Source organism: Scaptodrosophila lebanonensis, unplaced genomic scaffold (assembly GCF_003285725.1).
Source record: "Scaptodrosophila lebanonensis strain 11010-0011.00,11010-0021.00 unplaced genomic scaffold, SlebRS2 tig00000089-arrow-pilon, whole genome shotgun sequence".
Lineage (NCBI taxonomy): Eukaryota > Metazoa > Arthropoda > Insecta > Diptera > Drosophilidae > Scaptodrosophila > Scaptodrosophila lebanonensis.
In genome coordinates, this window is record NW_022060565.1 from 5,713,782 (window position 1) to 5,785,870 (window position 72,089).

General features: G+C 39.9%; 3 protein-coding genes across 3 annotated transcripts; 2 read left to right on the top strand and 1 right to left on the bottom strand.

Moving 5' to 3' along the window:
• Window positions 1-3,119: 3,119 nt before the first annotated feature.
• On the top strand, window positions 3,120-19,598 carry LOC115626724. The gene is made up of 8 exons (XM_030522170.1): window positions 3,120-3,386; window positions 5,294-5,428; window positions 12,356-12,968; window positions 14,197-14,666; window positions 14,754-17,367; window positions 17,618-17,798; window positions 17,865-17,984; window positions 18,065-19,598. The coding sequence occupies exons 1-8, from the start codon at window positions 3,186-3,188 to the stop codon at window positions 18,249-18,251; spliced, it is 4,521 nt and encodes a 1,506-aa protein (XP_030378030.1). The 5' UTR covers window positions 3,120-3,185; the 3' UTR covers window positions 18,252-19,598.
• Window positions 19,599-21,083: 1,485 nt separating this feature from the next.
• LOC115626762 (homeobox protein 5) lies at window positions 21,084-53,463 on the bottom strand. Its single transcript, XM_030522219.1, has 6 exons — window positions 53,285-53,463; window positions 53,048-53,098; window positions 23,922-24,083; window positions 22,816-23,834; window positions 22,009-22,131; window positions 21,084-21,951 (listed from the first exon to the last, which is right to left on the bottom strand). The coding sequence occupies exons 2-6, from the start codon at window positions 53,066-53,068 to the stop codon at window positions 21,738-21,740; spliced, it is 1,539 nt and encodes a 512-aa protein (XP_030378079.1). The 5' UTR covers window positions 53,069-53,098; window positions 53,285-53,463; the 3' UTR covers window positions 21,084-21,737.
• An 841-nt stretch (window positions 53,464-54,304) lies between these two features.
• Window positions 54,305-56,590, top strand: LOC115626995 (Meckel syndrome type 1 protein homolog). The gene is made up of 2 exons (XM_030522509.1): window positions 54,305-54,654; window positions 54,721-56,590. The coding sequence occupies exons 1-2, from the start codon at window positions 54,305-54,307 to the stop codon at window positions 56,588-56,590; spliced, it is 2,220 nt and encodes a 739-aa protein (XP_030378369.1).
• Window positions 56,591-72,089: the final 15,499 nt, after the last annotated feature.

Genomic DNA, 72,089 nt, shown 5'->3' on the forward strand with positions numbered 1-72,089 from the left:
CGAGATTAGAGGGAAAATCAAAACGAGGACACAATTTACATTCAAATGTGGTAGACTGGTCACTAGCCAGTTTCATTTCCTGGCCAAAATAACATGGATACAAAACCTGTGCTTGGCACTGCCTCAAACTGTGTCAAAGTTGGTTGGTGGGGTAGCAGCAGGAGCAGGAGTCATTGCAGGATGAGGAGCAGGCACAGGCGGAGGCGGAGGCGGGGTGGGGAAGGGTATAGTTGTGGGATCAGATGCAGGAACAAGTGCAACAGCAACAGCAACGGCAACAGCAATAGCAAATGGCAACATGTGGCCACAGCCGTATCCGCAGCAGCAACCAAACTTACATTTGTCTTTGGGCGCTGGGCGCGCTGCCAAAGTGCCTGCGGTTATGCGCTTGTGCTGGCTTCCCCCCTGCACACACACACACAAACACACACACAAATACACAAACACACACATAAATAAAAGTGTATTCATGCGCCAAGTGCAAGCGTCAGTTGTGCTTTCAAAAACGAATAAAGAACTGAATAAAATGAAGCTTCCCTTTGACTATGCTGAATGTATATACTCTTTGCTGTTGCTATATCGATTGTTAAATTGGAATCAATAAATTGTACATTTTATGAACATTATTCGCTCTTCATGTTATTGCTTTTGCCATTCATGGATCCTTAAGGAAGTGCCTTACTGAGCAATATTGTAAAGCTGAAATAGAAAATATAAGTAGAGTCTGCAAAATACAGATTAAAATTCAAACAGTAATGCAATGGATCAGGATCTTTTGATATATTCTCATTTTCTTCTTCGCCCATACATTTGAGGTAACAACTTTTGATAGTAATTCAAGACCTATCAATAGTGTTGTATCATTACTTAAAAAAAAAAAACTTTTCTCACTAGAAAAATTTTCTTTGGAACTGCTTTGGCGATTCTCCACCGAATAGTTTATATAGTAGTCTCAAAACAAGCTTACATACCAAGTCACTTTTTTGGAGTAAAGCTTGGTTAATAGACATACATATGTGGAATACTACTTGTATGTTAAAGAAAGAATTCCCTATTTCTAAATATAAGCAATCATAGGAAGGAAAAGGACTTTTACAAAATTGAATATTAAATCATTGAAACATGTTAGTAGCAATCGTATACCATTTGCTAACATATCCAATTCAGTATTAATATCGAGTTTAAGGAAGTTTCTACACTGATGGACTTGAGCATTTACTTGTACTCTTATATCTATATAATCGAGTCTCTCTATTACTGCCAACTTGATGGCAAACACAAAAAACCTGGCACTCGGAGGATAGGGTATAGGAAAATAAAGGAAAGTCCAACCTCAAGGCTAACACAGAGACTGCAAAGCAAGTCGAGCAGCACATTAACACCGCCTTTAAAATTTATGATATTTACTTGAGCAGACAGAGGCAATGAGCCAGGCACTGAACACTGAACACTGAACACTGAGCCATGAGCCACGAGCCAAACAGCCCATGGCACGTGCTGCTTTAGGTCCTCCTCTTGTTGTTGCTGTCGCCTTTTAAGTGGCATGCTGCAAATACACAAAATAAAAAAAGGAAGTAAAAAACAAAAAACGAGAGCTGGCTAAGAAGCTGGCAGCTGGTAGCTGGTAGTTGGCCGTCATGCGGGCGCGCAAACTTTTCTGTGTCTTCCTATGTATTTGATATGCATTTTTTATGGCTGTACATCAAAGCAGCATCAGCAGCAGCCGCCGAAGGGGCAACTAAGCAGCAAGCATGCAACTTGGCAATCACAGCGCACAAGGCAATGAGTAGCTTTTTAGTGACTCATCATTTGAGTGACTCTGTGGGCGTACCTCCTCCATCTGTGTCCACCTCTACCTGTGCCTGCCTGTGGATATTAACGTGGGTTGTGGGTGTGGGTGTTTGGGAGAACTGCACTTGCATATGCGAGCCTTTCAAATGTTTCCTCCGTATTGGCTGTGTGTCGCGGATGTATGCCCTATAAGCCAGAAATTAAATTAATCGCATTTAATCAAGTCACTTAATAGTTAATTATTAATTATTGGTCCAGAGTACGCTTTATTGTGATTTACTTGACAGATCGGAAAAAAGTTGCAAGTTTAGTCTCATAATTGGTTTTAATTCGTATTCTTTTGATATAAATCTATTTTAGCTTGCCATTTTATATTGCTAGTAATAATATTTATAATTTCTTTCAACAATTTTATACCTTGAATTATTGAACATTTTACGAAATTGTCGCGCTAAGAAGCAACAATAAATACTTGCAATTGTCATTTCTATTGAATCCGTCCTTGTTAGTTTTATTTTAAAGCTTTTCTAGTTTTTAAAATAATTTTTTTTTTAAATGAAAATGGCAACTAATTATTCAACTTAAATGAATTGTTTTCTCAAGTGTTCTTTTGTAAAAGTATTTTTTCTTTTCTTTTGAATTATTGCTTAATAATAATATATTTAGCGGCAAATAGTTTCTCAAATTTTGTATATATTCTTATAATTTTTGTATTTTTTGTATAATTGCAATTATTATTTGTATTATTATTTGTTATTCTTATCACAACTATAATTGCCATTTGGTCAATCGAATAAATCAATCAACGTAGCTCGAACTGCAATTACTTTCACTCAAATAGCATTGTCGTTTAACTGAGTTACAATTCACATTCAATAAATGATTTGCCAAGGCTCTCAGCTCCCCCATCATGCCCACGATTGTAGCGCAGAATACGAGCTCAGGTGCTTACGAATCTGTACTAACCCACTGCCTTTCAGTGGCCTTTCAATTGAAAATCATTGCCGTCGGCAAAGTTTACATAGTTGCTGTTTTCCATAGTATCTATCCTCCCTCTGTCCGCCCATCCGTCCGCCCATCCGTCCGACCATCCGTCCGACCGTCCGTTCACCCAGTAAGTGCTTGCGCTGTAAGCTCGGAGCGGTGGCACCTTGCCACAGTGCAGTGCGTCGCGTTCGCGTGTCAACACCTGTGCATCCGAGTCTTGTCTTGTCTGGTCGAATCGAGTCGACTCGAGTCGGGTCGGGTCGGGTCGAATCGAGTCTGTGGTGATTCCTTAACTCCTTAAGTCGACGGCGACATTTTGTAATTTTCCTAAGTGTTGTCGTCTTGATGGTTGCGTCGCTGTTCTTTTTCAACAGCAGCAGCGATAGCAAGCAAAAATTATTAGCAACATGTTCTGTCGTCGCTGCTGGATTGATTTTAGGGCGGGCGAGACTTACGTGGTGTGTGCCGGTCCCTGTGCCCGCCGCTACCACGGCAGCTGCGTCGACATCCCAGGGGATGTGGCTCGCGAGCTGCGGCGGTCGGAGCAGCACTACGAATGGTATTGCCGCAATTGTCGTGAACTTTATCGCCTGCGATTGTACTTTGAGGCATCCAAGCCGGCGCTTACTTTCAAGTTACACTTAACGGATGCGGATGCGAGGAAGAATGCAGATACGCGTGCTGCTGCAACTAAGAGTGGCGCTGGGCTATTCAATGTATGTATGTGTATATAGTGGTTGGGTGGTTGGTTGCTGGTTTGGGTACGCCTTTGTTTGGCTAGTCGCGGCTTTGATTGCATTTTGTGGCATTGTGTTGCGGTTTTGGCCAACTGCACCGCCTATTTGCCCGACCCTTGACTCAATTATAAAGGAGAACGAACGCTGAAAATATATTTTAACCAGCAGCGGGCATTTGTGGCATTCGATGAACTTTTGTGCACTCCAGTAACCTATTTAAATAGTTAAGCTCAGTGCCTATGTTTACGGGCCATTTACTATATAGCCATAATCCACATATTCAATTGATATTCAATTTGTAGACCTCGTGCAGCCTTTTGATTCTACAACCGACTCGGACTTTTCAGCACTTATATACACTTATACACAAGGCCATAATTTAAGGGTATGATGTGGTTAGAAAAGCTATATGGCTACCAAAATGTTCTCACAAATCACTGCTTGAGTTGTGCTCCGAAACCCTATTAAAAACTTGCATTTGAAGGGCAATAACACCTTTGCAACTAGAAACTTAGTTGACATTCGGCGTTTCATTTCAAATATTGTCTTAGTTATGGCTGATGTCATTATTGTGATAACGTGATTAATATTTATGCTTAATTAATTTCATATGTTTTTATTGTTGTTGTGTATGATAGTTTTTTGCGACACTTTATGTAATAAATTTATTTACTTTCTATTGGCTATCATTTGGTAATTGTTTCATTTATTTAATACGTCTCAGAGTCAGCTTAAAGGAATAGTTAAATTCTGCAATCAAGTTTCTATTTAATATTTACTCTTCGAGCCTTTTTATTTGTTATACTTTTGCTTGTTTCTATGAATAATATTCGCAAAATATTTTATAAACTTAGTTATTTATAGCAAAGTGAAAGATGCATTTATTGCAAAAGGCGAATTAAATTGAATTGTCTATTAACTGCAAAAGTAAATAATTTTATTCAAAAATAGTCCACTCTGCCTTCATTTTAAATTGTGGAATGCCAATGAAAATTCTAAAGGTATTTGAATATTCTGGAGCCATTTCTGAAGTTTGGTATATTATTGAGGGCGAGGAATCTGGTAATGAGCTGGCTCAGTCCCCTCCCTCAGAAACCAGATGGGGATATTTAGTTCAAAGTGCCCACTTAACGTTAATTGCAAAATGCAGAACTCAGCATATGGCTGGGCTTCAATGCGATGCGATACTCGTATTTTCACATTCAACGCCATTGTGGAAGTACTGGTTCGTACTGCTACTGCCGTTGCTGTTGCAGTTAACAAAAGACGTTGCCAAACAAGGCAGCGTCGTCTCAAAGCGACGCCATTTTTAATTGTAACTGTAATTTAGCCATTGTTGCACACATTTGATGACGCAAACACAACGAATCTTGAATGTTGAACGGTGAACGATAGACGGTGGACGTGAGGAGAAGAAAAGTTAGGGGCGAATGGCGAGGGGGGCGCCTATGTGTATGCTACGGTTTTTTGCGTTTCTTGCCTCGCAGCTCTACCAAAAATATGCCCAGCCACCCGACTAACCGACTACCCGACTACCCAACCATCTAACCACCTGCCACTTGGCACACGTGTCGCGCTTTGCTTTTAAGCTGCGTCAACTTGAAAAATGTTATTTTTAGCCTGAATTGTTGTTCAGGTGTTGCGTGTGTGCCCCGAAGCTCGTTCTCTCACTTTTTGTATACTTGTATATAGTATTTCTATATATCTCACCCATTCACACTATACTTATCTCTCTCTCTCTCTCTTTTTCTCCCTCTCTCTTTCTTTGTGCTTTTCAGATTGCCATCTGTGATGATTACAGCCTGCCCGTAGATTTCGTTAAAAAACGACCGTCCAGTTTCGATCCTTGCCTAGCCGAGGCAATACCAACAAATCCAGAGCATTGGATAGCGCCAAGTCCACAGGCGGAATTTGTGAGTACACAATAACAATGCATTTGCATTAAAGCTTTAAGTAGAGTATGGTCAGCGAGCATTGATTGAAGATGGAGAGCGAGTGTGGGTAATGATTGGAGGTGGGGTTGGGGTTGAAGGGGCTGAAGGCAAAAAGCAATTAACTGCCATGCCGGCCGCCAGCAAAAGCAGCATCCTCGGCTAATTGATAAACTGCACGAGCATTGCGGGATGAGCAGCAGATTCATCAGCATCAGCATCATCATCAGCAGCAGTAGCAGCAAAGAAAGACCACTGGAAAGAGCTGGGCTGGGGCTCGTCATCGGCAGCGTTGCTCTAATGAAAAGCTTTTGCTTATTTAATGGGCACATAACGAGACCCGGGGCCAGATCTCTGTTTGCCGCTGCAGGCCACACAAAGCCGGCACTTGAACAATGCCTGGGCTATTGGCTAAATATTGCAAATACAAAAAAAAAGAAAGCAAATCGCCGCAGCATAAAAAACAACAACAGCAACCCAATGGCAAAGTCATAAAAAGGCAAAAAAAAGAATGAAGAGAAACAAGAAGATATATGAGAAAACCTCAGCCTGCAGCTATGAGCCACAAATCAAACGGCCCGAGTTGCCAAGCAAATCTTTTGCTCCATTTGACTGCGCGCTATCTGCCGAGTCAAACACACACACACCAAGCACACACACACACACCCGACACACACATCTAAGGGCTGCCGATTGCACAAAATTGGCAGCCATGTTTTTATGACCTCCCCATCACCTACCCTACCATGCGAAATATTTCCTGTATTGTATTGTTTTCTGCACCCCTGTGTAGATTGCCACTAAAAATAAAAAACAAACATGAAATGAAAAGAAACCGAAAGCTGGCGCGCCTACGCTTATGCAACAAAACATGCCAAATGCCACAACGAGCATAAAAAATGTTGTGTGCTACAATACTTGAATTTTTATTGTAATTCTGTGTGTTGTGTCGGCCACTATACGAGTACACAGGCTATACGGCATGCGAGAGCCATAAACGAGTGTTATGTAGTGCTGTGAACTCATTTCTATATAGCCCATGAAGTGATACCAATACATACTAAACATATTGTACATTCGTATAAATATACATATCACTACTGCCCTCCCAAGCGCTTCGAAACTTTTCAATAAGCTGCTTAATAGCGCATTTAATTAACTAAAAGTATTTTAAGGGCTCTCATGAAGAATCGTCAGCTTTATCGCATTACGTTTTTACAGTTTTTGTTGCGATAAAATGAGGGCGATACGAGATTTTGAATATACCGAAAATATTCGTGGAGCTAGCAAATTAAAATGCTATTGTGGGCGCGTAAGAGAGAGACATCATTGGTGAATATATTGAAAAATATTTCACAATAATGCGTAAAGAGATTATATTTATTTATTTGTATTTATAAATTATTTGCCATCAAACAAAGTATCACTTTTTAAAGCTAAGCTTAAATAAGTAGCACAAGCAAAACCGAAAATAAAATGTTCATTCTTCCAATTGAAATAGACGAGTAAATGGCTTATGCTTTTTACTTTCGAGTGACTCAACAATAAAATAATTCTAACATAATTGAAAATAAAAGCAAGATTTAAAAAATTCAAGGAAAGGAAAAAGGCAAAATAATATCTACCCAAAAGCATTTGGCGCACTTGTAAATATACTATTTACAGATTAGTATTTCCCAGTCTTACAATATTGCAAACCATTAAGGTATATGAATACTTTAAGCGTAAGTATATCAAAGTACTATGTGTTCGATCAATTGTATAGTTTCCAAAAAACCAATATATTGGAAGTGATTTAATCACAGTTTAGTGAAATAAACATGAAGGTTTGAGAAGATATATTTTAAAGAAAATAGCTTCTACTTATAGAGAACGATATTGTTACGAACTAAACGTATTTCAATATTAGGCTGCCATATATTAAATCAATTTTACCCAAAGCGTAAAACTATTAATTAACACCATAGGTGTTTAATTGAATAGAGAAGAAGGCTTAGTAATCTTCTTTTCAATTTATTATTTAAGTTCAATACTAAGGACATTCCTAATGTTAAGGAACGAGAGAGCAAAATCAACATTAAAATAAACTTCTAACGTCTTGCGATTATGAAAGTATACTTGCCAAGTTTGGTTAATGTGGGCTTAGCCGTTTCTGAAATCCAGGCGTTCACCCAGACGGACAGACATAACTAAATCGATTCATTTCGAAATACTGATTAAGAATATATACTTGTACATACTTGTAGTACTCTTATACTACATGCGATCGGAGATGCTTCTATTTGCCTGTTATATAAAAAAAACCAAGTCTTTAAAATTCAACACCTGCTGATACTTCTATAAAAATAATTGTTCCTTTTTAATAAGTAGTCATTCGACTTTAATACCCTAACTTTAATTCGTCGTTGATGAAATATCATCACAACTCAACAGCCAGCAGCAGAACTTAAAGCGCGGCAGCAGCCAACAGCATTCCCGTTGCTCGGCGCTCATCATCTCTCCCACTACTCATATTCTCTTATACACCGCACAAATGGCCCAAAGCGACAGCGTTTAGCGCCTGTCCTGTGTTTATGTGTGCTCCACACACACACACACACATGAGGAACAGCAACAACCAGCACTACCTATCTCGCTCTGGCCCTTGCATGAGTTGCGCTTTTTTTTGCGCCCAGTTATTAATGTAATTTTATCTTATGACTTTTGTTTTGCGTAAACAGTTAGGCAGACGACGCGCTGAGCGGGTGGGAGAAGAGCAGAGGAGAGAGATAGAGAGGGAGCGAGGCGGAGAGAAAGTCGGTAGACCAGGAAGCCAGTGAGGCATGTGTGCGTATGTGTACGTGTAATATAAATACTCAATGTGTTGTTGTTGTTGTTGTTTTTGCTGTTGTTGCTGTTCATGTTCTGTTTTTGGCGGCAACTCACGTTTTATAATGGGGGCGAGCGCGACATTTTTCGATATGCAGCTCAACGTTGGCGTCGCAGTCGCAGTCACAGTCGCCTCGTCGTCTGGATTTGAAGTGCGCAGCACGAATAGAGTGGAGTGGGGGGAGTGTGGGGAGAGTGTGGGGGGAGTTTGGGGGCATGTGGGGCTTCGGTGAGTCAGCGTGCCTTTTACTGTTGCTATTATCCTCTATGGAGTAATATCAACGATAACTCAGTGATGGCAACACACAAAACTCGCCTGGCAGTCAGGGCACGTTTTTTATGCACTTCCTCCACCCACACCGACCACTGTGTGCATATGTGTGTGCTTGTGTGTATGTATGTATGTATGTATGAGTGTGTGTTAGGATGTTGCATGTTTGTCGCTTTGTTTATTTCAATAACTTCGGTATATGCTTTTGCCCAACAACAAAAGAACTTAAAGCAATAGCAGCTTTAGCGAGCTTAGATGTTGCTCATACGCCACTTTGTCTGGAATGCCAAACGGCGCATAACAACGACTATAAACTACATACACACAAACATACATACATACATACATGCATAGCGGAAGGCGCATCAACACGCGGAAAAATAAAAATTATAATAGAGGAATTTGAAAAAAATTTATTATCCGAGGGAAGTTTTGAATCATCTTACTTATAGTGTACGCAAGCAGACTAACCGCCTAAAGACTTAATACTCGTAATGTCTTAAATTCATTTTAAATTAATGCTTGCAGGAATCTTGTATAATAGTTTTGTAAATCTATATTATTACCAATTCTAGTGGTTCGCATTTAAATATTTGATGAAAGGAGAGGAAAGGCAGGGAACATTATCTACAAATTCACTCTCAGATACTTGAAAACCTTGAGCTTAAAAAGGAAGTTTTAATTGACTACCCGTGTTGTTTCAGGGAACTGTTTTTTTCTGGACAAGATGAGTTATAGGTGTGCTAGCCAGACTAGATATCTAGTCTAGAAGTCTTTGTATTTTTTTCAAGTGTAATGCAAGATAGACAGACAATCATTCATGTGACTCCGCACTCATTCCTATATATTTCTATCTGCTTGAAAACAACTTCAGACCGCTCGTCATCATCTGCCAACGTTTTCATTAACGTGTGCATAAAAATCACGTTGTCAGAGCAACAACTACAATAGCAATAATAGCAATAACAGTAATAACAACACACACACATATACACGCACACTATTTCCGAATACAGCTAGCCGTCTAACAATTTTGATTGTAGTTTGTCTGGCATGTCCTAATGCCGCATTCCAAGCAGTAACCGCCTGGTTGACTGGCTTCGTGTTCCAAGGGCCTCCTCCATCCAGACACCTTCCCACCCACCCTTCTTTCGAGCCTGTTGCCGTTTTGATTGAAGACACATTTGTGAGCGCCAATCGTGCATGCGACCAAAGCTACAATATTTACAGTATATATAGAAATATACATACATACAAACATACATACTCATGCACGAGTATATTGATAATCAAAAGCAAATATTTAAAGAGCAATATATTTGCGCACCCTCAAGGGCCGCCACAGCCATAGCCATAGCCACAGCCGTTGGCACACGTTCAGATACATTCGCAGTATCCAGACCTCAGTACTCAGTATCTTTCCCATTCCCCAGCAGCACGCACCATTGCAATCATCATCCTTGCCGTATACTCATCAATATGGCCATTGTATTGTCTAAGCTATGGGTTTGATTTGCCTACACTTCTCCTCTGTGGGGTTAAATAGGCATGAAGTGAGTTTTATGGCTAACAGCAATATTGCCAGCCCTAATGACGCTCCACGGCGGCAGTTTCCGAGCTCCGAGCTCCGAGCAGTACTGTGGAGTAAGCGAACGCTTTCATCGCTCGATTGCGAAAAGTCTTGAAAAGTGATCTGCAGATCCCTATGGAAAGTTAGATAGATGAAGAGAATACACAAAGTTCGATAGAAAACTAAAAAACGGTCTTTTTTTACACAATTCATATATATTTCTTTAGGATTGGTTCCTTATCAATCACATATTTTCTTCGGTTCTTTCTGGAAACAATCTATCGTGTAAAAACAGAATTAGGTGGATGTACTTACATGATAGACAAAATGACAGACTGATAAATAAAAAGACAGATATAGAGATATATTATTTATTTATTTACATTATTAATGCATATAATTAATCCTAAATGTATTCAGGCTGTGTGAAGATAAATATATGCAAAGCTTAGAAGAAAAATATATCAACACAAATATAATTCGATAGCTGATATGTAAATAGATAAAAAGATAGATAGATAAAACTATAATTTCAATGATAGGTAAATAGATAGGTAGATAGATATATAAATAGATGGGTGAAAAATATTATATAAATGAATATTCATACATGATAGAAAAATATAGATATACAGATATAGAGATGAATAAACAGATCGACACAAATATGTAGTAAGTCGAGAGATAATGTGTAAATACTAGATAGAAGGAAATACAGATGTGAGTTTAGTTTGAATGACAGGTAGATAAATAGATAAAGCTGAAAATGATCTGTGGAATGATTGTAATTATTCCAAAAACTTCTTCTTTCGACACATTTAAATTCCTTTAACCAGTATCTTAATATTGATTTGTAATACAATTTCAATTGAGAATTGGAAGCGGAAGCTATTGGTAAGCGTTTCTGCTTTGATTAAGAAATTTCAGTGTTAATATCAGTTAAGCAGGACGACGAGCTTTAGTCTCCCTGCCTGCCTTATCTTTCCAAAACATTTTTATAGCAAACTTGACAAAGATCTGTCAGCGTCGACCTGTTCTTTCAATTCCTCTAAGATTTCGAAAACCCTTTTAGCCAAGCCATCATCAATAAGTAACTTAACAATAAAATATCAAGCATTAGCGATGTTTTAATTTAATTCCAGTTAGTAACACGGAGTCCTCGAAGCAGAGGATACATCCCTGTATTATCCAATGTGTTACCATTTCAAAAACATATTTTCTTTATCAGCTCAAAGTGGGGATGTAGCCCACGGTGCGTTGCCAATGGCGACCACAAGAGGCTGAGCAGTTGGGCACCTTATTGCATGGGTTTCAAGTTCAAATTCATTAAAAATGTTTAGCAGCACTTGCAGTTGAAAGCAGCCCCCTCCTCAGCCCATAAAATTTACTGCATCGTGCACTGGCACCCTCATTTCCTCTCCCTTCCTACCTGCATTGGTCTGTGTGCGCACAGTTTACGCTTAATTTATGAGTTTCAATTAAAAATGCTTTCAATGCTCGCCTCATTTTTCGCATTTTGTGGCTAACAATGGTAACTGAATAATGCCTCCTCCTGGCCCCCTCGGCCCACAGCAGCTGACCAGCCCAACCAGTCCACCTGACCCCAAATGGTCTGTTCTGTCAGCTCTCCATTGCTTGTTGTTGTTCCGTTGTGATGCAAACATCAATTTCCGTCTGCCATGATAACAAAGGCAATAGCAATAGCAACAGCAACAACAACAGCAACGGCCACAACAACTACTGGTAAACATTGTTCATGTGCCGGAAATTTATGTTTTATAATAAATAATAATGTGAATATTTGGGTTCGTTTATTCCTTGCTTGCAAATGATGGCAGTTTGTGGGGCGGATGGTGAGGAAAATGCTTGTCAACAACTTATAATGTGTGCACATTAATGCCTTGTTAATATAATTTGCTGTTGTTGCTATTATTGTTGTTGTATGTACCAGAGTGTATTGCCTGATGTTGCAGTTACAAAAGCAGTGCCGCCTGAAAGTGCCGAGCAAGCACAATTGGCGGTGGAAAGTGGGGGAGAGTGGGGGCAAGTGTGGAAACCCCACAAATGCTAACCAGTAAATGGCCACGCAATTTCAATTAAATGCCAACCGAAAAGGGAAATTGAATCGCAAATCAAATTAGCAGCAATACATTCAATGTATGTAAATGTTTTTGTTTTGTTTTTTTTTTGTTTTTTTCAGCTACCATTTGCCGAAGCCCAACAACAGTCGCAGCAGCAACAGCAACAGCAGCAACAGCAGCAGCAACAGCAACAACCACCACAAGCGCCACCACCACCCGCGCCTTTAGCAACGCTGCCAAGTCAAGTGCATGCGGCAGTGGCTATTTTAAGCAGCCACAACAACAACACATTGCCGGCCGCTACACAGCAACACCAGCAGCAGCAACAACTGCAACAGCAACACCTACATCCAACAAAGTCCAGCCAACGTGCCACGCTCCAACATCCACCGCTGCCGAATAGCAACATCAAGCAGGCCTCCGTCAAGCTAATTGAGGGCTATTCGGATCCCAAGGATACGCGTCAGCACAAAAAAGTCTACCACAAGAAGGCCAAGCGCCGTGTCGCTCCGCACCACAAGCGACAGCAGCAACAACAGCAACAATCGCTGCCACTGCCACGTGCCACCCAACAGAAGCAGCAGCAGCAGCAGCATCAGGCCCAACAACAGCAACAACAACAACCCCAACCAGCCAGACAGATCGCATATAATAACAATAACGCCAACGCCAACGGCAGCGCCACCGTTGGCCATCCCAGCAAGAAGGACAAACGCAGTCATTACAATTCAGGTGAGTGTGCGTAAATGTGCAACATGTTGCCCAGCCAGTTAGCCGTGGCACGAACACGGTCGCCAGTCAGCCATCCACCCATCCAGCTATCCAGCCAGCAACCGTTAGCGGCAATTAGAAACACTTGGCAGTAGCCATAACTACTATAAAGTCCTCAGCACACTGGTTCAATGCTCCTCGAAAAATTTAACTTCCAAATCTCTTTAGATTGCTTTCTCAAACAGAAGAAAAGCCGATTTAAGAGCATCGATATCATTCCATACATTTGATTCCATACTTTGTTAGCCTTTTCTTAATAACTGCGTCACACAAAATAACTATACTATTGGAACTTCAATAGATTCCAACAAATTTGAAAAGAAAGCTGCGAAACTTCAATAGATTATCGCTACTATCGATAAATAAGTTCGATATTATTATCATATTGTTGCATTTTCGATTTTCGTTTTTCTGAACACAATTTCAAAGAGAACTGTGCTGATCTTTATAATTGAAAATGGCGAGGCAGTCATTTTTTAGAGTTCCAGAAACAGCAAGTTAGTTACGTAAATCCTATATGTATACTTGTATAAGTAAATTTCTTACGATTTATTATATATCTTAAAAAACCTTTAAAAATTGTTAATTATGGACGTTTTAGACGGATGTTTTATACATACAAGTATTTAAAACTTTATAATCATTTCTAAACTTTCTAAGTATTTTTATAAAATTATAAAATCCTTTCGAAACATCTATTAAAATCAATAAGCTTCCAGATTGATTACACATTTTTTATGATCTCCATGCAATTTTAGAATTGTATTCAATTTCGAAAGGCTTAAAAAACCCATACTAAATTCTATCTGAGATGGAATATAACTTCCCCCCATCCATCATGAGCAAGAAGAGATGGCAGCCTTAAAAACCGTTTCCTAAAATAAAATTAAGTAGAATTTTTCTTTTTAAATTACGTATCAGTATGCGGTCGACAACTTTTACTGCGGCTGTGAAACTGGCGAAGCATTAAATTGGTAGCTTGGAAGCGAAGGGTAAGGGGAGGGTGGGGAGATGCTTGAGGTTGGAGGCTGGGTGGTTGGCAGCCAGTCAAGCACCTAATAGAGTGCACCAGTTGCCGCAAACTGTACTGTACTGCAAGCTGTGCCTCGGGCTGTCTAATTCGATTTACGCTCGCGTTTTGCCGCAACTCAATTAAAAGCTGAAACTCAACAATTGTTGTCCTTTGCAGATTCCTCGGCTCCCAAGTCTAGTGAGGACGAGGCCGACGCAGACGAAGACGTTGAGCGTTTGTTAGTGCCCCCAGCACCGCCAGCACCGACATCGCAGCAGCACCAGCAGCAGCGCGGCGGCATCAAAGCGGCCGAACTCAATTCGCCGGATAGCATATCGGATGATTTGGTGCGTCCGTTGCCGCCGCAGCTGCAGCGTAGTCCGCGCAAATTGACGGTCGCCCAAGCGGAGCACAGCAAGCGCCAGCCGTCGCCCTACTACTACTCGGACCTGCTCAAGAGCAAGGACACCGGCAAGGACACCGGCAAGGATAGCAAAGATGCTGCAGCACTTAGTACTGCGGCAGTAGAGCGCGAGGCGAAACAAAAGTGTCGCCAATCCACAGCCAGCGAGCCACCGCAGCTGACGCAACCGGCTCTCAGCGCGCACGGAGCCTACCGCAAGAGCAGTAGCTTGGATGCACCGCAGGTGCACGACGACCACGACGAAGATAAGCTCGAGGACGAGGACGACGACGACGAAGACGACGACGAGGAGGAGGACGACGGCCAGGAGCTAGACGAGGTGCCAGAGCAGCTGCAGCGTGAGAGGGACGAGTGCGATTTGGGTCAGGACACACCTAAGCGCTATAGTTTCACCGAGGACGGTGTGCACATCATACGTTGCGACACCCCTAGCACCACAACCTCGGAGGAATCCGACTGTAGCGAGTGTCTGAAGCGCCGGGAGTGGCATGCCCGTGCCTTGGCACTAGTGAGGAAGACCTGCAACGTCCAGCCGCTCGAACGGGTCGGCAGCAGTGCCAGTGGGGCGCTCGAATTGCAGTTGCAGCATTGCGACGCCGGTGAGGGGGAGTTGCTGAAGTGTTGTCCGATACCCCCACCTCCAGCACCTGACGCTGACCAGCTCGTCAACGCCGCTGTTGACGCCAACGCCGACGCGGCGCCGATGCCGCCACATCGCCTTTTGGGTCCAGCAGCTGTGTGCGCCTGCGTTGCCGCACCCGCCGGATCGTTGGGCGATGAGCTCGAGGAATACTTTCGACCACGCAGCATCTTCTATGTGCATCCCCATGGCGTTCACGAGTGCGCCGAGTGTGCGCCCAACAGCGAGCAACAGCCGACGGCGGCGTCTTTAAGTGCCCCAAAATCTCATTCTGTGAACACAATCGATCTCTACGGCAACGACGAGCGGGAGGAGCAGGACGACGACGCTGACGCCGACGTCGACGCTGACGACGACGAAGAGGACGACGAGGGAGACGAACAAGACGCAGAAGCGTACGACATCATGTCCAGCCGTAGGCGGCAAATCTACGAAACCGCCTTCGACTGCAACATAGCGAAGTCAGATGATGACCTGGATGAGGTGGACCGCATTACCAATCACTCGGTGCTGCTCCAGCTGAGTAATGGCAATGGCCACTCTCATGCCCATGTCCACGAGGCCAGCAAAGCCCATAAGTCCGCGCACCACAAGAGCCGTCTCGAGTGCAAGCGTTTAAAGAACTCCAAGAATCAGGCGCTCCAAGAACAGGCGACGACAACCACAACAGCATCAGCCGCGACACCGACTACGGCGGGAAACGGTGGTTCGCTAATTGTCGTGGAAGCGGAACTATCCAAGTTACAGTTGGACCCGCAAAATAATGCAACAGGAACAGGTAGTGGTGCTGGAATAGCAACAAACGCACCGATAACGATGACAACAACATCGTCGGCAACAGCAGAGACCGCCACCAGTTCGCAGCAACTACCGGTGCGGGGTTATACGCCATCACCGCCCTCCACAGCGCCGCTGCCGATGAAATTTCCAGGCAAACATGAGCGTAGCATTGAGCGCCACTACATGAACAGCATCAAGAGTGCGCCCAACCTGCCCGCTGCCAATCCAGCCCATCCACGTCTGCGCGATCTGCGACTGCCACTACAGACGTCCTTGCGCCAGCAACAGCAGCAGTCGCAATGCGCCTCCAGCAACGACACCAGTCTCACCGACAGCGCCTACGTTAATCCGCCCTCGACAAACTCGGGAAACTCGGGGGCCACGACCACAACCACAACAGCGGCGGTGGCGCGCAGCAACCGTCCACGATCGTTTGTCCTCGAGTCCGGCCGTGTTCTGGAGCTTCGACGAAGCGCTGGCTCCGGCCAGACTTCGCAGCAGCAACAACAGCAGCGCCACCAGCACCACCACCACCATGTCCACGGTCCAGGCCATCAGGGGCATGCCCGACGACGGCACGCCCATGGTGCTCACAACTACTCCTCAACAGAGAGTATTGCCACATCGAGTAGTGGTGGCAGCATGGAGTCGCTGCGATCGAGCACCAGCGAGGGCAACCGTAGCACCTCTAGTAGCGAATCGCGTCACTCGAGCTCCCTCAGCTCGCACAGCTCTGAGTCGGCGGGCAGCTCCAGCATGGCCTTTCCACTGCGCGCCCCCGTCGTTCTACACTCCAAATTGCATATCCTGAGTCCCATATCGGACAAGTCCTCCCAAGAGCCAGCCTCAGAGCCGTCAGAGCAACAGAAAGCCGCCCAGCAAGTAGCAGGTTTGGCCACCGGTGAGGAAACCAGCGACGTAATGGTCTCGCAAACGGCAGCGTCCCAGCTACTTAGCGTCTCGAACGCTAATGCAGGCACCCAGCTGGAGGGCCTCAAGAAGCAACAGCGCAGCCAAAGACCGCCACCCAACAAGGCGCTCCTGCATCTCGCCGACGAGCTGCTTGGTTCCGACAGCGGCATCTCGCTGCATTCCCGTGAGGATGGCAAGCCCCCTGGTCTCGGCCTGCAGCGACTAACGCTGCCTAAGCTGCACTTTGCGCCGGCGGATAAACATCACAACGATAGCACCGGCGCCAGCGTTAGTGCCACCGGCAGTGGCAGCGGCGCCAACTTGCCGCAGGACCTACGCGATCTACCTTTCGACATGCCCAAGCTGCGACGCCGCAAGACGCTGCAGCAGGAGGCGGCCTGCACCTCGGGCAGTGCCACCTCCGTCGACCTGGGGGATCTACCCTTCGACATGCCGAAGCTACGGCGACGCTTGCGTGCCAATCAGGCCGAAATCAACAACTTGCTGATGCACAGCACCGAGTCCAGCGGTATTTCCCAGGCCTCCTCCAGCCACTCGATGCGAGATGAGCAAAAGTTGGCCAGCAAATTGGGTAAGTGGGTTCCAGCCAACGTTTCTTTGTCGGCTTTATCCGTAGGCCCAAGGCAACATTATTAGGTTCCATACTTTTCGAATCCTGTACCCGAATCCGCAAAGACACGAGGAAGCTTTTAGTATTTCAACAGAGCATTTAAGTTGTTGCCATTCATATGGAGCTCTTAATACTTGTAATTCTAACAATGTCCTCCAGTAACAAGGGATTAGTGTTAAACTAAGTTTTTTTTTTATTTTCCCCTATAAAGATACGGCGCTTTTCCGTCAGAATCTAACGCTTAATCTCAACGAACCGCGTCAGGTCAATAAGTTTGGCAGCTTGGATCTGCGCGGCCTAAACACTAACAAGGAGCTCAACATGAATCTCTGCCAGGGCTATGTGACGGCGGTTGATCTTATCGATGTTGCCATACCGCTAGAGCGCCAGGGGTGAGTTCCACAAACATCCTTTTCCTCTAACAGTATTGCTAATTACTTGATCTCTTCACATTTCAGGTGGTACCATGGTGCCATCACACGGATCGAGGCGGAAACAACGTTACGTCCGTTGGCCGAGGGCTCGTTTCTAGTGCGCAATTGCGAGTCTACCAAGCAGGACTACTCGTTGTCCCTCAAGTGGGTGCAATTACAAATTATCCATCTGTCCCATCCATTCTAACTAATCTCTCTCGCTTTGTCTTCCTTTTGATTTGCAGAGGAGCCAAAGGATTCATGCACATGCGCATTCAACGCAACGAAACCGGTCAATACATTTTGGGTCAATTCAGTCGTCCGTTCGAGACGGTGCCGGACATGATTAGGCACTTCTGCCTCAATCGGCTGCCGGTGCGCGGTGCCGAGCACATGTGCCTCATCGAGCCGGTCATTGCGCAGCTGCTCTAGGCGGGAGAAGAATGAGAGAATGTGGAGAAGGTGGAGAAGCGGACGCCGCCCAGAGTGCAGCATAGCTTAGTTTTGGGTAGTGGTAGTGTGATGGGAGGATCACTGTGCACTTAGTGATAGGCATAGGATAGGATAGAATACACAGCGAGCACTTTGGCGCCAGTCTAGCTCCAGGCCTAGGACTAGGCCTAGGCGGTGTTCACACACCGCACACACCGCCAAAAGTTCAGTGTAAACGAAGCCACCACATGCATAACAGAAACACATATTGATAGCAGATAGACAACAATATTAACATATGAACATATATGCACTAGTTATATGCTGTAATCTTAAATACGATTGTTTTTCCAGTTTTTTTCCAATTTTTTTTTTCACTTCATACGGACACTCACACACAAACTCACACGAACTACAAGTAGTATAGCGTTCAAAGTACGTAGCACTTCAGACAATACCAGCAACATGAAATAAAAAAGGCACTCACAAAAAGCAAGTTTTTTTGTAGAAAACATATATAAATAGTGAAACATACGTACATATATACTGGGTAGTGCTTGTATATACGGTGTAATATCTCAAGAGAGAAAGAGAGACAGCAACAGTAACAAAACCATAGCACGAGGAGTTGTTTTCTTGTTTCGTTTCCATTTTGTTTTTTGAACATGTTTACACTGAGGCACGCCACATAGACACAGACACAGCAGAGAACTCACGTGCGTTCGCACCTTTGGTTAGCATTTTATGGTAGAACATACATATATACATATTTATATGTGCCTGTGTGCATGTATAGTGTTAAATTTACCGATATTTCATGCATATATTTACCTTTTACCTATACACACCTATCAAGTCTTTGAAACAAACTGCTACGCCCAAAGACCTGTCTACACACCCATCGAGTGTGACAGCTTTGGGGTGCGTTCACACTAACACTGTCGAAAGGTTTTAGCAAGCAACTTTAAGAAATTTGTTGATTAATTTTATGTTCAAAACTAACATATACTACATATACATGTTTATATCTATGTATGAATAACTTTAGTAATGGCCGAAGAAGTGCCAGTTTCGGATCCGGTTTTTTTTCTTAGTTTTAGGCCAGGCATGCAAGTAAAACGCTCAAAGCGCTTTTTGGTTACATAGTGTCGTCGTCCGGACAGGGGACGATGCATGATGGAGGATATAGCAACACATATGAAAAAAATGTCGGTTTTAAGTGTTAGTTTCTAATTACATAATGCTATGATGTGTAGAGAGCAAATGGCAAACTATATTATGAAAGCTAAAAATTATATATACTTACTATTTATATTTCTATATATACATACATATATACGAGATATTTAAAGAGCAGTCAATGGTTTTTTGGTTCCAACAAAAAAGAAATGAAATGAGAATGAAAAATGACAAAAAGAAAAGTGTAAGGCTTAATTAAATCTGTAACTGCGCCTATTTGTCAGTTATGTGAGTTTTCTGTTCCAAAGTCAATATGCCAGCTAGCGTATGTGCAATATGTATAACTCTATTTATAAAGGTATATATATATATTTCTATACTCTATATTTTCTATGATTTGTCAAAATTACAGTTTTATATGTTTTGTTTTTTTGAGTGTGCCAAAGCATTAAGTATGTATTTTTATTACACTATATACTTCCATTTAGTAAAACAATATTTGTACACTTTTAATTAGTTTCGTTCCATTGTTTGTTGTCTAAATTGTTAAGCAATTCTCAACGCAGTGCAATATACTTTGAAGCTGATTTAAGGCTTGCATTCAGTTAACTATTATTTATAGTTTATTGTGTATACATACGTACATACATATATACATACATACATACATACATTCAGCATAAGGAACCATCAGTACATACATACAAACATACAACATATAGTATATACATACATACATATGTCAAATTTGTAGTAAGGCCAAATTTTTGGGCTGTTTACACCGAGCAATCAGTGTCTACCAATAGTTTACATTTGTCAGTGTGAACAACAAACAAGCACAGTATATTAACGAAAAAAGAAAATGTCTTAAATTTTAAATAAAACAGCGGCCAAGTCGTACAAGAATTTTTTTGTTTTTGTATATAGTGAGAACATACTCGTACCTATGTTTTATTGTCGCAATACATTTTTTTTCTCTTGCCATAAATTTTAAGCTATAGTACAGTAACAATAATATATAGTAACAAAACCAAACCAACAACAAGGAAAAACAAAAAACACAACCATAGCAACATTTTTGAGGCTTCCGTAGCACTAAAGACAAAGCAAGCGAGAAAGGGCAAGAGAGAAAGAGAGAGAATATGTAGGATGGTTGCATGTTAACACACAGACAGAAGCTGATAGGTACAGTACAGCACCAACCGAAAACTAAAAACCAAAAGTAGTAATGTGAACATGGCCTAAAACTGTGCATGTTTGAAATCTTTCTCTTTCCAACTACACTTCCTCCAACTAGAGTCGTTCTCTAACGCACTGTAATAACTACTTACATATAATAGCTGTCGCGCGTATGTTATAACACATCTTTAACTATAAACCAACAACAACTAATTAACAACAGCAACAACAAACGAGAGATTTAACAATGAGCAGCAACATATGCATACAAATTCAATACAAAATAAAAACGCAGAAGAGAAACAACAACAAATGAACGAAATGTATTTAATAAAAATATTGAAAACTTTTGAACAAAAATAAAAATACAACAAAAAAAAAAACAAACAATTCACAAATTGTATTCTTTTTGGCCCATTTTAGTAGCCTTCCCACCCGTTCAACCGTACACTGAAATGGAAACTTATCATAAAGTTTGTCATTTTCATGAAATGTTTTTATTTTCCCATATTGGTAGCATCGTATATCGTATGTAGAACGTATATTTATAGTTGATTTCAATAAATTATGGTGCAAGATGTCCAGGCTCCTGCACTTAAAAATGGACAACTTTATATACAACAGATTTCAACATTTTATAGTACAGAGACACATATTAATCACACAAAAAAAAAGAGAAAAATATTGCAGAAAATATTTTTTAAGTACATGCAAAATGTTCGTTTCGTTTAAGAATAATTCGTTGATGTTACTTAAGCTCTAACAGGGTGTATAAAAAAATGATTGGATAGATTGTATGTATTTTATACATTTGTGGGTCAATATCAGCACAAGGTCTGACATATCCTTCACTCGATCTCGGAACATTTAATACTTCTCTCCACTCGTATCCCATTCTAGCTGCTGTTCCCTCTTACATCTCGATTCTTCTTTGCTGTTGACTAACGCGACCCACTCCGGGGAACTCAAAACTTACAATTATATATCAAGCAAAAAAAAAAAAGAAAACAAAAATAAACAAACGAAAGTAGGACAAGGGACAGCTTGCGTTATAAAATATGTATATGTATAAGTAAAGGTAGGCATTATAATAATAATTTGGTGTGTTCTGCGCTTAGTCGCAGCGTTTTAAATAGCCGCCTCGATAATAGACCCCTCGGCGTTCTTCTTTATCAGACTCTCCCACTGCGCAATCAGGCGATGTGAAGAAGGAGCCTCCTCGGGCGTAAGGTCACACAGTTGAGCCAGCGACATGGCCGGTCGCATTCCAGCGGACGGGCTCTGGGCATTGATGTTTAGGCTGCGATTGCCCGACGTCTTGTAGGCCAGCTCCAAGTCGTTGCTACAAAAGAAGGCAAACAATTTGATTCCCCAGTTTCACATTTGACTGTCTACTTACCTATCCAGCTCCAGAGTCGACTGTGCGTTGCGTAATTTTCCCGGGCCATAACAGTGCTCCACTTCAGAATCCTCGTCATCGTCACCATCACCAGCATCAGCCTCATCGTCGGTGCTCAGTTGTCTAAAGGGATACGAGGTAATGACAGATTAGTTCCACTTGTGAGCTCGGGAGGGCTATTTAATAGAACAAATTCGGTGCTCCCTACTGAGTCAAGAGTTGTAGAAGGTACTTTGTCATGTTCTGGAAAGTCGTCCTCACCGCAGAGTCTAGAGCGGAGACTGAATTTGTGAAAGTCTGTTAGGCAGGCACCCAGGGAAGATTATTTACCAAAGGCGTCATTAAGCTGTTTGGTTTGACGAATTCCTGGGCCTCCATTACAAAAGCCGACTACCACCTACCATCGACTTTACTGAGTGACCAGCCATGCCAGCGACACATCAGCGCTCAGAGTATAGCGACGGATACAGCCGCTATGGCTGGCTGGTTGCCATCGAATGTAATAATAGTAATACCTATTGGAATCACACTCTATGACATGAATCTCAGATGGGAATTGGATATGGCCATTTAATCATTGCAACTAATAGAATGCAATCCCAGTACCAACAATTGATTTCTTTTTGATCCATCTCTATAGCAACATAGACTTCTAGGGTCGCCATACTCTTAGGTCCTGCGCTCTGAGACTAAAGTATTGCATTTCTTTTTGCAGTGAAGCGTGCCTATTCCTCTACTCCCTTTTTAAATGAGCTACCTTTGCCTGTCAAATTACTAAGCCCCTCCATTCTGAAGGATATCACTTACAGCTTGTCCAATGACTGCTTTAAGGTATTCTGCCTGTTGAGCTTGCGTAAGCGCTTCAGCTCCGTTTCACGCGATTTCAGATCCTGCAGCTCGCGTTGAATTTTCTGTTCGACGGGCACGTAGCCACGACGCAGCGGCCTACCCTCTGAGTCGCGCTCAATGGCCGCCGGCGACAGAGTGTTTGTAAGCATGGCCCCGGGTGTACCACCGCCGGAGCTGCCACCGCCGCCTCCTCCGTTCTCCAGAAAGGCCAAGGCCGTGCGAGTGTTTAGCTTCAGTGGCGGAATCTGGCCATTACCAGCTGGAGACAGTGGAGAGACGCGCCCATTGCTTAATACCATGGGACTCAGAGATGGGCTCAGGCCCGAACCAGAGCCCAGGGTCATCTTTCCATGCGAGGCAATGAAACGCTGCATGACACCCTTGGTGGAGCCATTGAAGGCAAACTGGCGCCTTTGCTGCAAGCCATGTAGTTGGGGCGTGGATATGGTGCGAGTCATCATCTTTTGTTGCGGCGGTTCCGGCGTCAGGTTATAGCAATTGGGACCAATATAGCGTTGTTCGCGGAGTATTGCACTGCTGATGTTGTTGTTGTTGTTGTACTTGGGCTTAACAATTCCGTTGTTGTTGTTGTTGTTGATGTTAATCTTGATGCTCAGCGAGGAGGCCGATATGCCAGAATCGTCCGAATGATGCTCGTCGAGACTCTCCTCCTTGTTGCTATTCACGCTAGAGGTCAACGAGGGCGTATTGGACGGCGAGCGATCGACGGGTACGAGCAGCGCATCCAACGTTGTGCTCTGTATGGCCGCCGGCTGAGCAGTGACCAACACTCCCTGATCGGTCTCGTCCGACTCGTTAGCATTGTTGTTGGCCCGCTCCACATTGCCGTTGTAGCTCTCGAACTCGACCTGTATGGGTGGCGGGGTTGCGCTCGACGTTGCCAGCTGACGGTACTCCTCCTCGCGTCGCTCCACCTCCTTGATTTCCTGCTGTATGCGTGACAAGGGATCGACTTTCTGGAAGGGTAACAACAATAGGTATTGCATTAAGCCATTCTTTTGGTATTATCGGGGGACAAAGAAAGAGGTAAGGGCGGAACTGACCAGCATGGGTAGCTGCATTGGTGTTACTGCTGCTGCTGTTGTTGTTGTTGTTGTTGTTGATGCGGTCGTGTTGGAATGCTCCGTGGCCAGCTGGCGATATTCCTCCTCGCGTCGCACGACTTCCTTAATTTCCTCTTGAATGCGTGTCAAGGGATCGATTTTCTGCAAAGACCCAAAGGAGATAGCCGTACGTGAGTTGAGTTTCTTTCGCATTTTTTAATTACCATGACTATACAAATATGGACCGGGGGAGGGAAGGGAGGGGGCCCGACGCACACAGTCCCCAGCTGGCGCTGTAATCTGAGCCAAGGCTCTGGCAAGGAAGTGCCCTAAATACGACAACATTTAGATACCGATGGACAGACAGACGTGTGCATGGATTGTGTTACAAAACATGAAACAAAAGCTGCTTCACAAGCAGAGGGTACTTACTTGTATAGTTGGGTTTATCAAATTTGTATAAATTATTAGAAATAAGAAACCGTGTTGGCTTCAAGATATAGCTTTGTTAACAATTTGTACACATTTTGGGGCAACAAATAGACCTGAGATTTCACAGAAGCTACTTTTTATTTTAATCGAACAACTTTCGGGGTTTGCGGCTGCCATGGATGGTTTATTCTAATCGGGATGGGAATGGGCAAAGATCTTCAAGCAAATTACGCAAAATTGAACACATTTTGAACAGCACCAGCTTTAGGGCTTAATCAACAATCATTCATATTTTAAAGTGCAGTTATTTTATAGCATTAACGTAATATTTCATAAATTATGCTGCAGAAGAGCCTACTTTTCAATTATATCGTTTAACCCGGTTTATTCAGAGCAACTAAGTTTAGGTATGACTTTAATTTGCCAAACTAAGCAATGGTGCCGCTATTCTAATATATTCTAATTTTGAATTGTAATTTAATTTGTCGTTCCACAACATCAATAAATTGATATTCATTTGCTTTTAGTTTTCAAATTATTTTCAAAATTAGGGAATAGCTCTTTCTTATCAAGCTCATTAACTTCAATCTTTTCTTGGGCATAACTGAAGCGTCCATAATACGGTCTTACGGTGGACAAACAATGTGAACAATATTTAACTCTTTCATAGCTCATAGTTTTACTTCTTTGACAAATACCCTCTAAAATATAGCATAGCCTTCGGTTTGCGGCTAATGGTAAAGGCTGAATAAACGGATCTTGCCACCAAATGTAACGGTATCTGCAATGATGCGGATGCGGGTGAGGGCATTTGTGAGGTTGAGGTGCCAACTCACTTTCGTTGGCAGCAAACCGCTTAAATGTGTGGCAACTGCCGCCAATATGTGATGCACAATGCGGCATTGCTCGCTGCACTTATCAGCGTTGAGTACATCGATTGTCTTAGGTTGATGGGGTCGGGGGCGGTGTGGCGGGTTCATTGGCTTGAAATTGGAGAATGCACGCCCTTTGACTGCTTGCATAATGCCAGTCCCATTACAAGTATAACTAAATCTGTCGCACTGCAGCACAGATGATGATGACGATGATGATGATGTGATGTGATGATGATTTAAATGACAAAACCGCATATGGGAACGTACAAGGCATGTCAGAGTAGGACAGGGTGGGAAGGGAGGGAGTGGGAATGTGGAGTCGCAAACTAAGCGGCTTATTATGCGTGCGATCGCAAAAGTTGCGTGCTTAGCAGCGACATTATAAATTGAATTAAAATATTATATGCGCACCACAGAGTTGGCTGACAGGCCAGACATGGACTGAAGATAAAAACAAAAATTAAAAAAAAAGCTCTCGCATATCTAAACAAGCCAACATACATACATACATACATACATTGTTCCAACAATAAAAGCCAGCAGGCCAGCAACGGGTGTTGCCTTTGTTGCTTGTGGAGGCTCATCTGCTGCCCCGACCCCATAGCCCGCACATTAGGTGAAGCGATAAAAATGTAAAAATATGAACTCTTTTTGTTTTTGGGAACAATTGAGAGTAAAAGTGTTTGAAAGTAAAACTTTGTTTTGCCTTTTGATTTGATTTCGCTTTGTTTTGCGTGCCGTGTTGCATAAAATTTCAATTCGTGGCGAGGTCATAAACCATTTTCAATTTCATTTTCCTTTGGTCGCATGTGTCCCACTGTGCGTGTATGTGTGGTTCGGGGCACAATGGAGAGTTCAAGTTACGGTTGTGATTGCATGAGTGCGAAATATTGGGTAACAATAGATTCAGACATTAATCACGAAATACGCTTCACATAATAATTAAATGTATGCACACATCCATAGATAAATACTTGTACAATTAAAAAATTGAAGAGCACAATTGATAGCACTTCTGTCAAGCCCTTCTGTGTGACCCGTTGGATGTTCGATCCCCCGCACTCCCTACAGCTTGTTCGAACAGCTCGCTGCTACTGTCGCAGCTCACACACGTTGCAATCGAACTGCTCAGAGCGCGCAAAGGACGTTGATGAGAGGAACAACTGCGTAGGAATAATGGAATGGAATAATTATACACATAAAGAGTACAACGTTTTTCCAAGTGTTTTTACGTTAAAAAGCAAAAACCTAAAAGATGTGAATTTCATTTAAAAAAAAAAAATTAAACTTGAGCGAAGAAGCGGTATTAATATGAACTCGATAACTAACCGACAGTTAGTATTTAAGACCGATAGCATTTAAGTTGTTCCGATGAATGAACTGGAGGATGAACGAATCACTTGTAATTGAGAACCTCGAGAGAGCAGACGCAAATTAAGTAGATCGTTAAAAAAATATAACCAATCCTAATTAACTCAACAAAACGTATCAATTTAAAAAAAAAAAGAATTGAGAAATAATAAATACCATTATATTGTTGTTGTTCTTAAGTGTGAAACAATTTAACACCACAACTACAAGGTTTGCTTTCAGCAATATGAATATCAATTATGAAAATAATATTTTCGTGGCATCCGAAAAAAAAGAACAGTATTCCAAATTTAAGCAAATATCTTCTACCATGGTTTGGACTATTTGGACGAATCTGTATCTGTACATTTGACTTATGATATGATATAAAACTAAATAATAACCTTAATAAAAAGCAGAAACAATCAAAAGGACTACAGAGATATAGATATATTACAGAAAAGAAAAAGGTAACGAATTGTAAAAAGAAGACTGATGGTTACATGAAAAAATATATTTATCCAGCTCCAGATGAAGCAACATCGAGTTGTGAGTAAAGCAAAGGTAGGATGGGGAAGAAGAGTTAATTAAGAAGACACAATAATAAGCGATTGAGAAGATTTAAAGACATGAATCCCTCACTAAGGCTTTGCTTAGCAGCACGCTAACAGAATCTTCTTGAATAAATTCATTTGAAGAAGGATGTAAGCTAAAACGATTTTCAACCTTTTTCAGAAACTACAGCACACTTTTCACTTCTTTCGTATAATCTAAAAACTATGCCTCATTTATTTCATAAAATATGCTCTTGGAAAAGAATTGTTAAGTTAATACTCTTGCTATTTTATCGCCTTTAACTAACATATTAAACGATGCTTACAGTAAGCCGGACTTTCATTTGGAAGCCTCGATCTAATGGCAGTCGGTTTTAATTAGGTTGATTAATAAGTTAGGAGCTGAATGTCTTAAGCTATAGCAGTCATGCGATACAGTGACCCAAATCGAATGGTCATTTGCATGCTGAAGAATCGTAAAAGAGATACATGGATAACCAGTTGATGGGAGAGAGCGGAAGCGGATGCGGGGGGAGATCGTTTGGGAGAATTGCGAAGATCGTTTAGCTGATAAAATGGGAATGCTAATTGCTTAAACTGCGTCGTAATCCGCAACATTTATACAAGCCACTTACAACCACTTGACATACTCCAGTCGCACCACTCACTGGTGTGTGAGCGCACCCCCTCCCCCGCTGGGATTGCCGGCAATCTCTGCGCTCTGCTGCGTCGAGCCATCAAAGCATTTCTCACTGCATTTATGCTGATTAAACGCAATCAGCAGGCATTTGATGGCTAAATACTTCCCCTGCAGCCAGAGCCGTAATACTCGTAATACGGCCATTAAATGGAGGCCCGAGCACGGGCCCGTCTCCAAGCGTCGTGTGTGGACAATTTTCTTGGAAGCCGTCGGCGGCGACGACTCAAGACACTTACTCGTCCATACTAGGCAGCTTTTTCGGGTCACCGCACGTATTGGCAACAAAAGTGGCAAAGCGGCAACGGCTCCGACTCATGTGGGTGCGCATTGGAGCTGCCGGGGCCAACAAAGAGCAAGAGGATTATGATTGTTGTTGCTGCTTCCGCATGACGTATACACTATGAATGTTACTGTTGTTGCTTTGTTGTTGCTGCCGCATTAGAAAGTGCCGGCAATGTCGTTTGCCCCGTCACTCTCTGCTATTTAGACGCACTAAGCAGGCTAGCGTGTTAAGCATTATTACGAGCATGCGCAAAAAATTATGAAGCCGAAGCGGCAACATAATGTTGCATGCGTCGCGGCCGCAGCGAAGCCAGCAGTAGCTGCAACCTATGAAGGCGCCAAAACAGCAAAACAACTCTTTGCTCATCAATGTTTCCCAATTAAATGCAGATTTTCACTTAATGCTGCTGCACTGCCCGGAGTAGCAAATCTAATGGTATGTTTATGTTTAATAACCACAACAACGGCAACAACAAAAACAAAAACAAACAAAAAAAGCAGAAACCCATGTTGTTGTTTTCACCTGCGACCAAAAGCCACCAAACGGCCAAAAGCAACAAATTACCAAACAGCAAAAGTTGTAAAAACTTCCGTTTTATGTTGTGGCAACAACTTCTGCTTTTTGTTGTTGTTGCTGTCGTTGTTGTGGGCAAAAGCAACATGCGACAATGGCAGGGACAACAACAACAACCCACTGTGGTCAACACACAAGTAAGCAAAACAGAAATTTATGAAAAATAAATAAACAAAGTCATTAACTGTTTACTTTCAGAATTTTTCGAGCTCTACCTTCTGCGCATTCCCAAATAGTACAGACGTTCAGACAGACAGACAGACCAACAAGCTGACAAACGACAATTAATTTTTGAATCGCCAGATCAAGATCACATCTTACAAGTAATCCTTTTCATCTGTTCTGAGTACCTAGAGGAAGCCTTTTCCAGTCGTGCAAGCAATTGCTTAAATCGGATATCGTCGGATAATTTCTAATTAATTTGTAAAATCTAAAAATAAATTGATCCATTTTAGTATTTTATTTCTAATTCTATGAACATCCGTGCATCGACTTATAAAATAAAATTTTTAGCAATACTTATATTGCTTCAGTTAAATACAGTTAAATGCAGAGAGATGAATCATCCAAAGCCCATTTAACATTTCTTCCTCAAGTTTTACCAATAATCATTATTTTTAAGCAATAAAATAAAACTCATCAAATAATGATTATTTTTGTTTATCAAAAAGTAAAACTCAAGCTGTAATTTTGCCTGAAAATATTTTTTTAAGGATGTTTCTTTAGCCCAAAATACTACTATAGGGGCTCGTCTTGGCTTATTGTTTAACGATATATATGTATATATATTCCCTATGAAAAAAGCTGAGACAATTAGAACTTGAGGTTTATTTCTGATCAAATAAATAAAACTTAAAGAATAACCATTATTTTATGAGTTTTAATTTTTTTGCTCACAAATAATGATTATTAGTTAATTTGTAATGAAAAATCGAAATTAAACATTGTATTGTGAGAGAATGAATCAAATTAAATAATAATCATTAATTTGTAATTTTTATAATAACACTTGTAATGATTACAGTCTCTGATTTCTTCTCATATTTGCAGAGTTGCGTACCACTGTGCAGCGACAATGGCAACAACTTTAAGTGCAATGGCAGCAGCTGCTCGACGTCTCAAAAAGTCAAGTTGACAGCTGCTCATTGTTGTCTGTCCGTCCGTCTGTCTGTCTCTCTGTCTGTCTGTCTCTCCCAAGTCTCTCTTTCTTTCTGTCTGTCTGTCACTTTTGGCTTGCGCTCGGGTCAGCGCAGAGGCCGATCTCTGGGCACGCCACTAAGCAAATTTACCGCAATTGCAAATCGCCGTCTTGAACTCATTTGCATTTTGCATGCGGCAAACTCAATTATGGCCTGGGCCTTAACCTAGACTTGGGTCCGGCCAGCGGGGGGGATGGACATGCAAAGTTCATTGACAATGACCACAGTAGCGGGGGGAAGCGGAAGCATAGAATTGGGAATAGAAGCAGTACACTGAGAAGAATGAATGAAGATCGATCAATAGCCAAGCAATGACACTAAAAAGCTACACACCTGGACAAAATAATAGTTGTGAGAACATTTTTTTCAAAAAGTTTGCGTTTCATATGTATTTGAATTTTTCTCAAAAAATCAGTTAGTTTTCAAACTAAACCTACTTCAGCTACAAAACAAATAAGAAACCGCTTTACCAATTATTAAATATAACCTAGCGTTTAGTTAATTCATAAAATACAAATATTTCGGATGGACCTATTCCTATTATTCTTGGTGTTTAAAAAAAAAATGGTCAACAATTGTCAAAAATGTGTAAAAAATTGTTATTTTTGGTCCCGTATTGTAGTGAATTGATAAGAGCACACTTTATCCGTCATTATTCTTATGATCCTGCATATTCCTGCATACGTATATATTTACTATTAATTATTTATATTTGAAGTTATAACTGATAAGTTATAAGTAGTATGTACATGTAGCATCTTGTTTTAAATTGTTTGAGCAAAGAGCGATCGCTTTTGGGAACACATTCTTATATTTGTTAACAAAAAGTAACTTGTTTCTTTTAAATATAAATTAAAAGTATGCATGTCGAATCTTCTGTAGTAGGTGTTGACTGGAATGCGTATCCAAATGAAATATTAATTTTAAACATGAATAAATGAACAAAACTCTTTAAACACGGTATTGAAAACGAATTCCAAGCAAATACTCGCATATGAGAATTAAAAAAAATATATATGTAACTAAATTAAATTAAGCTAAATTAATTTAGAAACTTAACTTAAAAGTCATCTTGTGCTTGTAACGCTAGGAAAGTTAATTAATAAATGAATAAATAAAATAATGGAATCTTCATAAATATGCATATTTTTTGTCGCTTCCTCAGTAGGTGGCATAATATACTTGTACTTGGACATGGAGGTGCTATGCTCTGTAGGAGCAGTCGTAGTACACTATGCCTATAGAGGAAGTGGGGGAGGGGAGGGAGAACGAAATGCTGCTTTAGCTGCTTCAGCAGCTGGCCAAGCATCAAAGCTTCGCTGTCCGCCAAAGAAATGCGAGAAGTTAAAGAATAAGAAATAAAGTGCTACCTACACACATACCTATATATACTTGTATGTCTGTATATGTGTGTGTGTGTGTATAAAGAGCATAAGAAAATTAGCAAGCGACTAAGCAAAAGAAATGTACAACAACAGAAGCAACGACGACAGAACGTGACGAGAAACGTGACCGTGACTTGAGCAACATCGAAGCACACCCGCTGCTGTTGCCGCCCGTACAGTCAGTCAGTCAGTGATCCACTTCTAACCAACAACAACAACAACAGCACCAGCAACAGCACCAGCAACAGCAACAGCAACAACAACAAAATATCTAAACTCAGAGCAGACGCTGACAGACACCGGACAGTGGACAGTGGGAAACAGCACAGCATGGCTTGTCGTTTCGGGCGAGCGATCAGCATTAACATTGTAATCATGATCAACAATATGGCATTGTTGCTGTTACTCTGTTGTTGTTGTTGTTGCTGTTGCTGATGATGATCGTGAACATTGTGGCCAACACTAGCACCAATGCACGTATTTGGGGCATTTCATTTACCAATTTCATGCGCTCTAAACCGAAGGTGATCGATGATTGCGAAGCGAGCAAAAATGCTCGAATTGAAATCATTTCTACGTTGGAGGGAGTCGGAGGCCTACAGACAATTATGCAATATGCAAGGATTAACAATACAGGTACGGTTAAGACCCATACATAGTACAAGTATTCAATTCAATTTCAAATCAAAAGCAACTTGCACAGTAAGTTGAAAGTAGGGCGTTTCTAATACGAGTAATACGAATGCTTGCTGACAATTGTTTCCGGTTATATTTCTGCTTTTTTCTTAGCCACATTGTCTTCTGACTTACTTATTATTAATGCTCAAAAAATAAGCAACTAAGAACTAGTTCATCACAAAAAATGTGAAATACGATTTAGCTTTTCAGTTTTGTCAAAAGAGTCGTGGTTTTGGGAATCGATTAAGTGAGCCGTGTTTCAAGATGGATGGACATCAGCAACAGAAATGTTTATTGCTAGCAATGTTCTTATTCGGCAAGCAGGCTGTATTTATTTTAGTTGTGCTTAATTAAATTTCTCAATTAAATAGCAACTTGCAACTCAGGGTAAGCTTAGAATAGAAATCAAACGAACGGGTATCGTTCCACTCCCTCGATCATATGGTCAACTGGCGTAAGGCGAAATAAATATAGAGTAGCACGACTTTGGTGCTAAAGCGGTTCATATATAGCTAATTCTGTTTTTACACGGTATTTTTTACACGCTTTTGATTTAACATGGTTTGAAAATTAAAAATGTTATATATTAGCACGATTCAAAATAACATATTATCAATATATCTTTTTTACACGACTTTTTTTTGGAACCAATCTATCGTGTAGAAACAGAATTAGATGTATATATATACTTTTAAAATTCTTTAAAAAGAAACTACTACTATATGGACCACCCTATCTATGGTTTGTAATAAACTTGCTCTGCGTTTGTTGGCCCAAAAGTTTTCGATCTTCTTACGAATCATATTCTATGCACCTCCTGCTGCCTCCTTTGGGGTTAACAAATCGGGTACTTGGTGTACTCCTTCTTTTTTTTTTCTTCTCCTTTTCTTCTTTGTTAGGTCTAATAACGTCTCTGACTACTCTTTGCTGTGAATCGGGCCATAGCTGGCCGTCTGGCAAATAAAACTCCCCCACCGAGTCGGGTTCGTTATTAGATATTTTTGTTATTTCTGTAGGCTTTGTTTTTCTTTAGTGTTATCTAGTTTAAGTTCTGTATTGTACTGATCTTTTTATCTCTCAAATCGACAGCTATGTTTGTCGATAAAATAAAAAAAAAATATAAAAAATAAAAACATAAATAAGAAGGACATTTAAAAATATTTGAGATATTGTACCATAATAAATAATACCAAATTAAATAAATATAAATATATTTCAGCCATATACTGGCTACAATTTTAGGGAATTAATCGCCCCTCACAGTTTTATCATTACGTAAAAATAGATAATCGTAAAATGAATATAATGAAGTTTATTGTTGCTGCATTATGGCAGTTGATGGTACAGGTGTATCTTATTGAATTTTATCGTTCTTTTTGCTGCTTGTATGAGTACGAGTGGGTGTTTGAGTTTTTTGTGGTTTTATTTGGATCGTGTTTGTTCCGGTCTATTTTCGGTTTATCTATGCAGTCTTTATATACTTGTAGGTTTATATAGTATTACGTGCGAATATATGAAAAGCTGTAGGAAATTAGGAATTCCCATAAAATGTAGGTAAGTGGGGAAGTAAAAGAAAACAAAGTTATTTACTAATCTCTCTTGTCATAATTTCTATCTATCTTTCCATCTTGTTATTGCAAAGCAGAGAGCAACAAAAGAGCTTTCTTAAATTCATTGAAATGTGTTTCCCAAGCATTCATTATTTGGATAATACGCTGTTTGACCGACCCAAGTTCTTTCCTTCTTGGCCATTCACCTACATACAAGTACATCCATCCCAGACATTCATTCATTCATCCATTCCATCCATACTGAGTGCAGTCATGCCACAATTTGTTCGACCAGCCAACCCAGTTTTTGCCCAAATCGTGATCTATTGTCTTCGGTTGTCTGAATACACGAGTATAGTAGTATCTGAAGCGGATGCACTTGAAACATGTGTAAATTATGACGCCATATCATTACCATTACCAAAACCGTTATGCTGATTGCTATTATTACTGGTAGTACGAGGCTGGCGCGCATTTTGGCCAAATCTGTGCTCAGAGTCACGTTTTCGGCTTGGCGTGCCATTAGCAATCTGACAATCTGACAAATTTGGTAAACAATTCATACTCGTATACTTGTATACTCGATTGTGTGTACATATATGCAGAAATGTAAGACAAGTCAAAGAACCGAGCAGACCAGAATGGCGCGAGGCGGGGAGCAGAGGAGGTTCCATAGAACGAGCCACACCTGCCAAATTAAAATTTGTAGCCCATGCCTGAGTAATGTCGCCTTGATTTTTCATCCAGCAATTTGTTTCGTTATCATACGAGTATATAGTAATGGCAATATTTTCGTTATTGTTGTAGACAGACAGACAGACGGACGGACGGACGGACGTTTGGGGCACTCTTTGCAAAATGAATTTACGATAAGCGGCACAGGCAATAATGCAATCAAATGTGCGTTCCGATAAAGACAGGGGGAGGTGGAGGGGCGCCACTAGTGCCAACGATGACAGAGTCACGCTTGTTAGTTTGCGTGATCTTTCACACACACACACGCACTTACTTAAACATATAGTAGATATAGTAGCTGCGTGACCCGAACAAATCAGCGCCCAAAAGAGACTAGACAACAAAAAACACTTCGCAGTTTAGTTTCTTGCCCTCAACATCATGTGAATTGTTGCCTCCAAATGTGGCACGAAGTTGCACGCACTGCCTTCAGATCCCAAGGCTTGGTAAGAGTCCGCGTAGACATTTTGTGTGGGGTTGTGTGAGTGTGTGTGTGTGCTGTTTTATTTGTTTCTCTACTCAGTTTTATTGACCTAGCTAAGAGAATTAAGTTAAGTGCTTGCTGACGCGATTTTCCACATTCGTTTTTTTGCTTGTTTTCTTTAAATTTTTTTTTTGTAATTTTTGGGCAGAGATTTGTGAGAACTTTGAAGTTTGCTGGCAACTGGCTTTTAAGTTAAACACAGCACCAGCTATGAAGCTTCTTAAATTTCTTTCAGATTTCAATGGAATATTTGATGATAGATTACTTTTTAAGAACTATAGAAAACACATTAAATATAAAGGGAAGCAACAACAATATAACTTGCATATCATATCATAATTTTGTATCCTGTGTGCAAACATTAGAATTAAAAGGCACTTAAGCGCAATCGTTGTTTAAAAGCACAGTTAGCCGCAGGGCAAATATTATTCCCCCACCGGGTCGGGGGCGTTAATTAGATATTATTGTAATTAGAATAGATTTCTACTTCTTAGGCTTTTCTAGCTTATACTTGTAAGATGCTTTTTATAATTTGTACATATTTTCCTCCTATGTCGACAGTCAATGTTTGTTGACATACATAAAATAAATAAATAAATAAAACAAATAGCAAACCGTATTTAACATTCAACATTGTTTTTTCTTGTATTTTGAATTTTTTTTGTTCCACTCAATGAGATGGAATTGAATCTATATTCATATTATTTATAAAATATCGTACTTAAAAAAGGATCATGTTCTGACATCGCCAACATTACAATTTGTGGGCAGAGCTCGTCAATTGAATATTAAAGAAAAAATGAAACTTATACTGGTATTAAGGATTTGAAATTCCGCCCATTTTAATAAACGTTTTCCAAAACATAGATTTTGGTCGTATTTGTGCGTTTTTTTTCGTTTTGGAGGAGATTTTATTCTCAGCTGCTTTTAAACATTGCAAAAATATTTTACAATTACAATTATTTTAACTTTTTATTTCAGCATTGATGGTTTGAAAAAAACCCGAAAGTCTAACAATTTCCATTCTTCCGAATTTTTGTTGCAAAACATGGTTTGTTCTGCTGTCTAGATACCGTTTAGAGGAAATGTTTCGTTCTATGTACTCGCATGTATATCAACAGTTCCGCCCTTCAGCATTACAAGACTATCTGCTCAGTTAAGTGTACATAGAAATAATATGTTTTAAAACTAGTCTGTAAATATTGGTGCGGAAGAAAAAGCCCCAAGTGCTATAATTGATGGATAGATAGCGTTCTAACAATATGACTAACATTCGAAGCTCATATTCGTATTTCCGCGTACTTATACGAGTATTGGCGATTAGAGCGATGGCTAATTTTTAGGGTAAACCCATATGTAGATCACACGTCGAGCGTTATCTGGAAATTGGGTAACTGCTTTAAGGTTTTTTGTTTCCCCACACACCAGATTGTTAGTAGTCCGGGTGCATAGATAAATGGGATACGAAGAGGAAGAAAACGAAACTTGGAAAGATTATGTCAGGTCTGCAATGCTTGGTGCGTTTTTTGCATGCCAATGTCCGTCCGTCGGCGTCGGCGTCAGCGTCGGCCACGAGTGAGCGACATAGAAAACGTGCGTGGCCTGGCATTATGTCACCTACAACGATGACGATGATGACGACGATGATGACGATGATGACGATGATGACGATGTTGACGATGACAAAGTTAGCGTTGATGTTGCATACTGATGCAGTCAGTGGCAAGCGAGCCAAGTGGTGGCTCTGAGCTCTGGGCCATTGACATGACAGCCAAGATTTGTAAGACTGGGCGAGACAATGGCGGCAGGGAGAATTGCAACAGTCTGGCTTATATACTACAACTATAAGCTAGATAGATAGATACATTTGCAGCTTGATGGTAGAAGCTACACCTAGCGCTTGTGGCCGTGCTTTGAACTTGATGCGCGTCTGAGTTATGGCCGCAGATACCGCGCATGCATCACATGACAGATGCAGATACTACTCGTGGCCGAGCAGAGCAGAGCAGAGCAGAGAGGGCCAGGCCCAGTTCAGGCCCAGTCGGCAAAGCTGCGGGCATGTGGCAGATACAGCACGTAGCAGATACAGCTAGAGCTCAGAGTCACGCTCGTGCCTAGCGAGGCATGTAAGTGCGACGCCCTGCCTTTTGACTTCTATAACATACTCTTATACGAGCACGATGTACATCTTTGTCGAGCTATCTGTGCAACACCCAGTTTCTTTTTTGTTCTTCACAATAACATCGACTTGCAATATATCTTCCCTTGTTCTTTATAATTAAAACTTTGTTTCGGTTTCATTTGTTTCATTTGACTTGGCCCTGTTCTCTCGACATCATCGTTGGGCGTTAATTGAAAAATGTTCGCAACCGCAACCGCAACAAAGCGCCAAAAACTAGCAAATTGTGTGTGTGGAACGGCGCAAATATTTGTAGAGCGTTCCTCTGTCTGCCTCCCCAATTGGCGGCCTGTTATTGAAAGAGTTGCTTGTTACGAAGTACGAGTAGAGTATGCTCGTGTGTCTGCAATACAGACAATTCAACTGAAGGCGTTCTGTGTTTTTATTTTTATTTGTTGGCCCTCTACCTGTGTCTGCCTATAATGAATGAGATACAAAGATACAAGGTACTTAGGCATAGTTGATTGAGTTGGTTGCGTTGGGGCTAGACAGCGACAGGAAATGGATATGGCGGCTGCTGATTGCACTTGTTAATAAATACAAGTACAAGTACAAGTATATCTATTAAGTTGGCTATAGACGGTAAATTGCAACTTTTGACTGATGAAATAGAACCATTCTCTTCTCATTACAATTTAAAAATATGGCAATTCTTAAAATACTTGTATGCGTTTCTTTTTACTCACACTATATACGTTTTCTAATTGTAATGCAATACCTACTATATTTTTTCCGTTTTCTAATCGTGAGCTGTAGCATCGAGAAAAGTGAAATTATGCTTATGAACTAATGGGTGCTCTCTCCCCTTCTTGAAGTTAATGTTTATGTCAATGGGTATACCAACACCCACCTCGAGAAAGTGGCTTGTTACCGTTGGACGTGACAAAAGACAAGCTGCATTTAGACATAATTCAAGCTATTAAAGTGTTGGCCAGACGCAGTACTTAGCCAACGGTTTTGGCAATTCCCAAGAGCTTACAGTTATGGCTTACGGCTTACCGCTTGCCGCTTACGACTTACGGTTTCGACCACGCCTGAAGTGGCTATCGCATGCTTGGCCGCCCCACCCCCAACCGAGCCACTGAATGATTCAACGAGTCATTGAATGCTCAACAAAAAGCTCATCGTCACATGAATGCATGCATGCATGCACGAGCGAATGAATGAATGAACGAATGAATGGGCCGAGGCAGAGACAGCGGTCTGTGAATGAAACGATGTCGACCCACTGTGCCGGCTTCTGGCTATTGTCCATCGTCCGTCCATCCATCCAGCCACGTCGAGAAACGGTCAACTGTTTAGATGTCTTTAACACACGATAACTGCACTTTATGCGCGTCATATTTTGCCCGACCGACCGCCTATTGTTGTTGCTGCAGCATTGTGGCTATTAGCATGATCGTAAAAATTATCATTATCGTTACTGGGCATGGGTTTTGTGAAAGGTTTTGCATATTAAGCGTCAGGCGGCCTGGCAGGTGAGCCGACTGGTGTGAAAATTTCATAGCCAGTTAGTGCCTTTCACCCACGTGGTAGTAATGTGGCCAAGACACTCTATGCCAACAAACCAACACACCAGCATTGGTTGAGTGTAGGGGCACGAAAATAATTCGGTTAGTTGTGCTGGAAATTCTGAATTCGTGATCTAATCACGACAGCAATTTCATTCGCAATTCTTTTTCGGAATTTTGCATATAGATATTGATTGTGGAACGGTCTCTCTAAATAAGTCAATTGTTGTCAGAATACTTTTTTTATTTCTGTCTATTTCTAATGAAGAGCTGAAAAGCTGAAGAACAAAAATGTAAGCAGACAAGTACTTGGATGGGAGCTATGGATATTTTAAGGAAGTTTTATACAGAACCAGCCTCACGACAGCAATTTCATTCGCAATTCTTTTTCGGAATTTTGCATATAGATATTGATTGTGGAATGGTCTCTCTAAATAAGTCAATTGTTGTCAGAATACTTTTTTTTGCTTCTGTCTATTTCTAATGAAGAGCTGAAAAGCTGAAGAACAAAAATGTAAGCAGACAAGTACTTGGATATTTTAAGGAAGTTTTATATAGGACCAGCCTCTTTACTTACCTAATTGCAGGCATTTCTAATATGTACTTTATTCTAAATAAACCAACAAACCACTCATATTGAGCTGTAGAGCACTTTTCTGGATAGAAGTTAGAATCAGAATCCATTGAAAGTTGCCCGACAAAGCTAAGCTGGCAAATTTCTAATTTTTTTTATTTTATTCTTTTTTTAAAGTTAGTTATTACTGAGATACCCAAATACCTATTTGAGTCTGATTGCTGCTCTCAGAACATCTCATTCTGACTGTTCTTGACAGATTTTCCTTCAAATATCACACAGAGTGGGATCTTACCCATGACGAGAGAAACGGTTCCCAGAACTGTGCGATCCGAGCCCCTTATGGCATTGGCCTGGTTATGACCCCTGGCTTAGTATACGCCGCCAGAGCTAAGCTGATAAACGATCACTAGTTATTTTCCAAGTTTTCTCCTCCAATTATCGGTTAAGTAACAAATAAAAAACAAACCCAACGAGTAGTTGCTACAGATTCCTAGTACTTTGCCACTCAAGTGAAGCATATTTTATGGCAAAAGTCTGAGCCATAACTGGCTTCCAAGTAAAGGGCTTTCATGCCTGACACCAGCTACGGAAGGTGAGGACAGAGAGAGTAGAAAAAATCTTGCACTTCCTATGCGACTGCATGGCATTCTAAAACCTCTTCCCCTTCCACGAAATAACGGAGCCGGCGAAGTTCCGGCTTCTCTGAGACGAGTAGAAAATTCCTAAAAAGGCTGAATAGCTCTGAGGTGAATTATATATAGTAAATAAGTGTATAGTTTAGACTAGTCATCAAGCTATAAATATCATTGTTGTGTGTAGAGTTCTTGGCACGATAACAATAAACCTAAAACAATAACTTTTTCTTTCTAATTAAGTCGCTTTGAAGTCGCGTTCCCACGCTTTAAAACAAATTTAAAGCCTTGATGCTGATGCTGATGCTGGCTGCCCACTGAGCCAATGGCGTGGACCATGGAGACGAAGATGGGAAGAGGGGGGAGAGACAGACAGAGAGAGAGAGAGAGAGAGAGAGAGAGGTAAGACTGAAACGGCAAATCATGTCACAATCAGTCGGTAAATAAATTACGCGAAAGCCGCATGCAAATGCACATAACTTTGTTTTCTGTGTCGACTCTTGCATACTTTTTCATGCAAATAATGGACAGGGGAGTGGGACGAGCGAGTCGAGTCGAGTCGAGTTCGAACCCCGGACCTCTCAATTCATTGGGAATCGGTATTTGTATTGTCACTGCTGTACATATATGTATATATGTATATGTATATATTTATGTTACTGTGACGACGGCGCTGCCAAGCTACTTAGTGTAATGCCTCAACCGTTCAACAACAGCATAATCATTGTTATACAAATGTCGTGGACGCCCGCAAGCCCCCTCCGCCCCTCCTCCCCTGCGCCACTGCGCGCCTCTGCCCCATCGCCCCAGCGCATGGGACACCCAGTTGGCGCCTTCACCAACGGAAGTTGTGTGCAAATGGCTTCATTTCAACAAATGTGACAGGCCGAGCAAGAAAAGTGGAAAAAATATTCACAAGTAGTGTGTAGTAATGAAGGCAAGAAATAATATTACAACAAAAAAAAATAAAACAAAACAAAAAACAAAAAGAAGCATAGCGGGCCGCACTTCTGGGGCCGGCCAAGTCCGATCGCCATTGTCTGTCTGCATGTCTGTTGTTAGTGTTGTTGTCAATATTTGTTTATTGTTTTGCGTTTGACGTTTTCTGCCATTAGCGCGTTTCGTGCGCGTTTCCTGCGCGTTTCTTATCGCCAGCAGTTTATCGGTCCGGGCGTCATTTGCAAATTTGTTGTCATTATTATTATTATTATTATTTCGCATTGTGTAACTGCGTACACTCGTATACTACATATACATGGGCAGTGTATACTATTTATGTGCACTTTTTGGGGTAATGTCCCGCATCCTATTGGCAAAAAAAAGCACACATGTTCGGTCATGAAAGCGAAAAAGCAATACTCGTATGTATATGCTTCCACTGCCTGAATCACGACTTCCAATTTGTAATTAGCGCAAATATTTCAATTACTTTTTTTTCGAGCAACTACAGAGACAGAAACAGAAACGGCAACGGCAACGAAGCGCCAAAGTATCTTATCTAGTTTCCTTTTGGCCATTAGGCGTTTGGCGCGGTTTGCGATGACAAAGTTGGCGACAACCTTCGAGCATGATAAATGGGTACTAGCTGGTAGGTTCTATTATATACTGTATGTCTCTTACGAGGGTCCCAAGCATTATTATCTGCATGTAAAATACAGTTATATGCAGCCCTTTGCCCAGCGCTTGCGAATAAAAGTACATTTATATGTAAGCATAGTCATAGATGCGATTAGTTGTATATAGCGCTATATGATACTATGCACATGTGTACATATGTGAATAATCAGAATAAAAAATGTAGTTGATAACAATTATCAGCTATCATTTCCTTATCGATATAAGCATTTATAGAAGCTAGCTATTCATACAAATACTCGTAAAAAATATATAAATTATAGCCACATGTACATTTGTAGAATGGCAATTGTGTTGGTGATGGTGTCGCTTACATTCCTTTCCAATAGATCGGTGCGAAATCACACACACACACACACACATACTTCTGAGTCATCACCAGTGCCTGATTTAAGGGTTTATCTGGCAGTGCTCCACATGACATTAAAGCACCATTAGGGCGACAAACATACATACAAGTATGTACTTATAGTACACACTTACTTCTAGTGGCTACCACTATCAGGAAGATTTCTGCGCGTCTATCATTCCTATAATTAAATAAATAATAAATCTTACAGAGCTTTATGACCGCTCTTTGCCACAACCCATTTCTATCTACACGTATGTATGTAAGTCATGGGCAGGCACCTAAAATATTGATTAGATAAAGCCAAACTTTTCGCCCGGCTGGTAGATCTTTTCTATTGGACATGGAACTTTGTAACTCGAAATATTTAGCCCTATGAGCAAATCAGCTAAGAGAGGCAACCGGCAGTCGTAAAACAATTGCACAACAGTCATCAAAAAGGCGATTTATAGTTGAGTTCATCAACATATATAAATCCACAGTACGCTAGTTAAACTATATGCTTTTTTATATATTATTATAGGAATAATATTACACAAAGCCAAATAATACAAACAGCATAGCAACTAAAGCAACACTTCCTCAAAAGATATAGTAGATGAGTCGATAAAGTATCTGATGGTCTGTATTTTTTATTTAGTGCATAGATTCGTATTAAAAGCTTAGCGATTACTGTTCTGGGATACAGATTAGCAGATAGACTCATAGATCTGCGTACAATTTCTGTCTTTTCACTTAGCTGTTAAGCTTGTACAGAAATGGGAAATACAAGTAAAGTAAAGTCACAATTTAGCGGGCACCAATGGGACACAGAATTTAAAAAAGTGATATTACAGAAACGTGTGGCTTAACACCATTGAAATATTATTCCAAATATAACATTTGAAGAATCGACTTTTCGCAAAACAGCTGAGTAGGTTACCTGGTCATTAAGCTATTTGACAATAAAAATAATATAGTGGGACAAATTAGATAAGCGCTGCTATAATTCTGTAGAGCCGAAACATCAGAAACGAACAACTTGTGAAGCACTCGACGATTAAACAAATTACAAAAATTCAATGCAATGATAGTCAAATGGAGGATACAAAATATGTGTGTATTCTAAAGCAATTGTATCCAGAAAATACTTGCATCTTTAAATAAAGAACATTTGTGACAAAACGCTGTTGATGATTCCAGATTATGTGACTCTTTTTTCTAAAAATGAATTAGTTTAGCGCCGAGTTTTCCCGCAATAAAGGTCTATTGTATAAAAACCTTTTCAAAACACCATTGAGTAGGATTCGCGTCCTACAAGCCAAGACAATTAGATCTCTGCCTGGATCGCTTGAACCAAAGCTGTGGAAACTGATTTCCAGGTTCCCAGGACGCGGGTTCTGACTTCTCTGAAGTGGCTCAAAAGGAGGCCAACTCGAGGAATTCGTTCATTTCACTAAAATTGTTTCATTTCAAATTCTAATAATTGTCATGTTAATTGATTAATAAATTTCCTAATAATTGTTAATATTTAAATATTTACTTATTCAAAATCTATGTTTTGAGAACACAAAAAATATAAATTGAGGGAAAAAAAAAGAAACATAGACTAGGCGGCTTAAAAGTTTCAAACTTTTATGTGTATTTAAATACATTTTCTACGCTAATTGGGTTCATTAATTGGGAATTCATATCGAACTTGACATTGATAGATTGACCTCAATATCTACACACAGCTGTGCATGCTTGCACTAAATAGCACATAGATACTTACATACATACGCACGTGTATGTGTGTGTAGAGTGTTGGAGAGTGTAAATTATGGCTACAGGTGTTATCGTTGCCACGTCTAAGTGCATTTATTATATACTATATAGTGTACCTCAATATGTATATATATTGATAAAACAATCAAAAAACAGGGTGTTTGTTTTTTGTTGTTTGTTTGTATTTGTGGGCTTATCAATAATATAAAATAGCCTTGACTTACATACATACGAGTGTGTATGTATGTGTATCGCTTAGTGTTAGGCATGGAGGAGCAGAGGAAGAAGCGCCATACGAGTAGAACAACTGGAGGAGGGTTTTGCTAATTGCAATTTCTTGCACAAGCATAACAAATCGGTCGAGTTGGAGTTGCATCTTCCACGCTATATAGTAGTCGGCATAAACATGAATATCTAATGTAAATGTGATCGCAAGTATATGAAGTATGTGCGGCTCTTTTCAATTGGAGAAAGCGTGGTCGAACGGACTGGGACTGAGACTGAGACCGGGACCGGGGCGGTTCCATTGTGGGGCCTCCGTGTCTGTTGCCTCCCAGAGACAGAGACATTGGATGGAAAAAATGCGACACCGACACGCTTTTGTTGTCTACTCGCTGTCTCGATGCGCTATGCTATTGACACTTGACGTTGCATTCATTCAAATGTCTGTTTGTATGCATGTATTTGCATATTTTTCTTGGAATGGCAACCCTGGCATTCAATACGCACACCTGTGTTTCAAATCAGAAATCAGAAAGAAAATGTTCGTATTTGAGTGCGAAAGGAAAAACCAAAAACCCAAGCAATGGCAAACTTCATTTGCAACAAATTATCAGCGGCAACAGAAACAACAACAACAACAACAACAACAGTATTTCTTTTGTTGCATTGTCGTGTAAAAATGTAAACTAGCACAAAATGTTTGCAAGCGGCACAAACAAAATGTTTCAGACGGCAACAGGCACAACCCGCAGCGGCCTGACATGCAACATAAAACACAAACAATAACAGCTCTTTTTCCCCCTCCTCCTCTTCTTCTTCCCTCGTGTTTTTTAACTAATTGATATTTTTGCAATTTACATTGTTTATGCCGTCGTATGCCGCCTTTGCTTGTGAAAACCACGCACAGGTGTTGGCTGCGCCCCAGGTAGGCGACCCGCACATTGCTAATTGAAAGAGAGAGTGTGTGGCAGGCTAATGAGCGAGTGAGGGGCAGCAGGGGCAGCAGGGGGGCCAAGGGAGGGAGCAGCGAAATGTGCCAATGGGTTAAGGTTGGCATGCGAATTGCCGCGGGGCGAGCAGCCTATTGTGGAAAGGTTATCGGCATGCTATTCGATATAGAGTTGAAGAAAGTCGAGACTGAAGAGAAGTGCGAGTATATGCAAATGGTTGGGAAAATTGCCAAGCATAGACTTGGACTGGGCTAAGAGCATATGTTTGGCTCAAAAACTTGGCTTAAAAGGGGCAGAAAAAGATTACAGAAGACTTGACACTTGACACCTGATAGTTGAATGAATATTTTATGGACTATAAATAAATAGAAGATAGAATCGTATTAAGACTACGACTAAAGACAGCTTCAAAATTGCGGGTAAGCCATAAAGCAGCACCCTCTCAAGAGATGCTGAAGCTGGGAAATACAGAAGAGAAAACAAGAGAGAACGCTACAGTTGAGCAAGCCCGACAGTGAAATACCCTGTTCCCAGGTAAACTTCTGACACTGAGGAATATGAGGTATAAAATACAATAAACTCGTCCTCTCTCGGACCTTGGAGAATCTGGATACCAGCTTTTATAGTTTCGTTATCATTGCGTTCATCCAGACAGACGGACGGACATGTCTAGATCGATTTCTCTCGTCATGCTGATTCAGAATATATATACTTTATGGTGTCGGAGATGCTTCCTTCTGCATGTTACATACTTTGCACAAAACTAATATACCCTTTTTACTCTACGGGTACAGGGTATAATGAGAGTATACAATGCGTGTGTGTTGTTCGTATTAGTATAGGAATCGGGGACATGGCTAAAGTTAAGTTCCAATCAAAAGGCATTAGAGAAGAACTGACTAGTCGAACATTAATGCCGAGGTAGTTGCATACAAGTAAGTGGAAATATTGCTGTTAGGAATGCTTTTGTTGCCTTAATCTCCTAGAAGTTGGAGTTCAAACAGGGCTAATACATATAATAAATGAATGACGATGCCATAACTGAATTATATTTAATCTAAATTATAAATTATAATATGTTATAAATAAATTGTGTATAACATTAATAGTTCCGCAGTATGGCTATATTAAGGTCAGATTAGAACTAACTAAAGTGGGAAAGTTACTGAAGTAGTTCTTTTTGAATGCAGATACATTAGAGTAGATAAATAAATTTGGAGTATTTTACTGATTTCAAGTGCGAGACATTGTTTAAAATTGAATTGCATTTCATTTCTAGCACATATGCACTTGTATTCATGTGTTCTGAGATGTGTTCAACCAATCTCTGATCAGGTTCTGCATATTTTCAATAGGTTTTTAATGAATCACACGTATGTATACTTGTACTTGGGTTGACTTTTTGTTTGTTTTTTACTTGATGGTCGTAAATCCCCCTAGAAGTGGATGCAAACTTTTCAAAATGTTTGTACATTGCTTAAACCCATTGAGTATTGAAATCTCTCTCTCTATCCACCTTCCGCTTTCTCTCCTCCCGCTCTCTTTTTTGGTTTTATTTTTACTTATACCCACAGATGTTATGGTTATTGTCATCGATGGAAATTGAAAATGTTATCTTTTCCCTCCATATCGATTCACAATCACTGTTCAAGCACTGCCTCTACTATCTCCCCTCCCCTCCCCCCAGTTACGGGCAAAAAATCTGATCATTACGTCAGGCTTGAAATCAATTTTCGATTTTAATATCACATTGTGCATCGATAAAAACAACAAATAACAACATTATAGCCAAAGCAATGTAGCTTACAAAATGTGTATCGCTTACAAGAAACGGCGGCTCAAATGAAATCATTTACTAATTGCAGCCTATTTGTTAGTAATTATGTTTTGTGCAATCAAGCGGACCACAGCGCATTAACTTTAGTTGGGAAACAAAACGTTACGTCGCGACGATACCTCACCATTTCCATCTATCGAATATCTACATACATATGTGTATATCTGTGTGTGTGTGTGTGTGTGTAAGTATTTATGAGATAATCGCAGGCGCGCTTATAATATTTAGTTGCTGTGACGACTTCTTTCACTTTGATTGACTTGACATGGTTTTTTGCTTATGGCAAATTGATTTCTGTGTTTTTCATTTATTTCTGTTTTTGTTGTTGTTGTTGTTTGAATCAAGCCTGCAAGTTGAGAGATAGCAACAACAACAACAACAACAATTAAAGCAGGCAACCAACGGTAAATGTTGGCTCAATTAGTTGGATATGCGCCTGCCTGGCGGTCTGTCTGCGACATGCCGTGTAAGAAATAGTTCAAAAACTTTCGAAAAAATTGCATTGTTATGCTTCTTCTGCTTCTGCTTCTTCTTCTCATTTTTCTTGTTGATATTATTATTTGATTTCTCGCCTTTTCTAAGCAGCATGCGCGTACTGCAGGGGAAACCTCACCCCCACTCCCACCTGTTAAGGTCGCGCTTAACGGTCGTCCAACATTCACTTTTCAACAGCCCCAGCCCATTTGAATTTCCAACTAAATAGTGTATGCTTTGCTTCTCCTCTCTTCTCCTCTCTTCTCTTCCCTTCTCTTATTTTTTTGCCGTTTGTTTACTTTATTAATGCAAGTAAAGATTTCGTAATCCGTAAGCATTCGCTTTTTACACCTTGCCGGAGCCCCAGGGTTCATTGTCAGAACTAACGAGCGAACGACTGCGAGCATCCATGGACCGGTTCGCTTTTGTTGCTGGCGGTGAAATTTATGATGCATAATATTTAGTTATTCAGTTTGGAGTTTTCAGTTTCTTTTTGTTTGCTGAGCTGTGTTTATGGGCTTGCTTTATGAGTTACGATCACACTCGTCGTATAACCAAAGCGCACCCAACAGCCCCAGCTGCAGGCACTGTGGCAATATAGCAGACGAATAGCCTGCTAGACAAATAGACTGCTAGGCCAACAGGTGTATATACTATAAAAATACATAAATACATGCATACATTGTATACGAGTATGTAGGTATGTAGCGGGAAAGTCAAAGCTGCGCCGAGGTCGCAACTGGGGTCGAGTGCTTCAAGTGATTCGGAAAAGCCGCACGCACAGAGAAGATGATAATTTGATATTTTGAGAAAAAAGGGGACAAGGGAAGGGGGAAGCATCTGTACTCGCAACGGAACTGATTGAAACGGCATTGCAGTACAGTCGAACTAGCCGAAGAGGAACATCTTGAAACACTTCTAGCTTCTATTCTCTCATCTCTTTATTCGAAACTTTTCAACAGATTGCAACGCTGAAGAACTTTCAACCTTTCCTGTTTTCAGGAAGGTGAATAGCTTTATATAAGACAACTCTTATAATATTCTCCAACACTGATTGTATTTTTCAATACTACGATTTCACACTGCGGTGCATTTTTCCGTGTAACATTACACGGGTTTTTTGGGAAGTTATGCAAATACAACCAAAACATTTTCGATTGATGTTATGCTGGAATATCAACTTCTTTTCAGGAATTAGCATTTTCAATATCCATTGCTTTTAATTTTAATATCAATTAAAGTAAGGTCTGCTTAGATAGCCTTTTAAATTGATTTGCACTTAAGAGCTTGTTGTATTTTTATAGTTTATTGCTTTTGAAATCTTGACTTGAATAAGTATTTATAACATGGATATTTCTGATCCGCTGCTGTTAAGTGAGCCTAACCAGAGTTGCCAAGTTCGGCAAATTCTATAGCTAACTTAAAGATATTACTGGTTACACTATGTTTGTCTTCAATTACGGCGATTAAGGATCTACGTATCGCAATCAATTGGAGTAAATGCAATTATAGATTGTAACTGGCATTATGTTCGTTTTAAAGTAAAGCAACTGTAGATCTTAAAAGAAGTTATTAGAAGTACTACAAATAAATCTAATAATATAGATTTTGGAGATATGCAAAATACAGATGTGACTTGCGATCGCTGCCTTCTGCCTTTTTCTCAGTTCCCAGCTTCCAATGGAAGATTAACATTCGTTTTGTTTCTCTCCAAATGCTTAGGCGCGCAAGTCAAATTTTCAGGCGGCTTTGCCAAGGGTCAACTGTCAATGACCCAGGCGGCGATGATCACCCAAACTTCCTCCGCCCGCCACACGTCACACGCCGCTCTCCCGCGTTCCTCCCCCCCCCTCAGGCGACGAGCGACAAAATTTCAAGTTTAGCGTACTTTGCGTTTTGGCGTTTGTTTGCCTTTTCCATACACACAAACCAACTTATATATATGTATATATATACATATATACATCTATAGGAGTGTGTACATATACTTGAATAAGCGGCATCTTTTTCGGCTGGTTTGCTGTTGTTGTTGTTGTTGTTGCTGTAGCACGTTTTGTTGCTCAGTTCCCTTGACACCGCTCGTACCCCACGATCCGATCCGATCCGAGCAGAGCTGAGCTGAGCCGCCCATGCCGCCTATGTCTCTCGTGCTCTGTGAGCTGTGTGTGTAATTAGAGTCGAGTTCAGTTCTTAGCTCCGATACGCCTTTGGCTTTGATTGCTCCGATGGTGCTCCGCCCTCCCTCCCTGCCTCCCTCCCGCCTTTTCTGGCTCTGGGCTAACAAGCTACGACAGTAGCTGGCAGCGGCCCGCACTTTGCGCTTTGTTAATTATTATGATTATCATCGGCCGGCGGCAATGCTTCTTTTTGGCTGCTCTTTTATTTAATTTACATTTTTACAACATTTGTTCAGCTGGCAGCTACAACGAGCCATAACGCCGATAAAGCCGAGAGTAACGGGGTCTTAGACATTAACGATGCCAAGTTTAAGGCTAAAACTACTAGAGGTGGAAACTGATTTGCATTGATTTAAGAGTCGGCTCTTTTTAATCGCACCTTATCCCAAGTGCCTTCTGCGGCAAATATAAATATATTTTATTATTATAGTATATACATAAGTATTATTTCGACCAGTTTGCTGTGCATTTTACTTTCAATTGAGAAACGGCGAAAATTTAACCACAAAACTGGTAGAAGAGTGAAAAAAATTGTCGAAAAAAGCGAAATTTGTAGCTAGAGCCAAAACAAGCCTTACAAAAATAATAACAACAATTCACAAAGTATAAAATTCTAACCGGTTTTGGGCGCCCAAAACGTAACTTCATGGCGTGGTGGGAGTCAGCCGAGGACTAATCCTAGTCTATCATGATTAATAGGATATGACCCGATGATGTTCCATTTGCTCGCAGCCTCTAGATTTCACTGACAGCTAAGAAAACAGTTTAGATAGTCTCAGCCGACAAGAGATCTCAGCCATTTACAGTGGTTGCAAATGCTCAATAAACTGAAGAACAGTTGAAAGCTGTAGCCGCAGCTTATGGGGTTCCGATTTCAAATCTTTTTGTTTGGTTGGCTCTTTCTTTTTTTGGTGACCCCGACCCCAAGGTGCTTTACTCACACTTTTTTTTTAGTTACTTTGAACAACAATATCTCTCAATTAAGAGCATATTGCGATCATTAATTATTTTAAAAGTAAATATGTGTAATGTGATTTCGAGTCTCATTTTCTTTCACTTTAACAACAAATGGGAAATTGTAGCAAAGCAATTATGTACCCATTGATGTTGAAGCGAAGCAAGCGAGGTAAAAAAAAGTTCAAACTCTATTCTGAAACAGTCGATGGAATATATCACTAATTTAATGAAGGTCTTAAGTCGTTTATAAAAAATGTACTTTGGACATGTATATATATACTTAATATGTATATTGAAACAAAGAAAGGTTGAGAAATTGTCAAATAAAGGAAATAATAACAATTTAATGAATTAATAAACAAGTATTTTGCAAAAAGTGAGTGGGAAATCGGACTTTATATGCAACAATCAATATTATTATTAGTTATCAATAAATAAATTGCGCTAGGTTAGGTCAACTTATTTAGCAATCGTGAAACGCAAAATATCGTACATACTATATGCGCGTATGATTTGCTTTGTTTTAGCTCAGAGTTCATAAAAAAAGTTCTGCTGATCACACCCCAAATTTAGAAAGCAGCGCAATCAATCGGAAGAATAATAAATTCCGCTGCGGCCAGTCTGATAACGATAGGCGATTGGTTTGTTAGGATTCCCAATACGTATACTACTATACTACTAAAATGCGAAGTAACATTTTGGTAGCTCCGTTATTTTGTAAAGCTTGCAATAAGTAGCGTATTAAACATATCGATAGCAACAATTTGGTAAAACTTGAAGAATCATCGTTAATTATTTAGCTGGGAGTATGTTTGGTTTGCTCAGCAAGTCTCCAAAGTCGTAACGAAAGAGTTGAGTTTAGTTTTACAGAAAAGTTACAGCCTTGCTTAGCATTCCTATGCAACGAAATCAAGTTTTCTGACAATTATGTGAATCGATTATAAATGAAGACAAACAATTAAATGAACAATGCAAATGCAATTCTTTTTCCCAGGCATACATATATTTGTATAGCAAAATCTTGTGACTTTATTTTACTATAAGTTAAAAAGTGATTGGGAAATTTGTGCGATTCGCCGAACTGGATAAGGCCCCTTTATCATGTAATAGAATATTTATGAGTTTGAGGGAATCATAAACCATTGATTTATATATGAACACATTTTGCAACTGATCATATAATCGCACAGGTACCTTCTGATATCGTGTTTTCATATCGGTTCACTTGAATTTGACTGGCAAGAATACATAAATACTTGTATAGTAGATAGTATACCTTGCATGGGGCGTAACTATCTGAATGTTCGCTCCACTGTGCTGTGGAGCTGTTAAATCAGTGGCAGCTTTAGCAATCGCGCAATTCTTGAAGCATTTTCGTTCGTTTCATTTATTTGGGTCATGGACAGTCGCTGTCCCCGGCGCCGTCTCCGGCGCTCCCAATCTTACAAGATGATGATGTGTGCTCTACAGGTTTTTCGACTTTTACTTGCAACTACAACTGCGTTGGCCGCCGTGTGTTGGGGACACCGTTTGGTTCCGTCTTCTCTGCTTCTGACCATTATCGTCCGAACACTTAGCATTTGGGCCTAACAACAGCAGCAGCAACAACAGCTTTTTCGAATTTTATTGTTTTTGGCTACGCGCGCTAAGTAAGTTGTAAAAACAGCTGTTGATTTATGCTGATCTCTCGCATGTTGTTGCTGTTGTTGTTGCTGTTGTTGTTGTTGTTAATGACGGCTGTATTATGGTTGTTACTGCCGCTTCATTTCGACCCATACATACATACATATGTATGTATGTACATATGTATGTTTGCCTGTTCTTGGTTTTGTTTATCGAACTTGACATTTGTGGCACACTTTTTGGGAGGCTAAGCGTGATCTTAAGAAAGAAAACAAAAACAAAAATAACAAAATCTGACGAATTTGCCATGCATTTGCAGAGCCAGAATGCGAATGACGGCAAGAGCAGGCAGGAGGCAGAGGAAGGGGTGTTATGGCAATTATGTGCACAGAGTGTCCGACTCAAACAAAAGAAGTTTATTTCTGTTTTTTTTTTTTCAGATACACTGGCAAACAATAATAAAGAAAGCCGTGGCCGTGGCGTTGAAAAAATTTCACTGAAATGTTGCCATGACTTTGACTTTGTCTGCGCTGCCTTGCAACAAAGTAGCAAGCAACGAGCCAGCTAGCCAGGTAGCCAGATACCCAGCGAACCACCAAGCCACCAAGATACCAAGCTAGCAAGCCATCGAACCACCGAACCAAGCCAGCCAGCAAGCCATCAACAATAGCTACAAAAAAATTGTTATAAACAATGCCAAGAAAGAGTGCCGATACAGCCACATACTACATATACTTGTACATACATACATTGATAATCGTACGTTTGTGGTGTTTATTCAGTTTATGGGTGGAAAAAAATAATGTTGATTTTGTTAATTGTTGGCGGCGCAGCCTTCTAGGTCCTAGCTGTTAATCAACAACTATAAAGGCCGCCGCCTGCTCTCGATACGAAACAAGAGAGCAACAGAGCCAACAACAATTAATTAAGCGCCAAATTTTGGAGCAACTGTGCAAACAGGGCGCCGATGACAAAAACAAAATGTGTGTAAGACCGCGAATAAACAGGCGTGAAAAAAGCATTAAACAATAAACATAAAAGTAGCATACCACAAAAAAAAAAAACCAACCTAAAATTTAAATGAAAAGCCAAACAAAACAATTTACAATGAGGCCGTTACTATACTGTTGCTGTTGCTGATGATGATGCTGGTGGTGGTGGCGGTGGTGGCGGTGTTAGTCGGAGGCAGTCAATGGAACGTCACGGCATAAGAACCAGTGGCAACAACAACAATAGCAGGTTCAATGCACAGCATAGCCTGCAACTGCAGGCTCAACGCCGAGGAAGGCTGAACTTGCACTCTAGCTCTGGCAGCATGGCATTTGGCCAACAACAATGCTGCGACGCAGGATGCATTTAGCAGCAAATGTTGGGGACAGCTGTTTTGCTCATTTGTTGAGTCTAGTCTGCACACCCACACACACACACATTTATTTATTTGCTATAAAGTCAAACTCACCTCTTCGGCCTTCTGTTGCATGCTGATCGTTTTGTGTGTTCTGGATGCACTCTGCAAATATATTTATCGCAAATTAGAACACTGCAAATAACAATGGCGACAAAAACAACAACAACCAATAGCAAAAAAAAAAAAAACAAAAACAAAACAAAAACACTTTCACTAAGCCAAAGCCACAGCCACAGCACCCAACAGAAGCAATATAGAACGATATGTGGAATGAAAAGTAGTTATTACAATTGTTGTTGCTGTCGTCGTTATAGTATAATTTGTTTCTTCTTGTTCAGCGCTATTAGCCCGTGTCGTTTAGTTGCGCGCGCGCGTTTTGGCCAACAACAGGTCGCGAGTGACAGAAGCTGAGTGAGTATATCGAGACGTTTTAAAAGCAACACGACTAACACGCTGCGTTACCAAAAAACAACTGACGCCGAAGAACTGCAGGCAAGCGCAGTGGCAGTGGTAAAAGCTTTACACACACACACACAGACACACACACACACACACACACACGCACGCACACTTCACACTTTAAACGGCCAGACGTTATCGCAATGTCGATAACGATTGTTGTTGCTATACTTCAAGCTGCCAACTTACTGTATTTAGTGCAGCAGCAGGCAGCTTTTGTAGTTCTCTGATTGCCGTTTTGCTAGAGCTGAGTAAAAGCTCGCATGTGACTGTGACATTTTCACAAGGCTTTAAATTTAGCTTTTCGTTTATCAATTGTAATAAATTCTATTTATTTATTTAGACTTTGAAACAATTAATCACTGCGTCTCAAAAATAACTGTCAAGAGTTTAATTCATTCGACTTATAAGGATAAAAAACAAAAAATTTTTTGACCAACATTCAAAACTATATAAATAATAATAAAAAAACATTAATTAAACAACATAGGTAATTTTTGTACACATTAAGTTTATTAAAGCAACTAATAAAGTTTGGCATGGTGATCACAAAAATATGATAACACAACAAATTATGCTGGAAACAAATTGCTCCGTTTTAATTTCTTATATTTTCCCACTAATTGCCTGACAATAATTGTGACAAAGTAACGCGTGCTGATACTCGTTTCTAGTAACCGTTGCTATCGATTGTTGGCTGACAGCTGCGCCGCTAAAATTCAGTTGCCATAACGACAAATCAAATAATAATTGCTGCTTTGAAAACAAACAAATGCACCACAGAAGAAAACAAGTGCAGTAATATTATTTTATTATTTTAATATCTTTCTGCATACTAAAGACTGCGAAATGTACAAAGCGAGTGCAGTTAAGCGAACGGGAATCTATCGCGTGACAGGCAACATTGCCGATTTTCAAATGGAGTTGAAGCTGAGACACATTAGCGAGTGGCTGCCTGTTCCGAAATTCGAGTACACGGGTGCCCAGGCGGGGGCGAACCACAAGAGCCACTATCCAGATAGCAGTTTTGGCAGTAGCAGGTCTGATTTCTTCATATTCATGCCATTCAGTGATGAGTATTGTGGCTACACGGCCCACTGCGGCCTCAGCAGCGTCAGTGGGTCTGGCAGCTATGGAAACGGCTTTTGCAGCTACTACAACTACTACAATCCGAGCAATGGCTACCCCACTAGCAGCACGCGCACGGACAGTTTCAACAGCAGCAACTTCACCACCACCACCACCACCACTGACCAGGCACCAAGTGGGACGCCGACACAGAGCAGCGGCTACGATGCCAGCAACGAGCAGAGCAGCAATCTAATGCGATGTCCCATGAGTCCACGGCATCGTCAACTCATTAGTAAGCAGAGCAGTTTGCAGAGCAGCTGGCAAAAGGATGGCGGTGCGGCAGATGCTGTGGGCGATTCCTTTTATGCGCAGAATCGGGAGCTTTGCAATGGTGGCACCGCCAACATGCTGATCGGCTGGCAACAGAAGCACTTTAGCCGCCAGGAGCTGGCACGCTACAGAGAGGCGAGCAACTGCGTCACGACGCTACAGCGTCGCTACCATCGCTGGACCCAGGACATTGTGGAGCTGCAGGAGCGGCATGAAATGGCTCAAAAGCGGGCGCGAGAGCAGGTGCGCATTCGTCGCAAGCCGCGCAAGACAAAGTCCTTGAAGCGGCAGCGGGAACGAGAGCTGGAAAAGACGCGGGTTAGGGGGCAAGAAATGGAGTCGGAGCGTACATCGACGCCGCTGCGGTCTCTACGAGCATCGGCATCTCCTTTGCTTATTTCTGCCTCCAGCGAAGGCATGCAGTTCTCCTCGCTGCCTCTGTCCGAGTTCAGTCTTGTGGAGGATCCTAACTTTGCACAACGCACCTGCCTCATACACACGCTCATCGATGCCGATTCAGATGAGCAGTCGGAGGAGGCGCTTGAGTTGCGTGCCGCTGGCTTTCAAGTAATGTATGTGTATGCAGATCTGCAGCCAGACACGTTGCTCATCACCATCAAATACTCGCCGACGTTAGGGCTGCTCTTCGTCTATCCCGACTTCAATTTCAGCGCCGACGATATGGACTACATTGTGGAGGTCGAGCACGATTGTCGACAGCTGTACTCGTACGGATTTCAGAGCGTCATACCACTAGAGGCGTTCGATCCGCAGCTGGAGGCGATGACGCCTCATGTGATGCGGCCACTGACTGTGCCACCAACCAGCGCTCAAGCGAAGCGAAAACTCCGTGACCTGCTCAATGATCCCACCTCTCTGGACTCGCCGCCCACAGATGCGACTACTGACGAACTGCTTGGCTACTATCGAAATCAACGGCTGCTGGCCGCCGAGTTGCGCACCTTACTCCAATTCGCCCAGCCGCCGAAACGAACCCGCCGAGTGGTGCTTCTGCTGGAGCTGCACGAGGCCCAACATTTCGAATATGCCAACATACATGTGCGCTATTACATTCATCCCCCGCCCTACACCATCTTGGAGCCGGCCAACCCGGATGATCCGTTTCCGCTGCGTGGTGCAACCCAAACGAGTCTGGGCGGTGGCGCCCACAAACCGGCACATTTTTCCCACTGCTGGCAACTGACGTTGCTCTGCGAGGAGCAGTACGACCCCGAGCAGCTGCTTCACATTTACTTCGAAGTCATATCCGTGGACAGCTGGCAGCGCGAGCGTTGCGAGGGGTACACACACTTCTCCTGCTCCTTGGCAGCACCATTGCCAGCGGCGGCGCAAGCTGGACAACGGCTGCAATGCATCCGTCCATTGGGCAGCTGGTGGGATGCAATCAATCGCTACTTCATTGGCGGTCGCAAAGTCTTCGATTTCGTCGGCTATTTCAATGTGCAGCAGCGCCAGTGTATGGGCGCCTTGCACACTCGCCTGGATCGGAGGCCGGAGTATGGCACGCGCAGCACAGGTGTCCTGCTCTTCAGCGTAAAGAAGCTGCAACAACGCAGCAACGTAGATGGACACTGGTTGCTTGAGCACCGTCGTGACGGCCTTACTTCCCCCAGTGACTTGGGTCTGAGCAGTAAGTCCACGCTGGACGAGGTATTGGCGGCTTATGTGGAGGCTCGGGAGCGTGTGGAGACACTTCTGGGCTATTACAGATAGAATCGTTCTTCCCAAATTGCCAATTGCCCATTCAATCAGCCGATTCGGCCAATCTAAATGATCTTAAAAGCAATAATTATGTAATTATTATAAGTATTTAAAACAATTTTGTTTTAAGTTGTTTTTTTTTTATCGGACGGTAGCTGTTAACTAAGTTAATATTTATGGAACAAATTGCCGCCCATCAAACATTGTTGGAGTTTTTGGGAGTCTTGAGCTTGTAACTATTACTAAGTACTTTAGTTTATAATTATGAACAATAAATTGCTTTTATATTATGTTTCATAACAAAAACACACTTCTCTGAACTGACAAAAGTTTTATGGGAATGGAAAGATTGAATCACTTGTATTTAAATTGCCAAATCTTGATTTCGAATCGACCATTGATATAGGATATTATACTTGTATAATACGATATTAGTATATATATTATATTGTATAATTTCTTGCAAATACTAGTATAACCATTTATGAGTCACTCAATATATTTGTAGTGTCTGAGACTAAATAATTGAAAGTTCGATGTAGAGTCCCCTAGGGTCTTTAAAAGAACCTAATAATGTTTTAACACGGTAGATTGTTTCCTAAAAAAGATGTGTTAAAAAAAACCGTGTAAAAAAGACATTGATCATATGCAAAATGAATCGTGCTAAATGGAATAAAGTCGTGTAACCATATATACCTAATTCTGTTTTTACACGGTAGATTGGTTCCAGAAACAACCGTGTAAAAAAAGAAATTGATCATATGCAAAAATAGGTGATTGGTTCCTTATCTCTAAAGAAATATATATGCAATTTTTAATTTTCAAACCGTGTTAAATCACAACCGTGTAAAAATATAATTAAGTGTAATAGACATTCCTGTCCGACCGGAAGTTATTGTCTGGCAACTAAATAAGAGTTCAGATTAAATTCAGGCGGCGAAAAATACAAGCTATTTCGTAATGAGTGTTGCCCGGAAAGCGTAGCATACTTTTCGGGATAATGCTAAATAGTATTGCCGAAAAAATCGTGGTACAAAAAATGAATTACCAAATGGTTTGAAAATGTTTTTAAAGCCAAATTAACTTTATTAACATTTAAATTTTGTTTAAGTCTAATTATAATAATTAGGCGCCAGTTTATAAAATGATTTTAAATGATATTGCAAATTGCCCTTTCGGAACATGTTCATTTCATTTGTATTGAAAAAGCCATGCAACGAAGCCATGGCGGAAAAATGCTCTTTTGGACCCACAGCAGGAAACTCTAACTATTCTTCAATAGCTCGCAACACTAAGGACCAACTTGTGGCTGCCAATGGTGGTCAATTGGCTAAGCCTAGCCTAACCTACATACTATAGGTTTTAAGAACTGTTTGAACACTACAAGATACAGACATTTTTAAAGTGCTCATCTAAACAAATTAATTTTAGTTGCTTACAATATATTCCTCATTTTCTAGTCATAATGTAGATCAAATAATTAAACAAATCATCCAACTTACATTAAGGACTGTTTATAATTCTGGTTGCAGCCAACTGCTTTATTTATTTAAAAATTGCAAGTAGTATTAAAGGCACAAAATGGAAATCTTCAAAATAATCAAAGTGTTATTTTCGATAAAAAAAAAGTCATGATATAAATACATTGTTGATTTTATTTTGTAAAATTCGACATTTGTTGAAAGGTAAAATTTTGTAATTTCGCTGAAAGCCTTGTATTTAAATGACAATAAAGAGAACGAATATATAAAGTCTACGTTTTCTATTCCATATTGTAAAGTTCTTTGTTTAAAATACATTTGATCTGTCCTGCAAATCCTAAATTGTGGATTTCCAATAAAAATGACAACATATTTAATGAGTCGTTGAACAATGAATTGCAATTGTTTCTGACTAAAAAAAAAAAGAACAAGAAGAACAACAACCAGAGGAATGGCAGACAACCTCTTACCTTTTTGCATAATTAATATTGCAGCAAGCTAAACAAAACGCACATAAATCTTTTAATTGTGGCGCTGCCAACAATAATAATTTATTTAATTAATCTTATAGCAAAACTACCAGAGAATGAATACAAACACAGAAACAAACGTAAAATAAACAAGAACAGATGCAGATACAGATACAGAAATAGAAACTGAAACAAAAGCAAAAACCGAAGCCGAAACAGAAACAGAACGTCACACAGTGATTTCCTGAAACAAAAAGAAAAAAATTAAATTTGAAAAAATAATGAATTGAAACAACAGCAACATCGACAACAACAACAACAACAACAGCAGCAGCAGCAGCAGCAGAAGTGTACAACTTTCAATTCAATATTGGAACACACGTTGACTGAGGCTGGCGAATAAATTTATGGCTAAATTTTATATTTGTGTTTAGCTAATTTATGAACTTAATTCGCAAAGACATTTATAACAATTTATCTGGATTTTGTGGTCGTTGTGAGGTTTTTTGGATTTTATGGAAGATTAATTGGCTGCCGTGGCTGTCAGTTCAAAATTGTTGCGCCTAAATAGGCGGAAATGTTGGGGCGATTGTTAGACACGTTTTTCAGTTAATGCTGGGAGCACCCACACGCCCACACATACACCCCCACACACACACACACACACACACAGATACACAAATATGCACAAATGTATGCATGCACGAGTATGCCTGTATCGAGTATCTGCAACACTTTCAAAGCCGCTTAAAATTGATCGTCTCATTGAATTGAACATCTCATTTCTCTAAGGTTGATTCGCCTGCGTCGACAATTCTGGCTACAATCTAATGGAAGCCAGACGTTAATGGCCAAACGTGTTTGCCATAAGCACACGAGCACAGCACAGAATCGCACACACTCACTCACATAGATACTCGTACACTGGAATGGAATCGAACTCAGAATTAGCTTGACTACATTAGATCGTTAAAGTCTGTGCCCAAGCCTGCACGTATTCCTGCTTAGCCGTCTAACCAGCTAGCAATGATCACTCAGAGTCAATAGAAATGCTTAACTACTACTTAGTCTATGTATAAGGAGTGGCTCTTTTAATGTCATAGGCCATTGTCCATTTGCTGTTTATTATTCCATTTTCTATTATTCGATTAGTCATTCAGTTGAATCATCAACTGCTGACTTTTTATTTTATTTTATTTAATAAATCAACAAATAGTGCTGTCGCTACATATTCAAGAACTGTGATTTATATTAAAATATAATATTATAAAACAAAATACAAATATTTAATAATACAACGTTATAATTTCAACTTAAAAGATAAGAAAGAAAGAAAGAAATTTATGCCCCGAATCACAGCCATATGTGGTCAGAGACATTAAAAACCTAACAGGCTAAAAAAAATAGTAAGTAGAGAAGGAAAAGCAATTCTACTTAACAGCCAATTAAGCATAAAGAGAAAGAGGACTGGTTCAAAAGGAATCACAATAAATACTCGTTGTTTTCTATTCATCTCAATTGAGATATTATTAGATATTAATTAGATATTATTGCAATTTAATTAGATTTCTCCTTCCTAGGCATTTCCAGCTTATAAGATGCTTTTTATATATTTTGCTCCTATGTCGACAGTTAATGTTTGTTAACATAAATAAATATATAACATGCATGGCTTGAGGATAAGCTTCAGTCTCTTAGATACATGAGCTCCTTACAACATACTGATCCCTTCCTGATGATGTAATACTTAAGCGACTTTTTAATACGCTTTTACAAACGGATATCAAAGACTCAGCTGCTCGATACAAAATAAATTAAAACGAGTAGAATGTTAAAGTTGTGCCAGCCCGACTCTGGAATACCCTGTACTCACGCTTTTCATCATTTTTGTGATGAAACTACAGGTCTCTTCATAACCTGTAGTTTCATCACAAAAATAAGATAAGATATCTAAATCAATAAAGATCATTCAACAGGTTGCTTAAATAAAATACCATCAGAGTGCCAATACAGAGTTCTCTTCTATCAAATCTCAGTGTACTTTGTTTTGTTTCTATTTGATATATAGTCATTGAAAATCGTATGTAAATAATACCAATTGTGACTTGTCCTCCTGCAACAACTATGGGGTTCATGGTTAAAACGAAACCTTTTTTTTCAAAATATCAAACACAAGTTGCGACCGAACAGACAACTCATGCGGAACAAAGCAGACCCAAATCTTCAGCTAAAATGAGATAAATCGTTAATTTGGAGATATTTCATTCCATTTCCAGTGAATTCTTCGAAGATTTCATCAGATTTCTGATAGATTCACGCACGTTTTCAACTACATCTTCGGTAATCATAAATTCTGTTCCTCGTCATCCAAGCCATCACAACCATTCTTGCATCGCGTATACGACTCATGGACTCTGCCACTACATAAACATTTAGAGATATTTCATTCCATTTCCATTAAATTCTGCGATTCAATTCAGATTTCTGATAGATTCACGCACTTTTTCTTCGGTAATCATAAATTCATCATTCAAGCCATCAAAACCATTCTTGAATCACGTATACGACTCGTGGACATGAACAATTAAAACCAGCTTCTGTTGCTTTAGTTGAAACGTTTCGGAAAACCTTTTACAGAGTTTAAAACGGAACCTATTATATGTTTTTTGTGCGATCACCATAATTGTACAGATATCTTAAATATATTGTTACTCGCCTTCCATTCTATTCATTTGGTTGTCATAAAATGTTGACGAAAGTCGATAAATGAAATGTGCATTTGGTAAATATGTAGCACATACCAGTGAATAATAGCTCTGAGCTCTGGGAAGACGACTTTTCGCTCGCACTGTGCCAACAACAAACCTAATTTGCGAGTGTGACTTTTGTACAGGTGCAAATTATGACGAGCTGTGCGGAATAATAAGCGATAAAAAGTCTTTGCTAAATAATAAAAACATAAAAAAGAAATTAATTTGCTGCACAGAACATACGATTAAAAAAAAAAAAAGGAAAAAACAAAAGGGGGGAGGTTGTGGGGAAATGAAGTAGAATTGAAGAAACGTGGTTGCCGCTGGCTAAATCGTTGTTGTAGTTGTTTTTGCCATGACCGGTCCCGGTCCATTAAAGCTGAGGCTAGCAGCAAAGATAAATGCGACATGTGTAAAAAGATAAAAGCAATAGACAACAATAACATAAGACACAAAAGCAAAAAGCCAAAAAGAAAAAACGTTGCGCATGCGCCGCACGCGTCGCTGGGCTAGATCGATAGATAATCAAAGCACACACACACACACACACACACACACATACACATTAACACACACATATAGTGACAGCTAATTTATAATGGCGCATGTCTGTCTAACTGTACCCGACGCCGGCGTCGCTGCTGGCGTCGTGGTTATGACAAATGCGCGCACGCGCTTAAGCGCTCTCAATAGCTCTAAACACACACACACACACACACACAGAGAGGGCATATAAATATATACATATGTATGTATGTATATAAAATGACTGCCGATCTGGAGTCGAGCTGTCTAGACGGGCCGACAAGTGCCAAGTAGAGCAAGTGCTTGAAGGTTGAAGGGCGACTGCGACTGCGACTGCGACCGTGTCTGTGTGTCTAGGACTGGGTCGGGTCTGCCTTTAGGGCTATAGGGAGGGGCTGGAAGCGTGTCCAAAACAGCGCTAATAAAAGTCGAAGCTGAAGTTGAACATGTGCAGCGATTTGAATGGAAACTCGCTTGCCGATTCATATGTCTTTATACTACTATATACCCATAAACACCAGAACGGGCTTAAGCATGTGAGCAGCACAAAAGCAAAAGCAAAAGCGAAAAAAAAGAAGCTACACAGCTATATAATATACGGGTATAATAGCGAATAAAAAGTGGAGTCCATTTGGATGTATTGATTGAATGCTAATTGAAAGCGCATTGATTGAATGTGCTTGAAAACGATTGTCATCATCGACACATATAATTGATTTGCGGCTCATTTGTGGCGTGGTCATGAGTTTACAAGGATATTGATGTATTTATTGGCAATATCAAAATAATTTCATTCCACTACACTTCACTTTTCTTTTCTTCAGGTTTTGTTGTTGTTGTTGTTGTAGTGTTTAATTAATTTGCATTTTATGTTTTATGTTTTGCTCGATGCCATTTTTTTTTTTTATAACAGTGTTTATTTTTAGCCACACAGACAACGCACAGAAACCCAACTAGTCGCAGCCGAAAAACCTGAAGAGACAGACCCATCGTACCCATCGAGTGGTGCGAGTGGTGCGAGTGGGGCGGGCGGTTGGTTGGTCGGTCGGTCGGTCGGTCGGTCGGTCAATTAACGATCGAGCGATCGTTCAAGAGCTGGACTTGGACTAAACGTCGTTGCGGAAAACTCAGTTAATTATTTAATAAACAACTCGTAAAATTCATCGAACTTGATTGCTGTATTAATAATATTTATCAATACGTACGGACAGCAGTTGTGGAGGCTTCATTTTTATGATTATTGCCTTTTTTTCTAAAGTCCGGAATGGGGGGTGGGGGGAGAGAGTCTTTGGCGTTTACGGCTCGATCAATCGTTTTGGTTCGGATCGAATCGAATCGGAACGCTCGAAAGCAGCAGCGAGCTTAGATTTATATGTGCATGCGTATAAATAAATCGTATAAAATTTTAATACAATTAGCATTTCATTTATAATGAATAAACAAAATAGCGCCTGGGGAGAAAGACAAGCCACCTTTTTATGTTTCCGATGTGCGCTTGCAAAAACTTTTATCCCCCCTTCCCCCAATTAGCTTTACGACTATTATGAATCAAGCTTTGTCTGAACTGTAACAGTAACAGTAACAGGTTCATGGCCAGTCCGCATCAATGGGGTATATTAAGGGACCAGATATTCTCACTGCCAACAGCGGTGGTGGAGACACATCGAGGCGCGAATAAATTACCCCGCCTCGATCGGATGGTGCGCGGCAGACGCCCACACAGCTCCCAAATTCAATAGCCCACACCTACATAAATGGTCAGTCTTTAGCAGATCCCAGCATGCCATTTGCCGTAGCTTGGCAGCTCCAGATCAGTCTTAAAAAAATGAATACCTATTTCATTCACATTGGGCCATGCAGACAGTCGATGCGCTACAGTTGCTTGAGAGCCAGTTTATAGTTGTTTAAAAACAATTGTGGGAAACAATTATAAATCAGCTCCAATTATTTAAGTCTACGACTGACTAAAGCTATGGTTGCATGCTATTTCGCAAATTACTTTTAAGGCCGTATCATTACTCCACTCATAGCTTTAGGAAAGTCTAAGTTCTCTTTCGCAATGGTAGAATTTAAAATAAACAATTTGAGATATGTGTGGAAAAAATAAAGGACTAAATACTTTTATATAACTATTATCAAGCCATCAAAATTTGAAAATTCTGTATTCCTGCTTGAAATCACTAATCCAGGTGATTGGATAAGATGGCCTTCGATTCAATTATCACTTATTTCTTTAGTTGGTTGTTTTACAAATTATTCTGAATCAACAAATTTTATTTTATTTTAATTCCAGTAATTGCCAGACTTTAACTGAAACCAATCGAACTCCTAATGTTGTATATAGAATGGGAGAATTTGCATTCATTTTCTTAAGCTATGCATTGTAAAACAAATTGAAATAAACATGCCAAAATATCTATTTTTCGGGAAAAAAGTGTGGTTTAAAATATCGAAATATAACTAAAGGCTACAAAATATTGCAATAGAAATCATAGGCCTCTCATTCCATTTCTTTTTTGTTTTCCTGAAACACGATACCAAGACAAATCCATTATCGACTAGCGTTTCTTTTTAGCGTGATAATTGTCGTTACTCACCATATCAGAACACTATATAATTTAGTTGCGCTGGGAACGATATGATTTTAAAATAGATCAGGTGTTTACATAATTTGTAGTTGAAATTCTTGTCAATATTTGACTTAAATAGCTGTAGAGCTCCCCCAAAACAGATTAAAGATGATGATGATGTGGAGAAAAAGTCCATTTATATTACCAGACGATGCACGCGATAAATTTATAGATATTTATCTATTGATTCTCTCTCTCTCTCTCTCTCTCTCTCTCTCTCTTTTTTTCTGCTTTTACTTCTAGCATATACGAGTAAAGTCTAGTCAACATAAATATATATATTTAGAAATAAGAAACTAAGTAAACAATTTCCTTTATTTTGGTTCAAACAGAAGAACTTAAATGCTTTAATATCACTTTTGTTCAACATTCATTTGTTTGGAACTTTGTTTTAAACATAATTTAAATCAATATAATAAATAGAGGTAGTATAGATTATATACGAGTATATGTAAATTTGTTTCTAGGAACGATTTTTGGTTCAAATTTTTGTAAATAGCTGTAGAGCTCTCCCAGATTAAAGATGAAGATGATGTGGAGAAAAAATATATTTCTATTACCTATTCTATTCTCTCTCTCTCTCTCTCTCTCTCTCTCTCTGTCTCTCTCTCTCTCTCTCTCTCTCTCTCTCTCTCTCTCTCTAGGTGTTAACTTCTGGCATATACGAATTAAATCTATTCAAATAGAAACAAGAAACTAAGTAAAGAATTTCCTTTATTTTGGTTCAAACAGAAGAATGCTTTAATAACACATTTCTTTGGAACCTTGTTTTAAACATAATTTAAATCAATTACAAGTCCTTAACTTCAAGAGGTCTACAATGTAGATACGAGTATAAATGAAAATGTAGCATGTTTTATTGAAGGCGTCTTAAGCATCTATTCAATGGGTAACTAATATGCCTTTGGTTTTTCGGTGTTCAGCACACTACAATAACAATAGTTGTTAGTTGTTATAGCATCAACAACAACAACTACAATAATGGCTGACTTGCTCGTGTTGCTTTTATTGATGGGCGATGTTTAATTACTGATCTATGCCTATAAACGATTACAAATGATGCGTTTCATTTGCTCTATTCGGCTAATATGGAACTCCAAATGGTCGTAATTATGGATAGGTGACCAAATAATGAAGTCAGTTAGTCAGTCAGCATGATGACAATGCATGTTACCCAAACACACTATACCTATACTACACTATATGTATACTATACGGGACTACCACCAGTATGGTTAGTGGAGACCAAAAAAAACAAAAAAAAAAAATGCAAATAAAATCTTCGTAATTTCGGGTAAAAGCAAAACGTGTTTAGCTTTCTATTTAACTTATGCAAATTTTTATTGATTATTTATTTGTAAGCTATAATAAATATAATCAGCAACAAATATATAATGTGTGTATATGAATACATGTGGACATGAAGAGACAACCATAAAAAGGAGCGAAGAGGCGAAAAGGCGAAAAGGCAGCAAAAAGGTGATATGCATAACCGGTCAAAGACCACAAAGAATCACACAAAGAACCTGATTCTCTGGCGCTGATTTTAGAATATTTTTGCTTGCTGATTGCGGTTGCTGAGTGTGTGTTTCCTTTAGCTATCTATAAAAAATGATATAGCCAGTTATTATTTATGGCTTAAATGCGTTTTAAGCGGCACAACAACACCTCCTTTGAAAACACACGGCGAGATCGCAAGTACAAACCCATTATAAATGGGAATGGACCGAGTTGCCACAAATACTCGTAAATGCAACCACTTTCGCCTAAATGCCTTTTTATGCGATCATAAAATATGAATTCAAACCGATAAGCCAAAATGATCAAATTTGACTAAATTCGGCTTCAATTATTAATGGCAGCTCGTTTTTTTTTCTACTCTTCCCAAACGATAAATACTCGCAAGTAGAATCTCAAATGGGCGTACGAGTATGCAGATATAGATATCAATATACAAGTATAGCATGCCAGTAAGTGTCTGTCTGTCTGTCTGTCTGTCTATCTGTCTCTCTGCATATATGTATGTATGTATGGTTATTTGGCAATGCAAATAAGCCAAGTTTGACGTTATAGTTTAGCACATGAGCCAGTTGTTGCATGTGACTTGTGTAGTTTCTGGCGAACGAACCGTGTCTGGAACTGAGGAGTTCCCTGAACATTAAAGCCACGAATTGATCGCTAAAACAGCAATATTTTTAGCTTAATCTATGGGCATTAGCATTGCTTTTGACGTCTACAAGATAGAGATTCAGGTAATTCCGGACTTAAGGCACTGTCCACTAAGGAGTTCACGAAATAAGATACGAATTGATCGTAAAAACAGCAGTATTCGTAGTTTAGTCTTAATCTGCTTAAACATTATGATATTCACTTAAATATGAGCTTAAGTTAATTAATGAGACTGAGGAGTTCCCCAAACATGACTTGATTGTAACAACAGCATTATTTTGGAATTTAGTGGCTTTTGACGTGTATGGAGTATGGGAGAGGAAACATAAATAAGATAACCACTTGTAGTTTATTACTCAATAGCGTGGGATAACAGCAAAAATATTTCAATATTTAAAGCAGCATTCTTTTACCAATTTAGGAATGGTCTGCATTTGTTTGAATATTGGAAACAATTTCTAACACTCTAAGGAGAAGGAAACTACATTTTATTGCTTTTTTGCCATTTATAATTTATTAAACTGTCTCCCATAATTTTTAATTAGAACGCAGAGACTAACAGATAATAATTGCTCAATTGTTTTGCCATCCATTTTATCTTTTGGGAATAACAAATAAGACATTTTGTCATGAAGTGCTTTTTTGTACCACACATACTACAAATTTATTTATTTATTTATTTATTTTGTTTTTGTACGTAATTGGATCTTTGTATAATTGATTTTTATTGGGTATTAATTGAATTCATTTTACCGCCGCTCAATTGATATACAATTTCTTAATAGGTTTTGAGCTTGGAAACAAAAATGTTTGGTTCACTGACTATAAGTTATGTAAATGATATCATTACTGACCATTTCTTGAAGACAGATTTGGTAGTAAAGAAATTATAGAGTATATAGAGAGGTATATCTATATTAGCATTGGGCGCGAATAAGGGAAATTTTGTGAGGTAGAGTTGCTAAGCAATTGATATTGGGTCCATTCGAAATTTTGGCCAACTTATTTTCAATATTTTATACCTATACTAGTATTATAAAGAAGAAAAATTTGATTGTTTTTGTTTTGCTTATTTGAATTGAAAAGACTCCGAAACTACTTGTACTGGATCGATTTGAAGGATTCTTTCACACTATCCTCGGTTAACATAGGCTATATTATATTTGCAAAACGCCAATCATGTAACCCAAGGTGTAAAAAAACCCTTAAATTATTCCTAAACAGTTTGCTGTTAGTTCAGAATCATACTTGTAGATAATAATAATAATGTCACTTTAAACATTAAGGCAATATTATTCAAAAGCCCCCAGCCATGTTTTATAATAAGAGAAAATACAACATAGCTTTTAAGACGGATTCTTTTAAGGCATTTTCTCAATCATATAGTAGTCTAATAAGAGCCTTTGAAATAGAAATTATTTTTAGTTTTGGAAGCGACTTGGCTACTCGAAACGAGTAAAAATATAGTTAGTTTTCATAATAACAATAACAATTAAATAATAATTAAAGCTAAGGCAAATTGTAAATATTCTTAATTGTAATATTCAATGTTAAATTGAACTAAATTAAACTTATAATCAAATTAAATTAAATTAAATTAACAATTAACTGAATTAAATGGAACTGAATACGTAATGACTAGCATAATAACTTAAAAGTACCAAGTATCAGATACTTGTAACGCTAGGTTAAGTTAGTAAAATAAATAAAAACAAGAGAGAACGCTACAGTCGAGCAAGCCCGACAGTGTAATACCCTGTACCCAGGTAAACTTCCGTCACTGAGTTATATGCGCCCATAGCAGCAGCAAAAAGAGGAAGAAGAAGAGCGAACTTGTTGCTGCAGTTTGGGGGGGTTGTACTGGTGAGAATTTGTTTTGCTAATAACTTTTCTTAGAATTGACCGAATTGAATAAAATTTTAAACAACAGTAGATAATTGTATAGAAATTATGTGTGCAAAGTTTGGTTTAGGTAGCTTTTGAAATGTGGACGCTATTGACGAAATTCTGTAGCGGGGGAAGGGGGGGAAAATTAAAAAAAAAAAAATAAACTCGTCCTTACTCGGACCTAGGAGAATCTGGATGCCAACTTTGGTTATACTAGCTTTTATAGTTTCCGAGATCCTTGCGTTCATCCAGACGGACGGACAGACGGACAGACGGACAGACGGACAGACGGACGGACATGTCTAGATCGATTTCTCTCGTCAAGCTGATCAAGAATATATATACTTTATGGGGTCGGAGATGCTTCCTTCTGTATGTTACATACTTTGCACAAACCTAATATACCCTTTTTACCCTACGGGTACAGGGTATAATAAATAAAAAATAAATAAATAAATTTGTTTAAAATGTATTTCGCCTCAGTTCGGTTACTTCTACAATTATGTACCCTCGTATAATCTGAAACGACAGCTGAAGTTTTGAAAGATATATGTCTATATAGATTATTTAGCTATATCCTTTGTTACATAAATGATCTACGGAGCGACTTTAGAAATTAGAATTAGAAATGTTTAGAAATAAAAGTAGGAATTTAGCAAAACTGACTCTGCTTTTACAAATATTATATATGCGTCTATTCAATTGAATTTATTGCTGTCGCTTACATAAAAGTATTTTATCTCAGAATATTTATCATAGATGCTTTCAGAAAACAATGAAAGGTGGACCAAAGATGGGTAGAACTTTACAACCCATTCAAATCGCTATTTGTCGAGTTTTATGCCCTTAACAAGTTGAAATACACGGCACGAAAATCAAGTTGAGCGTTAAACTAGTTTGTTGAAGAAAATTTAACGATCCTAACGCCCATTATGTTATCTCCCTAAATACGTTTAATCTCTTAAATTGACAATTTGTACTACTAAGTTTGCATCAGTTAAAAAGGTAATTAATTAATTAATTAAGCATTGGATGAGATGAAAATAAACGCGTATTTGTATAGATGCTGATAAGAGTCGAATGCTATATAATCGCATATACTATAATCGTTGCTTACAGCACTTCATTTGTAGGACTTTCGAGAATAGTTCGTCGAGAGGAATTCGGCTATATGATGATTAATCCTTCGCTGCCAAATAAGAGTTACTTTGTCAACATGTTTTCGTTCGAAATGGAAAAATTCCGAACTCTGTTGTTTTGGCTGAAATGAAATTTTTACCATATTTGATGTATTGTTGTTGTTGTTGTTTTTGTTTTCCCCCCTTAGCCTGTGGGCTGACTCATTATCCCATTGGAATATTAGAAAAACACCACTTGCCATCAAAACATAAACAGGCAAACAAGGCAATTAATTTATTGCATTTAAGCCAGTTGGTCAGTTGTTTTTTTTTTTTTTTTTTTTTTTCTATTATTATTATTTTTTGCTCTTTGCTTTGTGGGATACTTTTTCAGTTGTTGCTTGGTTGTTGACTCTTAGTTATGGTTGATGGGCTGATGGGTTGGTTGGTTGGTTGGTTGGTTGGATGTTAGTCACGATGTACAAATATACTGCCTGATTTCATTGAATGCTACAGATGCTGACGCGAGTGGCGTTTGTTTTGCTTTAGTGCCAAACTTTACATAACTTTACATAATGTGCGTTTCCTTACAAAAGCAGAACGGGCGAAAAAAAAACCATAACAACGTCTTAAGAATAGTATAGAGGTAGTATTGAAATAGAACCACAACAACAACAACAACAACTACAACAACAACAGTTGCCATGCGCCTGACTGCCCATGGGCTGCCTTCTTGGAAATCTTGTTTCCTCATAATTGCTAATTTATTGACCGACGTTTTTCAAATATTGAAAGCCTGAGATTCGAATCGGCGTATTTCAAAGGTGCTGTTGTTGTTGTTCTTGCTATTGTCGCAGCCGCATGCGTAACAAGTCGATATCGTTATTTGCTGTTATTGTTTTTTTTTTTTTTTTTTTGGTTGCTGATACTTTAGGTTGTGGGTTTTGTGATTTTGTTAATTGGTTTTTAGTGGCAGGTTAAAAAAACACTTTCTTTCTTTCGCGATCGAGGCTCTGGCGAATTAAAATTGCAAATCAGCTGAAAACAGAGCAATAATAATGTGATAATGGCTGCCAACCCACTATAGCAAATGCGTGACATTTAGCCATATATTTGTATAACTATATATAGTATAGTATATCGGATGCGTGTTCAACCGTTTGGTGGAAAAATTTACTATGCTTTTACTAGGAATATTTTTTATTGGGCATATCTCTTTAATCGACTTGTGTTTTTGTGGGCTTTTACATGACAATAGCAATAGAGTTTATAGCCCCACAGTATTGATGGATTTGCTGAAAATAAGCCAGATGCGTCAACGTTAAGACAGTCTGTTGCCAAGCAGGCGGACAAGTCAGCAAAAACTTAATAGAAATTTCCAAATCAATATCGACTTGCGCTGAGCCCAGTCCCCACAACCATTTAGAACTCGTTTGTACCGCACAATGGGCATTGAATACAAGTATGCCCTGAATACGAATATGTTACACACTGACCGACAAACAGAGCAGCTACGCCTAGTTGAGCCATCACTCCAATAATGTCAGCTCGGCGTGTCAAATAAATCGGCAACGATTAGACATGAACATACATATGCTCTCATATACATATATATACAAGTATATTTAGTTATTCAAGTCGCCGCCTCACCGCTAGTACTACAAACTACAGCCAAAATCCAAGGTAAAACTCATCATCATCTGAGCATCGGCATCGGCATCGGCAGCATCTTCATCAACATTGGCGTTGGACATGACAAGCTGCTGAAAGCGCTTAACGTTTTCATTCACGGCACGCTGATCTCTACTACTAAATGATTTGTCAAGACAAAAACTAAACACTGAATACTGAATACTGAACACCAATACCGAATCGAAAACATCAAAGCATACACAGTAGTAGTGTGTATGCTAAATCTGTCCAAGATTGAGAGATTGAGTTGTGCTTTGGTTGTTGGTCCGAGGCGTTGCGTTTTCAAAAATGAATGCCATCTGGTATATACATATGTAGTATGTATGTATGTATGTATGTACATATTTATGTACGTTTACGAGTAAGCATAAAAAGTAGATTTCGAAAATCGTTTATGATTTTGAATTAGCTTTATGTTCGGGCATTTACTTAGTGGCCCATGTAGTTGGTCACGCTTGCTTATCATTTACACAGAACCATCACCATCTCTCACGATCAGTGGTAATATCGAAGGCCTCTTCTGCCTCACAATCTTCACCATCTTCTGTCTGCATTCTGTCGAATAGATACATACTTGTAGATACCAATGTCTTTGTTTGTCCAGTAAATATTTTGAATAAAAAGACAATTGTTGGCTCAATTAAGTCTGTTGAATACAGTCAGTTGTAACTTTAATGAGGTAAACCATTAATTCGTTGCATTCAAGATCGTGATTAAATCGTTATTCATAACAGTAATAACCTTTGGGCGGTGAGAAAATATTTCAGATAACCAATTCTACTTTGTACT

Excerpts from the sequence above, each read along its gene's own strand:
- LOC115626724 (XM_030522170.1), top strand. The coding sequence starts at position 3,186 with ATGTTCTGTCGTCGCTGCTGGATTGATTTTAGGGCGGGCGAGACTTAC. Across the intron at positions 17,368-17,617 it reads AAAGTTGGCCAGCAAATTGG|ATACGGCGCTTTTCCGTCAG; the intron begins GTAAGTGGGTTC and ends TCCCCTATAAAG. Across the intron at positions 17,799-17,864 it reads ATACCGCTAGAGCGCCAGGG|GTGGTACCATGGTGCCATCA; the intron begins GTGAGTTCCACA and ends TTCACATTTCAG.
- LOC115626762 (XM_030522219.1), bottom strand. The coding sequence starts at position 53,068 with ATGCAACAGAAGGCCGAAGAG. Across the intron at positions 23,835-23,921 it reads CAATGCAGCTACCCATGCTG|AAAGTCGATCCCTTGTCACG; the intron begins GTCAGTTCCGCC and ends TTACCCTTCCAG. Across the intron at positions 21,952-22,008 it reads TCGACTCTGGAGCTGGATAG|CAACGACTTGGAGCTGGCCT; the intron begins GTAAGTAGACAG and ends CTTCTTTTGTAG.
- LOC115626995 (XM_030522509.1), top strand. The coding sequence starts at position 54,305 with ATGTACAAAGCGAGTGCAGTTAAGCGAACGGGAATCTATCGCGTGACA. Across the intron at positions 54,655-54,720 it reads GGCTACCCCACTAGCAGCAC|TGGGACGCCGACACAGAGCA; the intron begins GCGCACGGACAG and ends CCAGGCACCAAG.